The 70699-nt window shown below is 50.5% G+C and overlaps 1 protein-coding gene across 1 annotated transcript; it reads left to right on the top strand.

Moving 5' to 3' along the window:
- Positions 1-18986: 18986 nt before the first annotated feature.
- On the top strand, positions 18987-70260 carry FRMPD3 (FERM and PDZ domain containing 3). Its single transcript, XM_047716813.1, has 12 exons — positions 18987-19072; positions 28169-28273; positions 31875-31982; positions 34693-34824; positions 36505-36624; positions 41201-41337; positions 41666-41792; positions 43884-43973; positions 45887-46066; positions 54429-54573; positions 63814-64635; positions 66285-70260. Exons 3-12 carry the CDS (start codon positions 31878-31880, stop codon positions 69326-69328), a joined length of 4902 nt encoding a protein of 1633 aa, XP_047572769.1. The 5' UTR covers positions 18987-19072; positions 28169-28273; positions 31875-31877; the 3' UTR covers positions 69329-70260.
- The last annotated feature ends 439 nt before the right edge of the window (positions 70261-70699 follow it).

Below are 70699 nucleotides of genomic sequence, written 5' to 3'. Positions count from 1 at the left end.
AGACAAGCCCACAGTCTCTTTGAAGTTTGCAAATTGACTGTCCCCACCTCCAGGAAACAGGCATCCCCCACCCCAGACTAACATCACAGGAGAAGTGCAGAGTGCTTGGGTGCTCGCTCATGCTCTCCGAGATACTAACTCTGAACCTGCTCATGCCCTTGGCTTGTATTCTTAGGCAGAGGGTCCACCAACCTCCCTCCCCCTTTTTTGATTCCATAGGCTCTTCCCTTTTCTTTATGAAAGACCTTACCATTCCTTCCTCCTTCTCAGCGGGGAGAGGCAATCAGGCAGAATAGAAGGGTTCTGCTCCTGAAGCTGTATTTGGCACCTCAGGACACCTCCAGGCCGGGTGATAGGAACTTACCAGGCCTCCGCTCACATAACCTCTTTTATAGAGCTGTTTCTTGGCCTGATTCCTGCACTGCTCCCCACCCAGGTACTCCTGCAGGGAGAGCAACAGCGCAAAGACAGAGCACAGGGGGGGAAGCCGAGGGTTGCTTCCGTCTGCTTCCTCCCAGGAGGTCAGCCTGGTGCCTACTGGGCATGGTGCCTGGGTTTCAGATACCACCTGCGGCATGTCAGGCAAGGAGAGGGCAGACGGGCATGGAGGCAAAGCCACGGGATAGATAGGCCTTTCTTTGTCCAGATATAACTAGACTGGCCTGCCCATCTACTCACAGGCACCCCACGGGGGCACTGGGGAGAAGACCTTCTGCCCCAGCAGAGCCAGATGAGACAGAGGGAGAGAGCGAGGGAGGAGAGGAGCAAATGTTTACTCTCCATTTCCCTGCGTTGGCTCAGCTTCCTGCTTCCTGGCTCACCTCTCCCTGCGCCCCCTCCCCCACTCCCGCTGTCATCTTCACACCCCTGCCATAGCCCCCTACTCCCTTCTGTCTCCAGACCAGCATGCTCTCCGTTCCCACCCTGCGGACTTGCCCAAAGGCAGACCCTTCTCTAGAAAGCCTTTCCCTGCCGCTTCTGGAAGTCTGTAGAGGGTGGGCAAGGGTGAAGTAAATAACCTCCCAGGTCCATGCCAACTGTGGGATTTGGCTGTTTGACCAGAGCAGGGCCTGGAGGCATCCCAGGCTGGTGGCCCAGGCCATCAGTGCCTGACAGCCTCACGGAGAGGAGGGAGACTGCACAGCCAGCCAGCCGAGGAGGCCCCTGTTTGGCTTCAGGAGGCTTTGCTGGGAGCCCTGTACAGCCAGAACCTGCCAGGCAGCCCCCTGAAGGGCACTATTTGAGCCCTGGGTCTTTGGCTGCTAGAGGCAGCCACTTGTTAGGATGCTCCCAGCAGCTCCTGCCCACACCTGCTCCCCCTCTCGGGCCTCCAAGCCTTGTTTACAGTTCAGCCCTTGGCAGACTAGCGGCTAGGACCCAAGAGGAGAGAGAGAGAGCTGGGTGGCCAGGGACCCTCTCCTGGCCTAGCATTCTGTGCCAGAGCACTGCCACCCGGCCTGGCCTCGGAGAGACGTGCTCACTGAGGGGAAGAATTCAGGTCTGCTGCTCCCTTCTCTGCCAATTCTACTTTTCTCATCATGACCATTCCCTCCCACCTTCTGGAATCCTCTCCCCTTCTGATTTTCTCCAACTGAATTCATCCTCTTTCACAAGAAAAAAGCACAGCCTCTGGCGGCTGGGGAATCAGGCCGAGTTCGGATGGCGTCCTGGGTGTCTTCCTCAGGCTGTTTCAGAGGGGCTGCCTGGCTCACCATGGCCCCAGCCATGAGACGGGCAGGACCGTCAGTGGTGTCAGTGGTGCGTAGTCACAGTGCCCTTCCCCAAGGAGCTTGGTCACCCCAAGTCCTGTAGCAGAAGGCTCTCATTGCCCGCCATGTGGCCCTCTCATGGCTGCGAGAGACTGAGGGCAGAGCTGGGGGTGGCCTGGGCATTTAAAGAGCAACCTGCAAAGGGCTAATGCAGACTGGAGTTGGTGGCCATGGGTTCCCTGCCGGGCTTGCCTTCCTCAATCAGGTCCTTTCTCCTTCCCTGTCTCGGAGGCCATCCTCTTGTCTCACTGCTCCATGTCTGTGTTTTTCTCTGCTTCTTGTCATGCCCCCTCCCCCCACCCCGGGTTTGCAGGGCCCCCTTTCCCACCCAGCTGTCTTCTCCTCCATTCCTTGTCCTCTCCCCACGGTCTGGCTCAATCTCTGCCTTTCCCTCCCTCAGAAGTGGAAGTCTTCAGTGTGGTATGTGGACAGTGGGGGCTGGGGTCCCCAGGGCTCTCCGGAGGGACACAACAACTCCTCTCAGCTCCTGTGAGGAGTCCATTGCTCCAGTTCCCCCTCCCCCCATCTCTGCCAGTGACAGGTGAGTGGAGACTCAAATGCGAGGACCTCCCCACTAACTCTGCCACAGCTCAGAGGCAGCTGCTTTAGACCTTGTGACCCGCGGTGCCATATGGCATCAGCCTCACATCTGGCACAGGCCTCACAACTGTCACTGGGCTGGCAGCCCCAGCAGGAAGGGTTTAGGAGCGTGTCTGGGCCTATTAGACAATGTGTCTGAGGCTACAGGATGCGTAGCCCCTGAGGGGAGCAGTAGGGAGGAGGGGGGCACTTCCCAGAGGTCCCCCACAATGTCCTCCCAGAAGCATCAAAGGGTCAGTCTTTTGTGAGGTGACTCCGGGCTCCCAGGTGTTTGTGGAAGGACAAACAGCCTTTGTCTCTCTACCTGCCCCTCGTGAGCTGCCAGAACGGGTGACAGGTGTTCTCCATTCCAGCCCACTGGGGAAAAGCAACTGTTTGGACAACCAGAAAATGAATCCAGACACCAGCAGGTTTTCCAGAAGATGCCTCTCCAGGCTCAGCTGAGGAGGAAGTTGCAGGGCCATGAAGACCTGGAGGAACAGAGGGAGGGAGGCAACCCTCAGAAAAAGAAACAGATCTTCTACCCAGAGACTGCCAGGAATGGGAAGGGCTATCCGAAGTCAGCCTGCCCACCACCCCCCAGACCTCTGGCCATTCTGAAAGGAGAGTTGTTTGCCCTTAAAAGAAACATTCCTTCCCTGAGAAGGAGTAGCTGTTAGATTTCCCACCCTCAGGCCCCCAAAAGGACTGGAGCCATGCCAGCTTCCATCTCTTCTTAGATCGTAGCCCTCCTGGAATTTTCCTTTCACTCGGATTCCTCCCTGCCTTTGTCTCTGCCCAGAGATGTTAAGGAGTTTCTCTCACTGGCCAGACTCCCCATCCAGAAACCTTTCATAGGCTGAGACAGAGCAGTAGGCATTCGGTAATGCATCACGTGGACTGCCCAAAGAATCATGATCTGTACGCCTCAAAATCACTCCTACCCATGCATCCATCGACCCATTCAGAAAATATTTATTAGTCACCTCCTAGGTGCCAGGTACCATACTATCTGGTGGAGACACAATGTTAAACAAAAGAGACCCAGTAAATAGTCTTAGGGAGTTTATAGACAAATAATCACATAAATGAATATAGATCGTGATGAGTCTCCTGAAGGAAATGAACAAGCTGTAGCAATGGGGATCACCAGGCCAGAGTTCTCAGGGAAGGCCTCTGTGAGGAGGTGACATATGAGTGGAGACCTGAAGGGTGGAAGATCAGCCATGTAGAGAATGGGGAGAGAGGTTTCCAGAGGAAAAAGGAATACCAAGCAGGAAGGCCTTGAGGTGGCAGAGAACTTGATGTGTTCAGAGACTGAAAAAAGGCCAGTGGGGCCAGACCGTACCAGGCAAGAGTAATAATAGCAGGAGACGGGGTCTGGCAAGGAGGACAGGAGGAGACCACACTGGGCCTCTTGTAGGCCAGGAGAGAAGAGTCTAGATGTTATTCACTTGTAGCGGGAGAGGTCTCTGGGGTTCTAAGCAGGGGAGCAACAGGATCTGATTTGGACTTGGCATTATCTCCACGGGGAGACCAGGAAGGAGGCTGCTACAGGAATCCAGGGGACAGATGATGGTCGCTTGAACAGGGTGTTAGCCGTAGAGATGGAGACAGTTGGGCAGGTTGTGAAGGAAGAGCTGCTAAGACTTACTGAGGGATTCGCTGTTGGGGGGCGGGGGAGGGGGTGGTGATGGAAAGGGAGAGACAGGACTCCAGGATGACTCTGAGGTTTCTGGCTTGAGTCATTAAAGAGATGATGGTGCCATGTACTGAGATGAGGAAGGCTGAGCGAGGCCTAGGCTAGAGGGGGAAAAGAAAATTGAGAGTTCAGCTTGGGTCATCTTAAGTTTGATATCCCTGTGAGTCACCAAAGCCGAGATGTTGGAATAGATCATTGGAAATAAGAGTTTGGGAGCTCACAGAGAAGGTGGAGGTAGACTGAGAATGTGGGATTGTGTGCATATGGGTTGTACTTAAAGCCAGGGGACTGGTGAGATCACCTGGAAAGAGAGCAGAGGAGGGAAGGCCTGGGACTGAGTCAGGAAGCATGGCAATATCCAGTGGTTAAGTAGCAGAAGAGAAGCCCATAAAAGAGACGAAGAAAAAAGTGAGCAGAGAGGTTGCTGGAGACTCAGGAGATCATTGCAGAAGTCAAGAGAGGAGAGCACCTTAAGGGACTGGCCAACTCTGTCCACAGCCAGGGAGAGGTTGAGTAAGATGAGAATGGAGAATTGACCTTGAAGGCCACTGGTGACCCTAACAAGGACGACTCTGGGGAGTAGTGGATGTGGAAGGCAGATTATAGGGGATCGAGGGGCAAGTGGCAGATGACAAAGTGGAGACAATAGGTGTAGCAAAGTCTTGAGCAGTTTTGCTGTGAAGGGGAGCGGGCCAAAGGGACCGTGTAAGGGGACCAGAGTGGAGGGAAGCGATTTCTGTTTATTTTCTTAAGAATGGGTGATTTTCATCAGCATGCTAGCATGATTCCAGAGAGGTGGAGAACTCCATGATTTAGGGAAGAGAGTGAATGCCCAAAGGAGCAAAATCCTTGAGAAGATGAGGGGATGGGACCAGAGCATAAATGGAGAGACCTGCCATTGGTAGAAGAAAAGAAACATCCCCCATTTTCATTGGAGGGGAAAGGGAATCATGGGTTCAGAAATAGGTGGGGTGGAGTATAGACATGGTGTTGGTAAGATGAAGGGGTTGGGGTAGCTCTTATTTGATGGTTCACGTTTTCTCAGTCACATATGGGGCAAGGTCATCAGCTGAGGCTTGTCGGGGCCGGTGGGGGAGGGGGAGAGGTGTGGAAGATCGAGGAGAGAGGAGGAGCTATGACATAGTCATCTGAGAGAGTGAGAAAATGGTGGCCAGACAGCACTGAGAGCCCACACCAGGTTGGAGACAGTGAATATAAAGCGAAAGCCTTGGACCCAATTGTGTGGTTTTTCTCCAGCTGCCTTCAACTAGTTGGATGCAGGCATGGGGAAAGCATATAGTTGATTTCATCACGGAATGAGGTTTTGCAAGGCAAGAGTAGTAAAGGGAGAAGAAAGGAAGGGAGTTGAAGGTGGGTACGAGAAAAGGATCAGGTGGACCAGGAGCTCTAATTTGAACATGAAGGGAAATGAAGATAAGAAGGAGGTTCGGGGACAGTAAGAAAGTAAACAACTAGGAGAAAGGCTCCAGGAAGGCCTCTCGGAGGAGATGACATTTAATCAGAGACCTGAAGGATGACACAGTCATCTTGCCGATGCAAAGACTAGAGGAAGAGATTTCTAGGGAAAGGGAGTACCAAATGGGAAGTGAATAAGCGATCATGATGCTTCTGATTATTGCTGCAGTGGGGCTCCTGAGGAGGGAAACTGGCAGGATAAATGGGGTAGTAGTGTAATCTTTTTTTTTTTTTTTTAAGATTTGATTTGTTTATTTGACAGACAGAGATCAAGTAGGCAGAGAAGCAGGCAGAGAGAGAGGAAGGGAAGCAGGCTCCCTGCTGAGCAGAGAGCCCGACCCTGGGATCATGACCCGAGCCAAAGGCAGAGGCTTTAACCCACTGAGCCACCCCAGCACCTTAGTGGGGTAGTAGTGAATGGGATGTTGGCAAGGGTGACCAGGGAGGTGGTGCGCCCCAAGTCTAAGTGTGACGATGGAGTGAGTGACTGAGTGGAGGAAGCTGTTGTTGGAGGCCTCCCCATCATCATGTCTATGCTCAGCTCACCAACGATGATATCAAGAGTTGGAGTGGGCACACCCACTAGGACGGTTATCATCAAAAAACAAAAACCAGAGAACAGTACCAAGTGTTGGCACGCATGTGGAAAAACCAGAACCTGTTGGCACTGTGGCTAAGAATGTAAAATGATGCAGCTGTCGTAGAAAATGAGAGAGTAATTCCTTAAAAAATTCAACCTAGAATTGCCATTCGATCCAACAACGCCGCTTGTGGGTATCTATCCTGAAAGACATGAAGGCAGGGACTCAGACACTTGCACACTTAGGTTCACAGCATCTTTATTCACAAGAGCCAGAAGGTGGGAACAAGCCAAGTGTCCATTGACACATGAATAAAATGTGGCACATATATACAAATGGGATATTATTTATTTTTTTAAAGATTATATTTATTAATTTGAGAGAGAGAGAGAGAGAGAACGCATAAGCGAGGGGGTCACGGACTGAGGGAGAGGGACAAGCAGACTCCATACTGAGCAGAGAGTTCAACTCAGGACTAGATCCCACGATCCTGGGATCACGACCTGAGCCAAAGGCAGACACCCAACCTACTGAGCCACCCAGGTGTCCCACATATGGGATATTATTTAAACTTTCAGAGGAAGGGAATTACGACCCATGCTACAACTCAGATGACATTATGCTAGGTGAAATAAGCCAGTTACAAATGTCCTACGCATCCGCTTATATGAGAATCCTAGAATCGGCAAATTCATAGATGCAGAAAGTAAAATGGTAGTTGCTGGGGACTGGGGGAGAGGAGAGGGGAATGGGGAGTTGGCGTTTCATAGGTCCCAAGTTTCAGTCTGGCATGATGAGAAGATTCTGAAGATGGATGGTGGTGATGGTTGCCCAACAATGTGATAAAGTCCATGCCACTGAACTGTACCCTGAAAAAGTGACTAAAATGGTACCTTTCATGTTCATGTTATATTTTGTCAGAGTAAGGATCGGAGCAGAGGGGAAGATCACATGCAACCAGGAACTGAAGTCCTCAGTGAATGTGGGGGCTACCCAGGAAGCTGTAGAGAGCAGTAATGGGGGAAATAGGGTGGTAGAAGTGGGCCGCAGGCGTGGTGCTCAAAGGAGCAGGATTTCTGGCAAAAGGAAGGGGGAGTACTGGCCTGGAGGTGGCACTGGCAAGCAAGGAGGACACCTACCCCCACGTGTAGGTCCTGAAGGTGTTGAGATCTGAGTGTGGGGGGAAAAAAATCCAGCTTCCATTTGAGGGAACTGGTGGGCAAGTGATGTTGTTCCTCGAGGAACAAGTGAGGCCTTCGTGGGGTGAGAAGGGTGAAGGGTCCTTTCAGAGAAGAAATTGGCAATGTGGGAGAATTCGCTGTTGACTGAGAGTTCCAGAGGGCATAATGGAAGTGTTGGAAGAGAGGGGAAGGGTACCATTAGTGTGTGAACAGACCATTGTGGGAGAGGAGAGTGTAGGTGTCCGAGGGACAACCGGAGGTGAGGGGACATCTTTCTGGTGATGACTGAAGTTAATGGGCCCATAGTCAGACCCTATGAGCTGAAGCCCCCGCATGGGAGGGTGGACTTTGAGGCATGTGAGAGGTCAGTTCTGAGTCTGCAGCGTGTCTCCTCCGCTGGAGTGACTCAAGGGAGGCCGCTGTGACAGAGAGTGCAGGGGTGTGTCCCATTTCACTTGTGGAGGAGGGGTCTGCTGAATCCTTCCACCTGGTCGCCTCGATGTCACCCGCTGGGCATCTGCTCAGGCCACAGGCTTTTGGCAGAAATGGTGTAGGAAAATGAGTTGCTTAATCTCTCCTCCCAAAGCTCAGTTTCCTCATCTGTAAAATGTGTCGTTGTGGGACCAGAGTGAAGCCATATGTGGACAGAGTTGTTTTCTGCACTTTCCTGTCTTTGTTCATCCTCCTCGCCTTAGTCCTGGATGTCTCGGGTCCTCAGGCTTTCCTTCTGCTGACCAAACTCTTCAGTGGAGCTAACTCAGGCCCACTCTGTCCAGCCATTCCTGCAACCTCACTTGTCCTATTTCATATCCACTTAGAGCCCTCCCTATTCCCTGGTTCAGCCAGTGAATCCTTCGTTGGCATGATTTTATGTGTCCGTTTTCCAGGAAAGCATTTTTCTTTTAACCAGGGCCTCCGATGCCATAACCCAGTGAAATAAAAACCCCTCTGTTCTCCCACCGGACTGTGACCTTCCCATTGTCTGAGAATTGCATTCTGTTTAGATCCTTGCTTCTCCGGGTGTGGTCTGTGGACCAGCAGCATGGGCACCACCCTGAATTTGCTAGAATCTCAGTCAGTTCTCCATCAGCATCATGGTAGCAATACCCCTAGGTGATTTATATGCGCATGCAAGTGAGTGAGGAGCAGCTAGCCAAAGCAAGGCCCCCTTAAAAGAAGAAGGGTTTGTGCCTGAGCTCCTTACAAGAAGACACTCAGGGCAGCGACTTCAGAACCCCAAGGACGGGGCTCCCATCCCTGACACCAGGAATAGACGGCCTCTCCTGGCGGCCCAGCTGCCATGCTGGATCTCTGGAGCTTCTGGAAGAACCCGGCTCCTGTGATTGGAATCAGAGGGCTAATTGGTCCCACAAGGCTCCAAATCCTGCCAGTTGCGAGGGGAGTGACAAGACTCCCTAAGGAGCCAACCAAATGTAAAGAAAAAGGAGCCAATGGCCAGGAGAGATGGAGAACCGAAAGCTGATGCCTGGGAATCTAGCTGTTACATTTCTATCTTCCTGCCCAGAAGTGCCCGGGAGAGGGCATTAGCTCCGAACCAGTCCATCTTCTCAGTTCGCCTGCCCCTTAGCCATGTCCTGCCTAACAACAGTTGTCGGTAGGCGCTGCAGCTCGTGGTCTGTCTTTGGACGGCAAGGAGGGATTCGTTTAGCCCACAGAGGAATTAGTGTCAGTGTCCACAGAGAGCCAGGCCACCTGACAGCTGGATCAGGGACGGAGCTGTCTGGGGAGCAAGGGGACCGAGTCCACTGTGGGGCTGCCCCTTGCAGGCAAGGAGTTGATGGGGGACGGGCCTGGGCTGCAGGAAGCGGGTGAAGTTTATCTTCAGCTTCTTCTCCCTGCCCCTCCAGCCACCCAGATCAAGGCTACGGCTAATGTCGCCGCCTCCACAACTATGGGATGCGTATAACCTTCCAAAGTGTTTCTGTAGCCATGATCTCATTTCATTCTCCCAACAACGCTGAGTGAACAGGATCAGAGACAGGTTAATTAGGACGTGGGCCGGCCTTCCAGACTCAGCCAGGACATGGAGTGCTGTTGGCCGTGGGGCCAGGCCAGCACTGCAGTGAGGACTGAACAGCCAGAGAGAGGGTCCAGGCCCCTGTGTGACTGTAGGCAGTATGGTGGGGTGGGGGTGGGGGGACGCCAGGATGGAGGGCCCCACCCGAGAGAGACTTGGCTCCAGCTGGGTTGCTATTGTGCTTAGCCTCCGTGGGTCCCTACTTCGTCACCTAGCTTGGAGGCCGGGATGAAGGAGGAGCAGTCACCAAGCCTCTCTGGCAGGATAGTTAGACTGTGAAGAGATAATGGATGTGAAAGCACCTTTTCTCAGATGAGGTAATGGGTGTAAAAATGAAAAGAAGCACTTGGCTATGAAGTGTCATTATCATTAGGCAGAAGAGAAAGGCTAGGCTTTTACCCAGGTCACTGACTAGAGGGGGCAAGCCTGGAGCGGGGCGAAGGGACACCTTTCGGGGGCCTTGGGTAGGCAGGGGTCAGAACAAAGGCATTGCATGTGTCTGGAAACATAGAGCACGTCCCAGAAACGAAGCTGGGGTGGGGGTGGTGGGTAGGGGAGGGAGGACCACAAGCTTCAGCTGCTCCATGATTTTGTTCCCGATTGCCCTGTTGGAAGAGATCAGAAACCAAACATCTTTCAAAGTGAAATTGCCTCCCCCCCACCCGCCCCAGGAGGGAAGCCATGTGACCCGTGGACAGCTGAGCTCCTGTCATCCATCACCGCTTGCTTTCATTGTCACTCCCAAGTCTCCAGGCACTTAGCAAAAATTTCAGAGAGACTGCACTACTGTCCCTGAAAGATGCAGACTCCAGGAGGGAAGGGCCGACTTCCATTTGTGCTGTAAAACCGCCTTCTGTCTGGTAATGGAGGTGTTTCTTCCCTGACCCGAGATAACTTGGGACGGCTCAGGCAGTGGAAGGTAAGGGCTGCTTGCTGACTGGGGGGGGGGGGGAGGATCTAGTTGGGGACAGTTAGTCCAGCTTGGTTAGGGACAGCCCAGGGGCGAATGTGCTTCAGGCCCACCTGGGAGTGAGACATGTCTGCTGCTCTAGGAGAAGTAGCTGGGATCCCTGGGTGAAGATGGGGTGCCCATGTCTAACAAAACTTAGACCTTAATTATGGGCCTTCGCTACTGTTCTTAGTTACCACTCTGATTCTCCCGTTCGGTGTACACCTCTCTTTCTTCCCCCACACTAGATTGGAAGCTCTTTGAGGGCAGAGACCTGTAGCTTATGTGTCCCTCGAAGCTCTGAGTAGGCACTCAATAAATACTTGTTGATGAAAGACCGTGAGTCAAAACAGGAAAGCAAAACACCTGTGTCACAAAAGCCTCTTAGTGCACTGGTTCTTCTGGCTCCAGGAGTGGTTCTTTGCATCATTATTGGCGGGGCCTTCAGCCCTGCCAAGGGTCAAGTGTGCCTGGCTTCAGAAAAAGGAAAAGGCAGCAACACTGAGCCTGCGGCAGCCAGGGGGCCCTGAACTCAGGACAGCGTACTGAGTGAGTTCTGGAACCCATGCCTGGGAGTTCCTTGCCAGTGTCCCTGCTCTCCGCACACATCCCCCAGCCTGCCCTGGCTGGGGCCCATGTCAGAAAGGAGCTGGTGTCACCCTAAGAAGAGGCTCCTTCGGGTGCCAATGAGATGAGGGACAGGAAGGCGAGGGGCTCATTTCGGAAGCAGCCCCCGGGGTGAGGCAAGATAGCAGCTGCAGGAAAGATGCTCTCTGTCTCTCTTTGAGGCCAAGCTCCTGCCTGCCACCTGGCTCAGACATGAGAGAGGTGCCAGCCTGGGGCCACCATCATCAGGGCCCTGTCCTGGGAGGGTGCCTATCTTAGGACAGCAGCCTGCCATGGTCCAGCTTCTGAGTGACTTTCTATTGAAAGTGACCATTTGTCCTACCAGCGCAGGAGGGCAGGAGCCAGTTTCTGAATTTGCCTTCAGGGGCCCTGACCACATCCTGGCCAGCCGCTTCTGCCTCCCTAAGGGACGATAGAAACCCCCCAAGCTGGCTTGGTTGGGTGCAGCCAGAGTTGATGTGACTGGCATTCAGGCAGCTGTGGTCTGCCTTCCTTCTTGAGGTCTTCTGTGAAAGAGACAAGCCCCAGACTATGTATTTCCCTTTTGTACAATTACTCTAAATCTCCCACCACCACCGTCCCCCCTGCTACCGATAAATAGTCCTAAAGTCTAATTATCGAATTTGTGTCCTGATAAACAACCTAATTGCTTGAAACCATTTGCAACTGAGGAATCCGGTATCCTGAGCTCTCCGGCAATCATTCTCCCCGTGTCAGAACCTCCCACCTCTTTTACGAACCTTATACTAGTTTGATTAATCACCTCCCGCCCCTCTGTATCTTGTTTCAACGGGCCCTGCCTGGAACATTGGTTTTCAGGAATACACACACTGAGGCTGGGGAACTCAGCCCCATTTGTGAGACCAGAACTCGCCTGGGGCTTGAGTGGTGCCACATCCTGGAGCTAAGACTCTGCGAGCCTCTTGGCTCTGGTGCCCTCTCTTTCACCTGCACCTGCCCCGGCCTGCCCGTTGGCCATTCATTGCCCTCTTTACCTCCTTCCCTGCCTCTGGCACCTGGTGCCCTCCCAAGCTCCACGATCCCTGTGCCCTTAGCCTGGTCCTTGCTGTGGAACCATTCTAAAGTCCTCGTGTTAATTTTTCTGAGCTTTAACGACTCCATCTGTGGGCATCGGGAGAGCTGTGTGAAGTCTCTTCCAGGCACCGGGGCGGTGATTCCCCGCAGCCCATTGGGGTTCACATCTGCTGGCAGCCACGAGACACAGCTCCCCTGCTTGCCCATAGGAGCCACTTTCCTGTTGTCCCATTACCTGAAGTAAGTCGGCATGACGTATGACTGAGTGTGTATGGTAATGGTCCTCTGCATCAGCACATTGGTTTATATATGCCAACTAAATAGTTTGCTTTTATATAGAACCTAAGGGATATCAGAGTTTTAAATTGCCCAAGGACTTCATGAAGGGCTATTCTGAAGTGACTTCGCCTTCCTTCCCCCACTTACTTGCCCGCCTCGTGGTCCCTTCCTCGAGGTTCTGGTTTCCCTTAGGGAGCCACTAGCCAATTCAGCGGGTGCTGCCAGTCAACCTTTGGAATAACATACCTGCACTTAGGCTCCTTCTAGAGTCCCAGTATCTTGGAGGAAAGGGCTGACTCTAATGTCAAGTTCCGTGGCAACAGATTTTTTTTTTTTTCTTTTGGCTCTGGCCCCGTAGACAGTGGCTTTTCCTTGCCAGATTCCTCTTTCTCCAAACTGAACTGTGAGGCCGTCATTGCCTCTGCTGATTCTAGAGGACACTGGAAGCCAAGCGTGTGAGCCCCCATGTGCCATGGCCAGCAACCTCCTCCGTGTCCCCTCCCAGCCAGTTAGGAGGCTTAGTTGCCTTTGCATCTTGTTTTGCTCCCATCTCCCCCTTCCCTCAGTCATGTGATACAGGAAGAGAGCACAAATGCTATGGAATGAGAGCAGCTGCCAACAGAGACGCTCTGACAAGTGACCATTCACCGAGACCCTATATATGACTTTGGCTTCGTGGCTAGCAGTGAGCGGCCCGAGGTGGTGCGATCTGTGAGGCCAGGTAGGTGTTCCTTAGAATGTCCCCCTGGCCCCAGCTCCTTTTCCCCCAGCACCCACCCATCTTCCCAAAGAGCAGGGCTCCCCCCATTCACGGTGGTGATCCCAAAGAATTCACAGACAGCAGGTAAAGACCACGTGAGGGAGCTGGGCTTTAAGAATGATGGACACAAACCCCTGAGTCTTCCTGGAGCCTAGACAGAGGCTGCCGTTGATGGTTTAGTAGAGTCTTGGTAGAACCTTCATAGTAGAACCTTCATAAAAGAGCCAGGCTGCCTTGGATGAGAAATGTCTATTCAATTCCATTCAACAAGTATCTATAGATTGCCCACTCTTAACGAGGCGAGATGATAGGGAAGGATAAGACACAGTTCCTGTCCCCAAGCACTTAACCACCAGGCTCTGGAGACTGATACACACTCAAAAGAAAGGTCAGCCACCGAGGGCTGGATTCAGGATACGGACCAGAGGTGGGAGAGGAGGGGTAGGGGGATGAATTTCCAAATGCCACAGTGGCTATAACAACAGCTGCCATTGATTAAGCGCCTACTGTGTGCTTTCCTTGTCTTGTTCATTCCTCCCAGCCAATCCTGCAAGGTGAGTAGTCCCCCTTCCCTGTTTAACCAGATGAGGAAACCGAGGCATAGAGGAAGAGAAATGACTGGTTCAGGGGCACTCAGGTAGGAGGCAGCGGAGCCGGGATTTGGACCTGGCTGGGTCTGTCTGATGCCGATGTGGGAGAAGCGGGGCTTGACTGGGACCAGGTGGGAAGGAACAAGTGGAAGCCCGCACCTGAACTGTGGAATTCCGCTGTCATGAATAAAAGGGGCAATGGCCTAAGTGCCCTTGCGTTCCACATCCGCTAGGCGTTGACAGAAAAGACAGACAGAAAGGAGCTTTATTCCTGACTTGCTGGGCCCGAGGCTTTAGATGTTTACAACAGTTTCTCACTCAGTCAAGAGGAGCAGCCAGAGTACAAACTGGTCTAGCAGAAATTTGATGAATTTTGCAATCCTCAAAGGAAAAAGAAAAAAAAAAAAAGGGTTTTGTAAGCTCCCTTTCAACTAGAGGGCATAAAGGAAAAAACAATCCAGTACAGGAGTTCATGGCTGACCCCAGGCTCCCGAGTCAGTCGTGCAGTCTGCTGGAAGGTTTTTGAGTCCCTGATCGGAAATCAAATCTGTCCTGGGTAAGAGGAATCAGGAAAAACTTAGTAGCAGGCCACCAGGAGCCCCCGCTTTTGACCTCAAAGGAGACGGGATTTACAGGGCCAAAGGAAGCCCCTAGACAAGGGGGGGATCGGCCTCAAGCCATGTGAAATTGAAGAGGCAGAGTTGGAGGGGTGGGGACAAAGGAGAGCCACAGGTAAGAGCCATGGAAAATCATGGGCTCCGCAGGCATAGCCCTATAAAGACATAGGCTGCTCCAGATTGCTGCTTCTGGCCCAGGTGGCCCTCAAGTGCAGAGGATTTTTTGGTTCTGTATTTAAGATGGTAAGATGAAAGACAAGCGGCATCCCATAGAGGACCAGTCATGGTGGGGCCAGCCTCCGGGAAAGTGGCAGTAGACTGACACCTACCAGTGCCAGCAAGAGTTGAGTTTCATGAGGTTGGCTTCCATCAAAAGGAAGGGAGTGAGTGGGGAAGGGGTACGGTGGCCGCGCTACAAAAAATATTGGCATGTTGGCACGAGGAAATAGAAGAAATGCAATGAGTTGAAGGAATTGCCCCCGCTGGAGGATTGTAACTACCGTCTAGCAAGTTCGTACTGACATCAATCAACCACCTAAAGTGCTATGCGCTCATCATCTCATGTATCCACCCCGCCTTCTTATAAGGTAGAGAGGTACTGTTATTTTCCCATTTTCCAAATGAGGAGAGACTCACAGAGATGAAAGGTCTTGTCTAAGTTCACACAACCAGTGAGTCGCAGATTTGGAATTCAAGTTCGAGTCTGGCTAGCTGACAAGAGCCGGGCTTCTGCTGACCACTACCCCCCGCCCCGCCCTGTTCCCTGCTCCCGAAGTCCCTGTGCTATCAGGAGACTTGACCCGGGGGCGGGGGGCGGTGGCCAGGGCCAGTGCAGGTGGAGTGGTAAGTCTCCCTGGCCGAGTTGCGTTGGCTGCCTCAGCTCACAGACCCCATGCTCCAAGAGCCACCGGGTCATGCTCAGGTGACAGATTGTTTTGTATGTTCTTGCTTCTGGCATTTGCATAGCGCACTTCTTTGTAGAGAGAGGAAACAGTTGGGATCTAGCCCTTGGAAACAGGCACACACAAGAGCCGAGGCTGGTTCAAGAGTGGGTCCTTTCAGTCCACATTTCTTTGGGGGCTTGAGTTAGGCTGGGCCTGACTTATCATTCTCCCTGAATCTCTGAAAAGCTTTTCTCCAAGGTCTTGGCTAAACACCAGATTCAGCACACCCTGTGGTACCCCTTGACCCCCATCCTTTACCCCAACCAAGAAGGTATGGCCCTCAGACAGGTCTGCTTTCTTAACCTCAGCAGTGGAGATGGGAAGTGCAGAAAGCCAATTTCCAACTACCTGTAATTTGGGGTCTGTGCTTGTTCCCCTCATTTACTGAAGAGTGGTGTCCCTCAGAGATGAGAGAAGATAAACCCTCTGGGTCTTTTAGTCCATCCCCCCGTCTTCAGGCAAGTGACTGCCTAAATCATTCCCGACCAGCAAGTAGAAATGTTGTTCAGGTAAGAAGATTCCTTGTGGCTCCTGCCTTCACTTCTACCTCCTTCAGTGGTCTGCAAGTCATTCCTTGGGCCTGAGCAGATCCCACCTGGTGAAAGGGAAACCTATGTCCCTCTTCAGAACCCGACCAGGAAAGCACGTATTCACCTGCTCTGGGGGCCAGGCCTAGGCTTGGAACCTTTTGCTCCCACACCACTGGCAGCCACAGGAGGTCCGAGCTATGCTCTTTCTTCCGTCTTCTGCCTTCTGTCTTCTGTCTGGCACAGGCAGCCGTGGCACGAACACCGCTACCACCAGGCCGTGAGGCCTACACTCTTTCCCGCAGGCTCCAGTACCCGCTTCAGCTCCCTCAGGTGCTGATGGCTCCTGCTCAGGCCTGTGCTCTCCCAGCAGTGGTCCCAAGCCCTCACACCTCTCTCCTCTCCTCTGTAGGAGGCCCCTCTGAGGACAAGCTCCTGGCTGGTGACCAGATTGTGGCTATTAATGAGGAGGACATGAGTGAAGCCCCCAGGGAAAGGTTCATAGAGTTCATCAGGTAACAGGGGCCTCTTGGGCCTTGGCAGGAGCTGAGCACGGACCCCTCACCCAGCCCACCAGTGACATGGGGCTCCCGTCGTCCTCCCTGCCCCTGAGAGGGAAGCCCTTGAGGCAGAGCAGCCCTAGCCAGGGATCTTGGCTACCCAGGGCTCCAGAGGCCAGCCCTGCCAGGGCCCCAGGGTCCCTCGCGCTCTCTGGCTTAGCTTTCTCCAGTGATGTGGACAGAGAACAGCCTTATGCAGGAGCTCACCTCACTTTCCTCCCCTTTACTGTGTCCCTCACTGAAACCCCTTGGTTTTTGACTTTCAGTGCAGGGGGACAGACCCAGTGAGCGATGAGAATCAAACAAACCATTAAAAGAACACTCTGGAAAAAAATTTAAAAGGGAGAAAGAACACTCTGAGATAAGCGAAGTGTGAGCTAGTTATTTTTTTCTCACCTATCCATATTCCCCAGCACCAAAAACAAACAAACAAACAAACAACAACAACAACAACAAACCTGAGGAGAAGGAAATCTGAATCCTTGGCTAATGGGTTGAGGAAGGGAAGCTGCTATTGTGGATTCTGCTCAATGTGTGGGACTTCTTAGCGCCCTCTCCAGATGGGGTCAAGTGAGAGAGAGAAAGGAGTGTCAGAGGCGGGTGACTTTTCCCCCTCACCCCTACACATACCACACACACACACACACACACACACACCCCTCCTTGCATAGATGTGTTGATAAGGAATAAGAGATAGAGGTAAAGGCTCTAAGTTCCGTGGGTTGCCTTCAGCTTTGGTGACCTTGGCTGTGTCCCCCCAAATGGAACTATGTGCGTCTCTCTCTCTCTCTGCCTTGTGTGGTCTGGCCCATCTCTGCCTCCATCTCCTTCAGGCCCTCTTGTTTTAGAATGTTCTTCATCTCATTTTGTCTTTCTTTTTCTCCCGAATTCCACCTGTCCCCAGAGACGCTCCCTCCCCTTCAAAGGCAGATTTAGCACACTGTGGATAGAACAGCCCCCTCTCACTTTCTCTGGAAGCATTTGGAATGCTCCCTCCCGAAGTCCAGGGCAGGTCTTCCTTGACTTGCTCCCCTCTCCAGCTCACATCTTGAAACGTGTCTGGTCCCTAATGATGTTTGGTTTGTCTCTCCTCCAAGTTCAGTAGTCCATTGCTTCTCCCTGCACCCAACTCCACCCTTCACCCTCCACCACCACACCGAAATGGGGTAAGTCCTTTCAACCCCATTGAGGACATGTTGGGGTTCTTCCAGCCTGATCATCTGGAATTCTTTTCTCTGCTTCTAGTGAATATCTTTGCACCCTAGAATAGGTAGCCCAGTTTCATGAGGGACTCCGGAGCTCCTTCAGGATCAAGACAGAGCTCACTCATTTGATAACCTCAGGGGCTAGCCAATTTTTATTATTTCATTCAATGAATATTTGTTATCAAGTATCTACTGTGCACCAGGCACTCTTCTAGGCACTGAATACACAGCAGTGAATAAGAGAGAAACCCCATTGGAGTGTACACTCTCTTGGAAAGAAACACGCCTTAACGATAAACATGATAAATGTGTAATTGTACAGCAAACCGGAAGTGGATGAAGGCTATTGAAGGATAGAAAGTGGATTGGAATAAACAGGGTCCTGGAGTGCTGGGCACAGGGGTACCAATGCAACTTTAAATAGCCTGGCCAGAGTTAGCCTCATTGAGAAGGTGGCAACTAAAGCAAGACTGAAAGGAAGGAGGGTGTTAGAGAGGGAAGTGTCAGTGCAAAGGCCCTGAGGCAGGAGTGTGGCATGTTTGGGGAGCAGGGGAGAAGCCAGGATGTGAAGTGGAGTGAAGAGGGGAAGACCTGTAGCCACTATAAGGACTTTGGCTTTGTTCTATGTGAAATGGGGAAATATGGCAGAGGCTGGGGCAGACAGGTCACATAATCTGACTTACGCTATGCCCTGCCCTGTTCAATAGACAGATTTTCCTGTGGGGCTTCCCAGGAACACAGCTCCTTCCTTCTCCCAGGAACTCCCCATCCCTGGACTTGGCCTCACTGAATGTGGAAAATGTTCCAAGTCCTTGAGCAGGAGGCCTTGGCGTTCCTTAAATATCTAGAAGCAAGTGATCTTGACTCTGCTTCTTGAATACCTTTGTTCCCAGAAACACATGAAAAAGTCCAGTGAGGAGAGGGAAGCTCTTTCCAGGCAAACTCTTTCCATTTCTCTCAGTTATTTTAAAGGATTGTGTATTCCCGGGGGAGAATTTTCATACCTCATGGCCTGTGTGATCATTGGCATAAGTCTTGTCGGAGGAGTTTCAGATTCCTCATCCCTTTGAATATTTGCTGTCTGGAGATCCTTGGTTCCATCTGTTGCTCCCTGGCTCTCGTTTTTTGGTCCTTCAATTAAAACAAATCTGCTGAGTATGAGTCATGATAACCAAATGACCTCCTTTGGGTTTTTCCTTTGAATTTCTCCTCTTGCTTAAATACCAAATTGCCAATTCAGTTCTATAATTCAGGCCTTCAATTTCCCTCGAGAATTTTCTATTCTACAGAAAAAAATGCTCCTAAGGCTTGGGGAGTTCTACAGAGCAAACGTGAGAGGGAACTAGAATGGGAAGACCTGAAAAATGACAGCCCCAGAGATTATGATAATGCCTTCTTTATATGCCCACATGAACCTCTATGGATGGTTTCCGTTGACTGCCACAAAAAAATGGGAGGCGAGGCAGCCGGACAGATATTCAGAGTGCCCACTGGCCTAATCCGTATCCCTGAATGCAACCCAGGGGAGAATTCTGGTGTTGCTTCTCGTGCAAGATGAATACCTAGTGCGTGATACACAACTGTCCTGTTCCTTCTTCTCTCTGTAGGAGCGCTAAAGAATTCATCGTTCTTACAGTTCAGCACACTCATCAGGTGAGTGAGCTGCTGTGCCAGCCACCCCTCCTCCCTACGGAGGTGACAGAATCCCATATTGGAAAGTGACCGTGACGGGAGGGCGGGTGGACAGCAAGACTAGAATCCACATGTTGTGAGCCAAGGCATGAAGTGTGAAGGCAAGGTGTACCTTCTGAACATCTGACTCTGCTTTCTACCCTCAAGGCTTGGGGATTTTGAAAGGCTCTCCAATGCGGTGTTCTGCCCTGTGCATTTTGCTTTACGCTTTACCTCCACAGAGGCCACATGCTCACTGCCCCGGGTCCCAGACAGATTTTCTACTTTTTTTTTTTTTTTTGCTATGCCCCCTCAAAATGTACCTGCCCAGGGTCCAGCTCCCATAAAGTCCTTGAAGATGGTGGGTGCTAGCTAGTCTCATTCATTCATTCATTCATAGCAGTATTTCCTAGATGCCATGCAATGTATGAGGCCCAGCACCACAAGGGGGGAATTTAGTATGACGTTGGTGGGAAAGTACAGTTGGACAGACGGGTTCATCTTTGTCTTGATGTAGTCACTAACTGGCTGTTATAGTAATCTCAAATGCACAGACCCAGTGCAGAACTTTAATGTGCAAAACTCAGAGCCCTCCTTCCACCTCCAGCCTAGTTGTCCCTTCTCAGTGTCCCCAAGACTGCCCTGCCCTCCAGCACTAATGTCCCACCCACATGGCCACAGGAGAGGTCCCACCTTTTGGGGTTAGGGGGCATGAAATCAGGAGAGCCTTCACAGAGGAGGCTGCACCTGAGCCATACCTCCAGAGATGGGGCAGGATTTCCCAGGCAGAGACAGAGGGAAAGATTTTCCAGAGAGTTGGCCTTTCCGTGCAAAGCCAGGGACAGTGTGCAGGTGCAGGGCTCGTCAGTCAGGGATGGGTTCAAATCAAGCTCTGGCACTAACTGCCTTTCCCCATGGCCCCAAGCCATCCTCAGTGTGAAACACACACACAGACACACACACACACACACATTTATACAGGCACATTCTCTCTCCCTCCCCTTCCACTCTCCCTCTCCCTCTCATACTTGCTCTCTGGCAAATAGGCTTTTCTCAGTAGCAATCCTCCTGTAGCTCTGGGCAGGCAAGTTCCACCTTAGCAGGTGTAACAAATAGACCCCTTCCTCCCTCCCTGCCTTTCTGCACAGCAAGTTGCCTAGTGGACAGTGGACTGTCATTCCTCACTCCCCAGGCTCCTGTCATGAAATGGCTACCAGTTCTCCCCCAACCAAAAAAAAGAAAAGAAAAGAAAACATGCTTGTTGTGTTTTACCTCTCATTGTGGGTTACTGTGTTACTCAGTTCTCCTCAAATGTCATCTCTTAGAAGCCTTCCTTGACTACCTTTTTTAAGACAGCATCGATCTATCCCCATCTCCTGATACTGTGTCATTTCTTTCCTCAAAGCAAAAATATTTTATCTGTAGGCTTTTCACTGGGAGATCATTATAGACTCACAGGAAGTTTAAAGCTATGCAAAGCTAGTACACACAGCCGTGTGTACCCTTTACACTGTTTCTCCCAAGGGTTACAGCTCCCAGAACTAAACTTCCATCTCGAAACCAGGACATTGACACTGATGCAATGTGTGTAGAGGGTTCAGTGTCGGTCCGTCACGTGTGGTGTGGGTCCACCACGGGGCCACCAGCATAGTCAAGTCACTGGACAATCCTACCACTACAAGACCCCTCACCTTGCCCTTTTAAAGCCACACACCCCCCCCCACTTCAGTCCCCATCAACCACTAGTATGTTCCCCCTTTCTGTAATGTCATCATTTCCAAAATATTATATACACCAAATAATACAGCACATAATCCCTTGGGATTGGCTTTTTTTCACTCAGCACACCCTTGAGAGTCATCCAAGTTTTGGCCAGTATCAGCATTCTGTCCCTTGTTAATTGCTGAGTAGTGTCCCATAGTGCAGATGGACCACAGGCTGTTTAGTGACTCACCCAAACCTTATTAGAATGTCAGCTCCACGAGGACAGGGCTGTGTATCGTTCGCTGCTACAGAGTAAGCATTTGATGAGTATGTGTCGAAGGAATAAAGGAGACCCAGCTCCCAGCCATCATGGCAACCCAAACTCAAGTGTCCAAACGTAGGTACAGAATAAAAAGTCTAACTCTGCCCCCCACCTCTTATACCAGTGCCCCCAACACCCCTCTGCCCTCCAGTTCTGATGCCTGCGCTGTCCTATTCCAGGGCCTCTTTGCTGTGGCTAGGCTGCTTTCCTTCTCCCCCAGTCCAGGTCTTAGTTCTTATACCCTGCAGGCTTCTGTCCTTGTACTGCTCCACACTTCTTCTAACACGTTTCTGTTTCCTTGAAAGCCTGGCTTGAGACTCTTCCAGACACCTCAGCCTGACCAACCTCAACGAGAGTTTCTCATTTGTGGGTCCGTTCAGCAAACATCTGTTACCTACCATTCGAGGTGCTCTTCTGAGCTGGGAACGTGGCAGTCCATGGGACAGACATGGCTCCTACCCTCACAGAGCTTATAGTCTGGTACTTGGCCTTATGCTCTCTAAACCCTTGGAGCATAGAAGTGAGCACAAACACACAGGGGCCATAGTCAAAACAATTAACCTGTACAGTCAGAGCCTTTCGATCAGAATGTAAGCCAGCCATGGGCACTGGAGCAGAGTCTTGGAGGCCTCCTAACTGGGCCAGGTGTTAACCCTTCAGTTGACCATTGGTAAAGAGATCCCAGGGCAGAGGTCAGGGGGCACCCAGGAAGCTCAGGGCAGTGGCTACTTACCAATCAGTGTGAAAGAAACCCTCACAATGGGAATGGCCATGCCAGCACCTCCCCAGTAAATGTCAGTCTTGCATACATGTGTAGTCGATCCTCACTATTCTGGATTCTGCATGTGCAAGTTCACCTACTCCCTAAAATTTATTCGTGACCACCAAACTGAGACCCATGGTGCTTTTCTGCTCACTTATGGACATAGGCAGAGCATGAAAAATTAGAGTCTCCCAATGCACACAATTCCAGCTGAGGTCAAACAGGGCAGCGCCCTGCCATCTTGTTTCAGCCGTCACACGGAGGTGTCTGGAAAATAGAGATGGCAGGGAGCAGTGCCAGGTAGTGCAGGAAGGTCAGGCTCTGGAGCAGTTGGATGGGCTTTGAATCCCAATTCTGGCACCCGTTAATGGGGCAGCCTCAAGCAAGTCACTTAACACTTCAGAACTTCATTTTCTCCCAGTGAAAGAAAATAGAATCTACCAGGATGAGTTGTTTTTAGAATTCAAAATTATCATCTGTGTGAGACATACACATATACTCGCACTCATGCACGCACACACATGCACGCCTGTGTGTGCGCACGCCACACTCACACATACACGCACACACACACGCATTTCCCCCAGGAGCAACTGTTCAGTATTCATTCGTTCGGTGTTTGAGGTGGCTTTATAAAACATAACTACCGTGAGTCACAGAAATGGACTGAGACAGAGAGTCTTCTCTCAAGATGTGATGAGAGCTTATCTACACCTCCCCGCCCTGCAACCTGTGTTCATTGTGATTACTGTTTCTTCCAGAAGACAGTCTCCCAGTAGGTCCAGCCTGTGGCCCAGGAATCCTCATACCTCTGAGGCTCCTTCTGGCTTCCACATTCCGTGGCTGAGGAGGGTCTAGTACAGTGGTTCTTGACCCTGGCTATACATTAGAACCACCTGAGAAGTTCTTAAAACTATTGATACTTGGGCTTTAGCCCTGAGCAATTGAATTTGAAGCTTTGGGGACGGGACTCAGGAGTTGGTCTTTCAAAAAGGCTTCCAAAAGGATTCTTATGCAGCCAAGATACGTATCAAGAACTACTGATCTAATATGCGGTCTCTTTCAGATGACACTGTTCTTGTAATAGAGTGACATTTATGATGTCAGACCATTGAGGGTGTTTTAGTGGGGGTGATCACAGGGGTCCATTCCCAGGGCCTGTCTATGCATACTGCCTCTATAGCCACTTATTATGCCCATATGTATTTAAAAGAGTTCCTTAATCTTCGAGTGACCGACTATCCCCCGTGATTGACTCAATATATATGCATTTTGGTAACTTTAGACCTTGGCACATGGTAGGTCCTCAATCAATATTTTTTAAATACTTTGTTGGGACTTAAAATGGCCCTAGTGAAGAAAATAGACAGTCCCTTCAAATGAAACTAGTTTTCCAGTACTGAAGACTTACCTATACCCAAAGAGCCAGGATCCCCTCTGCTTGGAACCATCTGCCCAGAAAAAAAAGGCCAAAATAATGAGAACTACTCCAGAAGTATTAGTTTTCCACAGAGCTTCTCAAGGTATGGTGCTTGGCAGATGGTAGGTGCTTAAGCCGTATCTGCCAAATTGGTGAACTAATGCATTATGAACCTTAGCAATCAACCGCTCTCTTTAAGTCTGTGCCTACTTTATGCTTGGTGCTAGGGGTAAGTAGAGTAATATAAAATCTCATCTCTTCTTTTACAACCTAGTGGGGGACATGAGCTCCAGCAGTGTGGGTTAACAAGGAGTACTATAGGGGTACCTGGGTGGCTCAGTCGGTTAAGCTTCCAACTTTTGGTTTTAGTTCAGATCACAATCTCAGGGTTGTGGGATCATGCCCCATGTCAGGCTCTGTGATGGGCATGGAACCTGCTAAAGATTCTCTCCCTCTGCCCCTCCCTCCACCTCTTTCTCTCTGAGGGAGAAAAGGGGAAGAAGAGTACTATAGAAAATCTGGGGAGGGAACTGGAGGAATTGGGGAAGAACTCAGGACCAAGGCGGAATTTGAGCTGGGCTTTAGAGGTGGCTTTTAGCTAAGCAAAGGGGACACTGGGGGCCCAGAAGGGCAACGATGGTGAAGAGGCAGCATGAGGTGGGCACCGGAAGTGGGAAGCAGCCCAGTGTGCCCAGGGCAGTGTGCCCAGAACAACTTTGTCGGGGCCAGAGATGAGGAATGCGGGTCATGTGTGTCTTGCAGGGGGCCTTGGAAGCCGAAGAGAGAGCATGTTCACCTCCAGGCCCCAAGAGCAGATCAGAAGGCCCTGGGTCCCTTATCAGTAGTCCCATGAAACTAGGTTGGCTAGGTTGGCCCTAGGTTGGCGCTCAGACTCCCACAGTGGTTACTATGGGGATTGCTTAGAAGGAGGCTCAGGTGTCAAAGACCAGTGGAAAGGAGACTAGGAGGCTGTCCGTGCTACAGGAACCCAAGCTTTATCCTCTCACAATCCAAGTGGGCCTCTATCTTGCACTAAAATATTGGGCCATATACCCGACTTTGAACCCAACCCTGAAATCTGTCCTAACAGAGCCACCAAATTAAAAAGAAAAATGGTCAGAGAATCACCAGCTGCTGAATTCAGTCCTGAGGGAGAGGCAGGCCCTCTCCGCTATTGCTTATTCCACTAAGCTGCTAGCTTCATATTGGCTTCAAGGGGCTTACAGTGGCCCCCAACGGTGCTTCCTGATTCTGGTCCCGTGTTCCCAGCCAAAATTCATTTTCACCAGCGAGGGGGCCTGTTGCAAAGTGAGATTCCCAACTGCTTGAGGGGGAAAAACGGGGTCAGTGAAGAGCTCAGATGTCCCAATTAATCTCTGCCTGATGGGCTAGGACATTTTCAACAATATAAATTCCTGTGCCTTACGCTCCTAGAGATTCTGACGTTTTTAAGTCTGGCGTGGGCCTAGAAATCTGTGCTTCGGCAAGTGCTCCCCAGTGATTCTTACCATCAGGAAAGTTTTAGAAACAGTGGGGAGTGCATGCTAAAAAGTTAGTGCAGGGGTTAGCAAACTTTTTTCCCTGTAAAGGGCTGTCTAGTAAATATCGTAAGCTTTGTAGGTGATGCATGATAGTTGCAAAAACAAACACAGGTGGAGCCTGAGTGAAGATCACAACTGTATACCAATAAAGTTTTATTTATAAAAACAGGTGGCAGGCAGGATCCAGCCCAGGAATTCATTACTCCTCCCTGGGACCACATTCACGCTTTGATCAGGGCCTTCCCAATTCTTAGTATTTTCACTCAAGAGAGTGACCCTCACGTTAAGAACTTCAGGCCCTGTAGCTGAGCTTCAAAAATGCTTTGGAACAGGGCGACCTTTGAGAGCCCCTCCTATCCCACTGCAAGGCAGACGTCACCTGTGTGGAGGCACCAGGCTAGACGTGAGTCGGTGACATGTAGTCGGGACCAGCTGGCGATGAGTGAGTCACCATCAGTGATCAAGTCTGAAGACTGAGAATAGAACGGAGTCTTAGAGATGGAGAGGACAAGGGTCAGTGAGGAATGAGGCATGAACAAGCTGAAAATAGCTCTACCACAGACACCGGAAATGATTACAAGCCCTGAAAATATAGGCAATTCCACTTCCTCCTTCATGGTTTTGCTCCTATAAAAATATCTGGATCTTCTGTGTATAGTCGTATCTGTTGAGCAGGATCCAATCTGAGACTTTTGGTAGGGATCCCAAGGAGGCTGTCCCCTCCTCATAGGTAAAGACCTGGAAGGATACCAGTTGTGGTCCTTCATATGTTCAAAGGTCCGTTCAATAGGACCGGCATCAAACCGGAACCAGTGGAGGAAAGTTGGGGAATGGACACCACGCTTCAGTGGGCTATGGAGCCTAGTCACCAATCCAAGACGCTGGAAATCTGGATTCCAGTTTCAGCTCCACTACCAAATCATTTTGATACTTTGAGCAAACCCTACCCTCTTCCCAGGGGCTTCCATTTTCACGTGTAAAAATAAAGGGTGGACTACACAGCCTACTGAGGCCTCTAGAGATGCCTCATTCCCCACTGTGCATGAAGGCATCCGATGACAGATGGTTACAGAAAAAGGAGGGAATGATGGGTAGAAGTGAAGATTTCACCTGCCTTGTGTCTGTGGTGCCTCAGGTGGACATTCAGACTACTATGGAGACAGAGCCAAGCAGCGCTGAGCAGAGTTCCAGATCTTTCTATCTTGTCCTTGCCCTGTGCTCCTGCTGCAGCCTGCAGCCCCTGCCCAGGATTTAAGCACAAAGCTGCACAACATCCAAAGGCATTTCTTGACTCCCACGAACAATCAATACTGTAATCACTTTCTGCAACGATCTCCAGGCCTGGATTTTGTTGTGCCATACCATCTGCTGCCAACAAACCACCTCTGTGGCTCAGGATGAGAAGTCTACTGTGCCTTTAGCTCAGTGGTTCCCCGCAACTTTAGCCACATTTGGAAGTCAATGGAAACTTTAAAAAAAAAGAAAGAAAGAAAGAAAGAAAGAAAATGCCAATGCCTGGGCCCCAGCCCCAGCAATCTGAGGTCATTGATCTGGGGTGGGGCCTGGGCATCAGGGGTTTGGAAAGCTGCCCCACTCTTTCTGCCATGCAGCCAGGAAGGAGACCCACCGCCCGAGGTTCGAGTGCACCTGGGTGGAACAGGTGGCTTCCTACAATCCACCCTCTGTGGGGAATGAGATTGCTGGCTCCAGAAGAGACCCAGCTGGGACCAGGGCCCAAGCCCTGATGAGGACGTTTGTTTCTGCTGTGTCTTTATCTTAGGGCCCTGTCTTCCTGTGGCCGATCTGGTAAATGGATTTCAACTGCAGCATTAATGGCTGAAAATAGCGTAATGGATCCCCTTCCCAGTTGGCAGAGGCCTTCGGGATCTTAACTCTCAGGGATTCTTGATTGTGGGACTCCAAGGCTCCATGACAAAGCCAGTAGAGGAGGTGGTTTGAAGGAGCCCCAATCCTGATGTACCCCCTAGTCCTGCTCACCTTAGTAAGTGGCAACTCCGTTCTTCCAGTTGACTCTTCTCTTCTTCTTGCCTCCCACATCGGATCCGTCAACACATCAGCTCAGTTCTGTCTTCAAAATGGGTCCAGAATTCACTCCCTTTTCATCACCTCCATTATGACTACCCTAGCCCAGGCCACCATCATAGTTGAACTGTGTTATTTCAGGAGACTCCAAACTGGTCTCCCTACTTTGGGTGTCGACCCTCCTATGCTGTTTTCCACACCACAGCCAGAGGCATCCTTTTAAAATGCAAGTCAGACCCTATCTGCTTAAAACCCTCCAGTGGAGTCAAATCGAAAGTTCTGACCATGGCTGACAAGGCCCTACGTGACCCAGCCCCCACCTGCCTCTTGGAGCGCAACTCCTCCAGCTCCCCCTCTATCGCTCTGCTCTGGCCACACTGGGCTTCCTTGCCGTTTCTCATGCGCCCGGATCCCCCTTCCACCTCAGAGCCTTTATCATCCTTTCTGCCTGGGAGGCTCTCTCTCCCTCACTTGCTTCCGGTCTCTGCTTAAATGTTCCTTCCTCTGAGAGATCTCCCCTGAACATCTAGTCAAAAATAATGCCCTCCTCACTCACCCCTCCTCACTAGTGCGTTCTCTTGTGTAGCCCTCCACCCTGCTTGATTTGGCCTCAGAGTCCTTGTCTGCTACCCAAAAGGAACTGATTTGTTTATTGTCTCTCTGATCCTGCGAGAATGATGCTTTTTGAGGCCTGGGAGTTTGGTGTTGCTCCCTGCTGAATCCCTCGTCACCTCGAACAGTGCCTGCAAATAGGAGGTTCTCCCTAAATTTGCCACACAAATGAATAAATGCCCTCAAAGACATGAAGGGGGCCCCTCAGCAAGATTCCTCGTTTTCCTTGGGTCATTTTCTATAATCTCCTTCCTGGGGGCAGGGCATATCTGTGAGATGAATAAGATCATTCCTTTAACTCCTTTGAGGTGCTCATATTCAGATGTAATAAAAGCCACCATTTAGGTATATCTCACACTACGAACACCAAATATGTAATCATTCAATGGATGTTATTACTAAAGAATTTTTGCCAACTCCCCTAGGCCTAGAGTGTTAATAACGGGATTCAATTTACCCGAATTCAATGCACACCCAGCTTTTCTCAGAACACACCAGTCGTGGAAGGAAGCACTTAGCACGTTGCCTTGCACCTAGCAGGGAATCGATACTTATCGACTTATTGATCAGCAAGGCGAAGTGTACCCGTCCTGAGACATCTTAACTCCAGCATGGCAAAGGTCAGGTTCTTTCCAGGGATGGAGCACTCACCGGCCCTCTGTTCTTTTTCCAGTCCCCCAAATCTGCTTTCATCAGCGCCGCAAAGAAGGCCAGGCTGAGATCGAATCCTGCAAAGGTCCGATTTTCTGAGCAGGTGGCTGTTGGAGAAACAGACGCAGTAAGTGCAGCTTTAGCTCCCTGTCCTCAGCCCTTGGCTAGAATCAGCCGGGCCCTGGAGGTCTCCCTCTGGAGCAGGCGCTCATCTGCTGCTCTTTGGAGTGGGCGGGGCAGGCGGCCTTATGGGGCTGGACGAGGAGAACCACAGGGCTCCAGGCTAGCAGTGAGTTAGGAATATGTGGGCCTCCCTAGCCTAGCTCAGGCTCAGAGCCAGCGCTCCACAAACATCCCTGGGCTATTTGACAGAAGCAGGAAGGAGGAGGTAGTGGTTTTCTGAAGATCCCAAGCCAGAGCGGCTGGTGAAATCGATCTCTCTTCGCATCAAAGTGGTCCTGCACTGGCCCAGCTTGACCCGAGAGGACACTGGCTAGCAGCCTGGGGGAAATGATACAGACTCTCATTGTCACAGAGCTTTCATTAGGCACCTGCTGTGTCCCCAGCACAGCAAGGGATGCAAAAGAAACACTTCTTCCCTGCCCCTGGATACAGCTCAGTGATGGTGGGGGGCTCTGTGGGGTAGTGGTTTGGGTTGAGACGACGCAGTGTCCCCCACTGGGTGGTATGGTTTCAACGAGCAGGTGATCCTTGACAGTCCATTGCTGTGCAGCTGCCAGGCTGGCAGCCCGAAGTCTTTCTCATTGCTCTGTTGGGGTTTCCCTGAGCTGAGCTGCCTGCTCCAGATAAGCCCAGAGAAGAGATGGGTGGAGAGCAGGGAGGTGTGTGTTAAGCAGTCATGGATTATGGCCCGAGTGCCCCAGGAGCCTGCAGAAGTCCGTGATAGCCAGGTCGGGGTGGGGGTGGGGGGCGGGGAGAGCTGAGCTAACAGCCGTTTGTGGGCTTTTGCAGGCGTCTGCGGGCTAGGCTCCCGGGAGGCCCATGGCCCATCTGTACAGAGGACAGCTGCCATTGAGAAAAGCCAGCAGGCCCAGCTCGAGCGGGGAAGTCAGTGGGGTGCCAGGCACTGGTGTAGTTCAGAGCCACTCAGAAGGGTTAGAGAACACAGGTGTCTTCCATGGCCTTTTCCCCGGCACTCATCCCAGCCTCAGCCCAGGCCCTCTTCCATCCCCGTTCAGGGAAAGCTGAGAAGCCAGGGGACTCCAGGGTCCCCCTGGGGAAGCCATCGCATAGTTGGGTGTTTGGGCTCCATCTCCGTCAAGAGAAGTAGGAGGTTGGTATCATGATAAGGGACACTCCAAGGGCCAAGCCACTAAGGGGACATGTGTGTCCTAAGCCCTCGAAAAGCCAGAGGAGATGCAAATTGAATCTGGAAAGGACAGACTATCCTCTTTCAGTGTTACAGAGTAATCACTCAAGACCAGGCCACCCAGTGAAAACCTCCCTTCCATCTCTCCTCTCCTTCTCTCCTCCCCTCTCTGCCTTTCCCTTCCGCTCCCCGTTCCTCACTCTCCCTTCCCCCCAACATGACTCCCCTCTCCTACATCTCAGCTAGCCACAGTCAAGATCAAGGCCCGACCCCAGACGAACCTCAAAGCAAGTGCCCCAGAGTGGCTGGGACCCACCCAAGGGTCCTTCCATCACTCCTGGACAGGCCACCACATGCAGTGTGAAGCCCTTGACTAAGACAGAAACAGACAGACATCAGTCTTCCCACTCTAGCTATGCTCCAGAAGAGACCTGATGTCACAACCCCCATCCCCATGCAACCAGTGTGGACCCTAGCAGCCTCACCGTTGCTCAGGACCTAGGGGAGTCCAGGCCCAGGTGACTCCAAGACTGTCCCATCCTCCCTCTGCCTCGGTGTTCCGGGGCTTTATTAAGCAGCCAGAGCACAAATAAATCCAGTGGGCGTTCCTTGCCAACTCTATTTTTAAGCAAAATCAATTAAGTAATTATCTGAGTCCAACCCAGTGTGCTAAATAAAACGTGCCACGGCTGGGTGTCATCAGCCTGGGCCTGGTGGGAGAAAGGCATCTCAGGATCAGGCCGAGAACCAGGGAGCCACGTCTTCCCAACATTATACCCACTCCTGACTCTCCACCACCCCCAACTGAATCCCAACCAGTGAGGACTTGCTTGTTCATTTCTTCATGTCTGTGAGGGTCCCCAGATGTAGACTGCTGTTCTTCTGGTCTCTCTAACAGTCTACTCCCACCATTAGGTCAAAATCTAATTCACCTCACCTAGGAAATCTTACCCATCTTATACCTGTTGGTTTGGTTTTGGTTTATAATTGCTTTCTAGTGGATTCACGTGGCCGTGCCTGGTCTCTACAACAAGATTATAAGACCAAATCCAATCCTCTCTTTTTACCTGGCCCTCATGGAAGGTACTTAGCATAGTGTGAGGTATATACGAGAGGCTCAATGAATGCCCACTGAATTAAGAATTTCTGGCCATCTTAGAAAGCTTTTTGGTTCCTCTAAAACTGGTGATGGCCCAGGAAAACAATCGGACTCTCCTGATGATTCTAATCATTCAAGTAAGCACACATTACATATCTACTGCTCATATATTCAATACCCATGTATTGTGCACCAACTATGTGCCAGGAACTCTGCTCAATGTCAGAACTACAAAGATTGAATAGGGCCGAGTTCACCATTTGTGAAAGACAAACATTCTTCAAAACTATGCTAAGAGCACTGAAAGAGGTGTGTGTGACATTACCCTGACAACACATGGGAACACCAGGTCCAAGTGCCTGATGAGTTTGGACAAGACTTTACAGAATTGGTATTTAAGCTGGGTTTTGAAGGATGAGTAGGAGTTGGCCACAGAGGGAAAGAGGAAGGCAAAGAGAACAGTCTTTATTTAACACATATTTATGGAGAACTTAACCACTCTATAAATCAAGGGACATTGGGCTGAGGCTGAGAAAACTTTTGCTAAGAAGTTACCAGGTGTTCAAACATGGGCTTTGCCAGTGGTCCTCAGTCAGGGTCGGCACTGCCCCCTCTCAGCTTTGGGAAATGTCGGAAGGTGTTGTGGGACATGCCGATGACTTGGCATGCTATTGGCATTGGGTGTCTCAGGGTCGGAGATGTGCAGTGTCCTGCAGGGAGTGACACGGTCCCTGAACGATCAGTTGTCAGAAGTATACAGGCTGAAAGGGCAGGATGGGTACCTGGACTGGCAAGACAGGACTCTGGAGAAGTAGGCAGGGGCCAGGTCAGAAAGGACCTAGGAGACTGTGGGGGTTGGCAGAGCAAAGGCACGGATGTGGACATGATCTCGGCCTGCGAAGGGGCTGGTAGAAAGGGGAGTGTCCGCATATAAGAGCAAGTGAGTGAGGTGGGTCCTAAGGAGGCCTTCCATCTGCTGTTTAGGGTATGGTGGTATCTGTGGGACAAGCATCACCCCTAGTTGTGGAACGCTGAGCCGCAGTAGAATGGGGGTGCGCCATGATACCGAATGAAAGGTGAACTTTCGATATGGCCCAATGTTTTCGTAGAGCATTTGGTTCTGGTCTGCAGGTAACATGATCACTGATCTGTTCTTTCCTCTGTCTCCTTGTCCTTCCATACCTTTGGCTCCCTGTCTCCTTCACTCACTCCCTTCTCTTCCTTCCTATACCCCTCCTCTGGCTTTCCTCTGCCTTCGAAATGAGCCCCTCTCCTTGACCTTTCCCTGCCTATTCACAGAAAATGATGAAGAAAGAAGCTCTTCTCCTCATCCCCAATGTCCTGAAGGTCTTCTTAGAAAATGGGCAGATCAAATCATTCACTTTTGATGGCCGGACTACTGTTAAGGTACATACAGTCTCCCCTCTCTCGGGTCAGACTTTGCCCTCTCTGGGGCACACACGGCTGCTCATTCCTGGGTGTCTCTGGGTCTGTGGAGAGTTGCTGCTGGGGAACAAGGTGGCCTTGGTGCTTCTGCCTCTGTGAGCCCCAGGCTGCGAGAACACATAGCCCTTGGATGAGGGTGTGTGGGGGGAGGCGAGAATCTGAGTGCCCAGCTACGCATGTCTGGTGTGTGTGTGTGCATGTGCATGTGTGCACCTACTTGTGCACTGCTCTGTGTCCATGTTATACCGGGTCCTTCAAGGCTCTCAGGAGCTAAGGAGCGTGAAGATCATTAAAACATTTATACAGCAAAAGTGATTTATATTGCTACGATAACACCTATGTACATTTACACACAGAAATCAACAAACACAATCTCTGGGGAGATTAGCCTAGCCATGCTTTGCTTTTTAAATAACCCATCGGATCTTAAGCACTGAACCAAGATTTGAAACGTCCAGCAACAGTCCCTTTGGCTATTCTTTTCTCAAGAAGAGCAGTTACTGAGCTGTGACTCTTAAGAGCTCAGCCAGCTGTCCAAAAGCTGCAGTGATTCCCTTCGTCCTGGGGAGGAGAGACAAGGAAACGATTAACCCCCAGGTTCAACTCAGATCTGGGACAGAAATCACCACTCCTACTTCTTCCAGACCCCTTCCAGAAAGAGAATGCCATCCTCGGAATGAATTTCCACGCAGCCAGTGAGATAGCATCTATCTGCCCAGAAAACCCACTTCGCTCATAGGTGTCCTGAGGTCCTCAGGCTGGGGCCAAGACAACCTTATAAAGAAGGAAACCCCTGGGCCAGGAAAATTGTCTAAGAGGAATTATCAGGTGTTCAGGGTCGGCCTTGCCGGCGGTTCTCAGCCAGGGTTCTCAGCCCCTCCCGGACAGCATTTAGAAATTTGGGGTCATCCCATGTTTTGGGGTGCTACTGACATTGAATGTCTCCAGGTCAGAGATGCTGAGCATCCTGCGGGGAGTGAAACAGTCCCTGAATGACAAAGAATTGTCCTGCCCAGAGTACCAGTAGCACCCAAGTTATAGAACACTAGACCTACCCCGTGTGGATGGAACTGAGAGTCTCTTTGGAAGGCTTAGGCCTGGGTCGGTCCCCCAAGGGGCCTAGGACCAAAACGTATTCCTTAGGGTATCCTGGCATGGTCTCTGGCCTATTGGAGGTCTCAGCCTCTGAAAGGGACATCGAAGCCCAGCTAGGCTGCCCAAGGGTGTCCAAGTGCCCCTCCTCCAGATGTGGCCATTTCTCTTCATCAGTATGTCCTCTGAAACTCTGTCTCCGCACCAGAACACTTGCTCCTCTCATTCCCCTCGGAGACTTCTCTGAGCGTCCCCCGACCTCACAACAACCCAATGACACAACGACATTGTTGCCTCCGGGTACCCCCAGCCTTTCAGGACAGCAGTGTCCCCTGGCTTGTGATCTCATCCTGACCTCAGGAAAGGTGCGCCAGCCATTCCTTGGAACTCAGACAAGCCGCCAAGCCACTTGTTCCAGAGAGAGGTACCTGGGTATTGAATCAACAGCCTAGCACGGGGGCTGTGCCACTTGTCACACCAGCTTGGCAATCAGCAGCTTGGCCATTCGCAATCTCGGGGCAGCTAAACGGCAAAGAAAACCTCATTTGTCCCTTCCAGAGCTCCAGCCACACTCGCGCCTCTGTAACTACTTGAATGCTACAAAGAGACACTCTCAAGTACCCACCAGTTTCCAGCCTCACGTCTGAATGGCTTGGCATCCTTGAATGTTCACGGAGGGGCTTGTTTGGCAACTCTGGCTGTAAGGGAGCTGTGCATTCCCGTGCCGGCTGTTCTCCGGCCTCTGGGGGCTGAGTTGTGCTGACTCCATGAACACACACCCAAACACACACACACACACAGTGTGTGTGCTGCAGTGACAGCAAATAGATGGCAGAAGTCTCAAAACTGACATCTGGGCAGCCCCCAAGGACATGTTTGCAGACATCCTGATATTAAAAGTAGGGCAGCGGAGCAGACAGAGCCTCGATGTAGTCAGATTTATGACTGTACACAGGACACGTGATGTGGTTTCTCTGCATGGACACATTTTTCAAGCTGCTAAATTGATCATCTCCAAAAGCCAGCTACAATCAAAAATGAACATTTTGCCAGTGACTCAAGTCATTCGATTTAGATTATGAATCCAGAAATAGTCTACTTTTTAATCACGTAATTGGGGCTCTTGCTCTTGTATACTCCTGAGGAAAGGGTTGATGGACAAGCTAGAGTGAACGTCCTGACTTATGCAAGGTGGGGGAAGAACCAGCATCATGCCTTCCTTATTCAGTGGTGCACTTGGTAGGCACTCCAAAAACATTTTGTTGACTGCAAGGAGGGAGGGAGAGCCATGACCACCTTTTGCCAAATGTCTGGCCAGGCCAAGTTCAGAAACCTCTCTGTCTACCACCCTGCACCTTTGCTGTTCCCCAGAGCCCAAGTACTCATGGGTTACTCTCCTCAGCCTGGAGGAGGCCTGGGCCACCCTAAAAGCCCGTGTCTCTGTCTGGTCACTCTCCTGGGCTCCGCCTCCTGCCCAGGACCATCTCTTGGTGTGTGGTCCCCCTCTCCCATGTTTGGTGCCAAGAGTGGTATAGAACTGGAATGTATCTCCCTCTCAAGACTCTCTTCTCTTCCATAGGATGTGATGGTAACATTACAGGACCGTCTTTCCCTGAGGTACATTGAGCACTTCGCTCTGGTCCTTGAGTATGCTGGGCCGGAACAGAACCACAAGTTCCTGCTTCTCCAGGACAAGCAGCCCCTGGCTTATGTAAGTAACTCCTTCGGCCTGGCTTGGGAACTGCCTGTGGCCTCTACTAGAGAAGGGGACTCCGGGCATCCTCTTTCTGGAAAATTCATAATGATTTCCTCAGCCAGCCAGCCCCCAGAAATGAACAGTTCTCAGTTAAGGTCTATACTAACCACATCCAGTGGGCTTTTGGCAATGTTCCTCGTGACCTGAGAAGGGCATGAAGATTGTTAGTCTCCGTCTCTAGCGGGGAAGGTGTGGGGTGGTGAGTCACGGCTTGGCTCCCAGAATACTGGGATGGAGAGTGGTGTCAAGCCTGCTGTCTCCTGGAGGCCCTGCCTGCTAGACTTCTCTGCCTCCGAGGGGAAACTTGGCCTTCCGATGAAGGCTGTAATATGAAAAGGTCAACAAGCGGGGTCTACTGAGACCACTGAGGCCGGACAGGCGTGGGCGGAGAATGGGCTAAGTGGGAGATGGGCAGCATGTCACCCACATCAACTTTCAAGGTAGAATAGGAGGAAGAGTCTAGGGAGCACCGGAAATGCTGGCTGGTACTTCACTAATGGGGAAGCACCAGGAAGAACCAGGGGGGCCAACCAGGATTCCCAGAGAGGAAAGGAGGAAATTGGAGAGGGGCCATTGGGAAGAAATGCCTAAATGGACGTGCAGCAAAACCCAAAATCAGACACACACACACACACACACACACACACACACACACACACACACGAGGATTTTAGGAAAGAAAATTCTTCAAGGTTGGCTCTCAGCCAAATGCCGTCCAAAGCCTCATGGGTTCCCACCTATAGAAGGAAGATTGTTAGCTTGGAAGGGGGGCCTACACACCACCCCGGCCCCTCAAGAGGCCTTCTGAATCCAATTGGTCTCTTTTTCTAAATGGGATTTTAAACTTTTTTATTGAAAAAAAAAAAAAAAACACCTCAAACATCTGCAAGAGTAGAAGGAATTGTATCATGACTCATCATGACCTATGGCGGCTTCAACAGTTACCTATACATACATGGCCAACTTGCATCACCTATACCTCCAGATGGGGTTTTAAAGCTTGACTTGCTTTTCATCAGCCACTTAACTCTGCTGGCACTGAGCCTCTCTGCAAGGTAAAGGCGCTAGCCCTGCAGTGAGAAAAGAGTCGGAGAAGTTAACAGGAGCCCCCTCTTCCCATCTTGTGTCTTGGGCCTTAGACCCCATTGTTGACAAAGGCCATGTCCTGCTTGAGTGATTCAAAAATCCTAGTCAGTTTGGGGTGCCTGGAGTGGCTTAGTCTGGCAAGAGTCTGCCTTAAGCTCAGGTCATGATCCTGGGGTCCCGGTATCGAGCCCCACATCGGGTTCCCTGCTCAGTAGGGAGTCTGCTTCTCTCTCTCCCTCCAACTGCCCCTGCTTCTGCATGTGCTCTCTCTCGCTTTCTCGCTCTCTCTCAAATAAACAAATACAATCCTTTTTTAAAAGGTCTTTAAAAAAAATTCTAGTCTCTTTGGACCAGAGGGGTAGGCAAGACATTTCCTCAAAGGATAATTGGGCTGGATCAGGTGGGAGGCAATGGCAAGCTGCCACCTCACTCAGCCCCAAGCCCAGCCTTGAGAATACACCTCAAGGTGTGTGTGGCTCTTACCACTACAGCCATGGGCCACAGATTCCCAGATCTCTTTTCCTCACCCCTCTTATCCCTGGGATTCAGGTGGTACAGCGGACACACTACCAAGGAATGAAATGCCTCTTCCGAATAAGCTTCTTTCCCAAAGACCCCGTGGAACTGCTGCGTCGAGATCCTGCTGCTTTCGAGTACCTGTACATCCAGGTAGAGTCTGATTGGGGATACACAGACAGACCCATGGACAAACAAGCAGTCAGGCTGTTCTGCCATCACTATGAAGTCTCTATGTAAGTTACTCCAACCTCCAGGTAGCTCTGAAGGCTCTCTCCTTTGCTGCTACCATTGTGGGCCACAGCCACCTTGTTCAGCTCAGTGACCAGAGCTGGCTGTGGCTCAAGTCCCGCCTAGATGTTTGGACAGAGCTCCTCGGTTTGGGGGAGCAGGCAACCCCTGTCACTCTGTCAGCATCACAGTGTCCCAAGGTTTACCAAGCCCATTTGAGTAGCAGGGGGGCCCTATTCCCAATGCCTTGCTCCCTGATGCCCAATTCAGTTCATTCGGAAACATTCGCTGAGCGCTCCCTCCAGAGCGGGCCCTGTGCTAGGGGCTGGCCATCAAGATAAACAAAGAATTGTCCCAGCCTGCTAGATCTCATGGACAGACATATGCACAAGTGAGTAATAAAACAGCATGATGGTCCTATGATGACGTCTGAGTACGATGTCACCAGGAGCAGCCGGAAGCAGTTTGCCAACTCTTCTTGGGAGGAGGCCAGGGGAGGCCTCACAGAGGAAGTGAAGCATGTGTGCTCTTAGCCTCAAAGGATATGTGGACATTGGCCAAGTGTGGAGAGGGAGTGGAAGGTGTGCATTCTAGGCAAAGGGACGGGCCAAGGTTTGGTGGCATGAACCAGCACAGGACGTTGAGAGAACTGTGGGCAATTTCTCATGCCTGGAGTGCAAAACAGGAGGTGAGGAGCAATAGGAAATGAAATGGGAGGAAAAAAAAAGAAAAAAGAAATGAACTGGGAGAGACCAGAAGCAGGTGGGGAAGGGCCTGGCAGGTCATAACACCACAAAATTATTTAGGCCTGCATTTTAACAAGCCCTCTGAGGGATGATGACGCCCAGTGGTGTTCGGGAACCACTGCTTTAGGGCATTGGGTCTTACCCCTAACTGCACTTAGAATTATTTGAGAAGATTTGGGGGAAAAAAACATTCTCCTCCACCCAAGACCAAATCAGTCAAAATCCGTGGGAATGTGCTCCAAACACTGATGTTCCTCAGGTGATTCTCGGTGGGTAGCCAGGGGTAAGGAAATTCTGCTGCAGAGCAGGGGTACAGAAATGTGGAAAGGAAAGCAGGTCCGGGCAGATAAGCAACTTTGAAAGATTACATAGGTGCTGAGGGAGGCCAGAACCGGGGCAGTTTTGGATACAGGGGTGGGGGAGAGGATTCAAGAGATAATGAAAAGGTGGAACCAATGGGCTTTGACTCAATACGTGTCTGGGAGAGGTGGTCTCATTCTGCAAGTTAAGGAGTACAGGGGGTTTCTGGAATGCGTTTGGGGAATAGATGGGATCAGTTGGGGATGTGTTGAGTCCTAGGTGCCCATAGAACGTACGGAGTACTTGATGAGAAGAGAAAAGTAACTCCAGACTCATCTCTGATGATGTCAGACATCACGGTTGTCTCTTCTAACAATCCCAAACGTGAGGAACATTTCTCAAACAGCCCTGGGCTCCTCCACCAACACTCTGGCGGCAATGAGTTGTGGCTCCTCTCTGAATTTTTTGTTTAGCTCTCTCATTTCATTGACCCTAAATCTCTTCATCCAAGCTTCCAGGGATCATCTTGGTTCGATTGTTTTGGAATTTGTAAGTCAAGACCATGTCTACCCTGTCCCTTCCCTTTGTGATGATATGAACTTCACCTGTAATTTCTTCTTTTTCATATAGAACAGCTTTATTGAGGTCTAACTGACATATAAACTGCACATATTTAAAACAACCATTTGGGCGCCTGGGTGGCTCAGTGGGTTAAGCATCTGCCTTCAGCTCAGGTCATGATCTCAGGGTCCTGGGATCAAGCCCCACATCAGGCTCCCTGCTCAGCAGGGAGCCTGCTTCCCCCTCTCTCTCTGCCTGCCTCTCTGCCTACTTGTGATCTATCTCTGTGTCAAATAAATAAATAAAATAAAAAATAAAAGCAACCATTTGATAGGTTTTGACATAAGTTTATACCCATGAAACCATCACCACAATCAAGATATAGAGCATATCAGGCTTCTGTTTCATCCCCTCCCCACCCCTAACCCCCAAGCAACAAATGAGCTGCTTTCTGTCACTATAGATGAGCTCACATTTTCTTGAGTTTTTACAAATGAAACCATACGGTATGTACATTTATTTTGGTCTGACTTCTTCCACCCGGCCTAATGATTTTGAGATCTGCCCTTGTTATGTATTTCATTACTCCATTCCTCTTTATTGTTGAGTAGCATTCCATGGTGTGGATGTACCAAAATGTTTTTATCCATTCCTCTGCTGATGGACATTTGGGTTGTTTCCAGGTTTGGGCTACTAGAACAAAGCTTCTATGAACATTCATGCACAAGTCTTTGTATGACATGTGCTCTCTTTTCTCTTGGGTCAATACCTAAGAATGGAATGGTTTGATCATACAGGGGATCTCTCTTTCTTTCCTTTTTAAAAAAGAAACTCCAATACTGTGTTCCAAAGTGGCAGTACCATTTTACATTCCCACCAGCTGTGTATGAGAGTTCCAGTTTCTCCACATCCTCATCAGTACTTGGTATTGTTAGTATTTTTTTTTTAGTCATTTTAATAGTATTCAGTGGTATCTCGGTGGTATCTCACTTGCATTTTCCACCAACTAATGATGTTAAACATCTTTTCATCTGTTTGCCATCATACATCTTTTTTTGTGAAGTGTCTTTTCAAATCCTTTGCCTACTTTTTTATTGGGTTTTTTTGTCTTCTTGTTACTGAGTTATGAGACTTCCTTCCTGGATACAAGTTTCTTGTTGGATATGTTATTTGCAGTTTCCTCTCCCAGTCTGTGGCTTCTTTTTCCAGTCTCTGAACAGTGTCTTCCATGGACCAACTTGAAGAAGTCAAATTTCTCGGTGTGTTCTTTGATGGATAATGCTTTTGCAGATCATGCCATATCGAAGAAATCCTTGCCTAACTCATGGTCACAGAAATTTCTCTTTTTTTTTTCCTAGAAGTTTTAGCATTTTAGATCTTGGATTTAGGTCTGTGACCCATTTTGACATAATTTTTTTATGCAGTACAAGGTATCGACTAAATTTCTCTCTCTCTCTCTCTTTGTATTATGGATATCCAGCTGTGCCTGCACCATTTGTTGAAAAGACTGTCCTTTCCCCACTGTCTTGTCTTTGCACCTTTGTCAAAAATCAGTTTATAAAGGTGTGGGTCTATTTCTGAACTCTTTATTGATCTACTGGTCTATTTTTTATGCCAACATCACACTCTTGATTGCTGTAACTTTGTAAGTCTTAAAATCAGGTAGCACTTATCCTCTAACTTTGTTCTTTTTCAAAGTTGTTTTGGCTGTTCTAGGTCCTTTGTATTGAATTTTAGAATTAGCTTGTCAATTTCTACCAAAAATCTGCTATGCTTATGATTGGGGTTGGGTTGAATCTGTAGATCAGTTTGGGGAGAATTGACATCATACTAATACCAGGTCTTCTGACCCATGAACTTGGCATATTTTTATGTTTATTTAGATCTTCTCTAATTTTTTTCATCAGGATGTTTTAGTTTATAGTGTACAGGTCTTTCACTCATTTTGACAGATTTTTCCCTATTTTATATTTTTGATGCTATTATAAATGGTTTTGACTTTTAATTTGAATTTCCAATCGTTTGTTCCAAGCATGTAGAAATGCAGTTGTTTTTGTGTGTTGCTCTTATGTCTTGCAGCCTTGCTAACTCATTAGTTTTAGTAAGCATTTGGTGGATTCCATTGGATTGTCTACGTAGATGATCACTGATGAAACATTCATTTTCCACTCTCTCCTGTGCTGCCGTGATACCACTGTGGCTCCCTAGTCCCTCAGCTCATCCTGGTTTCACCTCAACCAAATGGGCAACTGGTCTAACCGAGGCTGAATCATCAAGAGCTGAGACTCTGACCCTTAGGGTTTGGGGGCTGTCATAACTTTAGCCAGTAGTTCCAGGGGACCCCCCTTTAGGATAACAGAAAAGATTGACTCATTGCTACTTTTGACCTTCGGACCCCAAGGATCAGAATATCTGCCCCATCCCTGCAATCCGTCTCTTACCCTGGGCTTTGGGATCAGAGCGCTATGGAGAGCTCCTCCCAGTATCTCTCTTGATTCCCATCTGAGCTAGTAGAGGATCCCTGTATGGCTGGGGAGTGAGTTTAGGCCTCTTGGAACAGGACAAAAGAAAGAGAGTGGTGTGATGTCTCACTTTTGCAGTGACCTAGATATTCTGCCCATTTGGGCCTTGCCATTGTGTGCATCTATCCCTGTGAAGCCTGTCCGGGATCTGCTAAATGAAGCAAAATATTGTCCCCGAGACCTAAGATTCTTCTGTTGCCTCTCCCCCAAGGGGAGAAACTTCCTCTCCCCTTTTACTAGGATGTCTTACTTGATACCACAATTCTTTTCTGGGATACAGGGGAGTAGATGGGGCAGGGAGGCTGGAAGGGGGTTGGGGGGAGGGAACACCTTTTTTAATTGACAGGTTTGGACTGCCCTCTCCTGCAGAGTCGGAACGATGTTATCCGCGAACGCTTTGGAATGGACCCCAAGCCGGAGATGCTTTTGGGCCTCACTGCCCTCCACATCTATATCACGGTCTCAGCTACTCGGCCTAGTCAGAAGATCTCGCTCAAGAATGTGGAGTGAGTTGTGCCAGGGCCCTTTGGGAAGGGGGCAAATAGCTGTAAACGGAGAAAATGCAATGGTTGAGCTGTGCTATGCTTTCCAGGAATGTAGGGCCTGGGGTGGGAGTGAGAATTATGGTTCCCCACCCCTAGACCGCGATGCCGTCGAGCTCCAGCTTCTACCAGGGAATCATGACCAATGGAATTCTCTTGCCCCGTCCCTCTCTTTTTCTTACAGACTGCATCCCTCTGCCTCTCAGATTTGATTTCTGCCTCACCATCTTCTTTTCTCTGCCCCACTTTGTTGCCCTCACTCATTTCTTGCTTTTCTTCTTTCTGCTTTTAGGAAGGAATGGGGCCTGGAGCCCTTTCTTCCCCCCTCCCTCCTACAGGGCATCAAAGAGAAGAACCTCCGGAAGTCTCTCTCTCAGCAACTGAAGGCCCACCAAACACATCCTTCCAGCGGCACCAAGGTACCCAGTGTCATCCATTGGGTGCCCTGCTCAGACACTAGCAGCTGTGGGACTCTCCTGTGTGGTTTCCCAGCAGGTCTGGTCTTCTGGGAGAAACCCCCTCCCCCCCCACACACACACACACACTGTTTTTGACTCAGGTACACATCCAGCTTGGCTGGATATGGGGGATGATGGTGGAGAGTGATTTTTCCCCAAGCCTGAGCCTCGCCCAGAGACCGCTCAGGGGCAAATCACCAGTGGAGCCCAGGATCCTCCAAGCAAAGGGGCCAAGATGCAGGAGGAGGCAGTTCTCAGATCATTCCACCCATTTCCTCTGTGCCAATTGAGCACTTGCTGTGTGTGGACAGCACTGGACTCTGGGGAGGCCTGTTTTCCACAGAAAGGACTGCTCTGTTCTTCATTAGTTTTCTAATCTGTCAGGCGGGGAATAGGGAATTCTGGGAGATGAAAGCTCAGCCAGGTGGGACACGGCCTGACCTGGAGAATGGGTCACTGGGCAGCCAGTCGAGAGTTCACGTCACTGCAGTACCCTGTACCCTCTGAGGGACTCCCAGTCCCCACCCCTCCAGCCCTGAAGGTCTCAAGCCCTTCTCAGTCTTCTGGTTGCTTCCTGCCCAAGAGGCAGGAGGGGTGGTTAAAGGCAACTTAATCAGCATACAGACGCAGACAGAGGAAACAGTGCCCCCCCCCACCAATATACTACCCTTCCGGATTCCCTGTATTACCCACAAGCTTCTCTTTTAAGATGCAAATTTCCCCAGAGACTTAAGCCAGGCCTACCTTGCTGTGCATATTTAATCAAATTGTTTTCCTCCCAGAGGGAGAACATCAATGCTCCCTGACCATCTCCTCAGCAAACACATTTTTTTGAGGACACCCCCACCCCTAGTGCTTGGGCTGGAGAGGCGAAGATGAAAAAGGCCTGCCTGCTCCCCAAGCTTAAGTCAGGCACAGGCTAGTGGGGAAACACGACAGTCACAACACAGAGCGACAGTCAGTCACAACACCATGCAACAGGCGTGGGGGCTCTGGAAACACGGAGGAGGAGGAACACCCAGCCCAGCCTTAGGGAGATAGGAAAGGCCAGGAATTGGTGCGTTTGATGCCAGATCTGGGTCTTGACAGACAGATAGGGGTTTGTATAGATGAGGGGGAGGTGGGAGGAGGAGGAAGACTTTCCCAGGCAGGCAGATCCATCTGTACAAGGCTGTGGGGGTATAAGAGAACATTGTGCATGGAAATAAATGCAAATAATTTGGCATAAGCAAGTACAGAGAGTGCAAGGCACATGCCTCGTGGGGGGGGGTGTTCTGAGAGAAAGGCAGGAGTCAGTTTCTGGAGCACGTCGTGTGCCATGGACATCGGGACAGGACATCCTGTGGGCATCGGGAAGCCACAGAAGGATTTAAGCAGGTGACTGACAGGATCGAACTGCTGTTTTAGGCTCTGCCCTTAGAACAGTGCGGAGGGGTTGAGGGAAAGGAGTATGGATAGGTCAGAGAGGAATTTAGGAGATCCAGTCAGGGTGAGATCGTGGCTGGTGGCCATCAGGTGAGAGAATGTGAGGGGAGCCCAGTGTGATACAGGTTTCTGGCTCAAAGGCCGAGGGGAAGTGGGTACTGTTTTGAGAGACTTTTCTATGAGGGGATGGCAGAGGAAGAGCAGGCTTGAGGCTTAGGGGTGCTCAGGATTAAAGGCATTGATTGGGACCCTGGCTGGGGATGGCTGGTACCAAGGTGGCAGGAGGGGATCTCAGGACAGAGGTGCAGACGATGTGGGACATCTGAGTTAGGGAGAGGTGTTGAAATGACCCTGAGAACAAAATGAGTAAGCTGGGTTTTTAAGGCAGGAGGATCAGGAGGTCAGAGGAGGGTTTAGAAAGGGAGACAGGATGGCTGGAGGCAAGAGTTGTCCAAACTGGAACCTTCCTGCAGTTTTCCTGAGGGTCTCCTCACACACACAGTGTGGCTTGCTGGTGCATCTGACTAGCGCCCATCCTAAGATGTTGATGCTCCTTCCTGAGAACACAGGTTTGCTTTTCCTGTGCAACTCAGGCTTCTCACGTGCCTGCATGGGTTATTTCCACAGGGCTCTGCGATTCAGGCAAAGCTCCAGTATCTTCGAATTCTGAACGAACTTCCGACCTTCACAGGCGTTTTATTCAACACTGTGGGCCTGGTCAGTGAGGGCCATGGTGGGGAGGGAGTCCCTTGCGTGCATCTGGGTTTGGGTGGGGGGCAGGAGGGACTCCACTAGAGCTTTAGGGTAGCATTCTCTGTCAAAGCAAACACTTCTAAAGACCTTTCTCTTCCTCCTCTTTCTCCCTCTCCCTCCCCATGGTGCTCCAGTCCTGCCTCTGGTAAAATGGTCAAGTAGGAGGCCATATTTGTTTTCAGTATCCCTCCATGACCGTTCTGCGTCCCCTTTCCTCGATTTCAGGGCTCAGCAGACTTGTTGCAGAAAGAGCTAGGTGGTGCATATTTTAGGCTTTGCAGGCCATGCGGGGCTCTGTCACAACTATGTAGCTGCCATTATAGCATGAAAACAGCCATAGACGATGCAGACACAAATGAGCATGGCTGTATTCCAGTATCTCTTTATTTATGGACACTGAAATTTGAATTTCATGGGATTTTCACATGTCAGAAAATATGGTTCTTTTGAATTTTTTCCAACCATTTAAAAATGTAAAAATCATTCTCAGAGTGTGGGCCGTGTAAACGCTGGAGTTGGACTGGATTTGGCCCCAGGCCAGAGTTTGCCAACCCCTGCTCAGCCTTATCGCCTTTCCCCCTACCCCTGCAGCGCCCCCCATCCCCTCCTCCTGCCAACCTCAGGCTTTCTGAGTCTGCATACTTCCCCCTACCTGCCCAGGGTCCCCACTGTAGTAACACCCCTCCCTGGTGGCGCACAGGGAGGTCCCCCTAAATCTGCGCCCCAGGCTAGTCCACCCTAGTGAGCCACGGTGGAAGGGAATTCAGATCACCTTGCTTTCTGGATGCAGGTGCTTGTCATGCTCGGGGGAACACACTGTCATGCTCGTGGGTCACACTGATGGAAAGCCGCTTATCAAAGTGTCTATAGCAGACCCAAAGAGGTTCCTTGGGGTGAGGCTAATGCCAGAAAATGGGCCAGCGGAGGGCTCAGGCTTGATAGTGCTCAGGTGCAGAGGGACGAATTTACATACTGGTACTTGCAGATCCCTGAAAGCCTACTCCCCTCCCTCCACCCCTGTCTACCCTCTTGCCACTGCTGATATTCATATAGGTCATTCCTTTGGGTTAAGACTGCTGTTTTGCTGGGATGCTAGTGTGGCTCAGTCAGTTAAGCAGACCTGTGCCTTCAGCTCAGGTTATGATCGCAGGGACCTGGGATCAAGTCCGGCTTTGGGCTCCTTGCTCAGTGGGGAGCCTGCTTCTCCTGCTCCCCCTGCTTGTGTCCCCCGACTCCAACAAATATGTTCATAAATAAAATCCTTTAAAAAATAAAGTAATTTTTTTAAAAAGATGACTACTGTTGTGCCAAAGAACAGATGTCCTTGCAGGGAGGAGCTCCCCCGACCCTGCGCGTAAGCCCCCAGTCGACTCCCAACACCTGAGGCTGAGTGACTGTCTGTCTAACTTTTGGCACCAGATGCGGAGTGCAAGCTTAGGTGGCTCTTGGGCAAGGAAGTGAAGACCAGACACAGGATGCCACTTGCTTGGGCAGAACACTGGGTTGGGGTACCAAGTGGCCCGCAGCAACAAATGGAAAGCCCCTGGGCTTGGTGGGGAAAAGGACACTGCAAAGCTTTAAAACACAAACCTCCCCTATGTCCCGATTTTGCTAGAGCCAGTCCTATCATGGACCACCTCACTCAGCCTGCTGCTGAGGCTAAGGCATCCAATGACCCGGGGCTTGCCCTGGGAATAGGAGCGTTCCAAGACCATTTGCCCCTCATAGTTGTCCCCCTGCGCTGGCCCTAAGCCCCAAATGTTTCCAGACCTCCCAACAGAACCGGTTCAATGCCTGTTTTCTATTTCTTCCCACCTCCTCTGCCACCTCCTCTGCCCTTCTCTCCGTGAATGCTGCCCACCACACTCGGTCCGCAGGATGAGAAGCAGTCGGCCACCACTCTCCTGGTGGGACCCCGTCATGGCATCAGCCATGTTATTGACCTCAAAACCAACCTCACCACTGTGCTGTCCGAGTTCAGCAAGATCAGTAAGATCCAGCTGTTCCGGGAGAACCAGGGCGTGGCCCGGGTGGAGACCAGCATCATGGATGCCAAGGTAAGCCCAGCTTTGAGGAGCTACTCCTCTCCAGGGACAGCCTTAGGAACAGAGAGAGGAGTAAACTTGAGAAAGAGAGTTTGAGCCTTTCCAGTAAGGGTCAGTGATTCTTAAGTGGTTCAGAGCCTGGGCCCCTTTGGGTTCATCTTTCTTTCCTTTCTCAGCCCTGTGGGACATGCTATCTTGGCCATATAGTATGGTCAGCCAGTGCTAGAGAAGCTAGGAAGTGTCAGATTAACCCACAAGGGGTCTTCAGTAGAGGGCAGGGCAATTGGACTTGGAGCTACCCCCAGGCCATGGCTTCCCGATCTTTCTTATGTCACAGCACACACAGAAAAGGACATTCATGTGGAATGATGGGATAAATGGTCCAGCCCCAGAGACTATGGCCTCCCCAGGCCCTGTCTGGCCACCCCAGAGGCTGAAGGGATATGCACACACCAGTTGGGGAGCCCTGCCATAGGCATACACACTTGGAATCATGGAGTAGGGGGTGCATGAATATGTGGACGGACCCATGGAGGCCTGGGGAGACAGGGAACAGGCTGAGCCTAGTCCACATCTGACCTCCCAGAATCTAGCGCTTCCAGAATCTTAGAACCTTTCCCACAGATCCACTCCTTCAGACTGGCAAGCGCCTATTACCTGTGTAGAGTCTGGCAGCCATGGTCAGCCACCCACTCCATGGCTCTTCTGTTGAACACCCAAGTCACCAGTGTGGGGGCGGGGGCAGCCTTGCTTGCCTGCTGGCCGAAGTTGTTAGAGTAGATGCAATTTTCCTTTCCTAAAGGATTTCCCAGGGGGGTGATGTTGTTAGCAAATTAAGAGATGCACTCTTTGCTGTTTCTAAAAGACCAAGTTATTTATTTTTGTCTTTGTGAAACTCAGAAAGCTTTAATATGTTAGTTTTTCCACCTGTGATTCCCAGCATTCGCGTTGGTTTAGGAACCCACCTGGAGCTGATACCTAATTGGCTTGTGGCTGCTTCCTCCACAAATGATTGCTGCCCTCCGCCAGTGTTGTTGGGTAAAAAGCCAGGTGGACAGGTATGGAAGGGAGAGGAAAGACAAGACATGCAGGGTAGATATGGCTTCCTGAGAAATAAAAAGGGTTTAAAACAGAGAAACAACTTTCCAGATGACTCTTCTTCTATGTTGTATGAGTCATTCTCAACACTTGACTGCCCAACAGACTTTCCTGATACTATAGTATAGCCAGATTTGAGAACCACTGACCCCTGGGTCCAGAGATCCGGGAGGAACCAAGCTGAGCAGGGTCAGTGGGTATTAACTGAGTGAGGAGCACTGTTCTCATTTCTAGGAGCAATCCAGCCACTGGTGTGGGCATGAATGCTGCCCAGGTGGAACCACAGTCTTACTGGGGAGACTAGCCTCACAAAGACACACAACCTGCCTTAATAACACGACATCAGAACATGTATGGAGCTCTGGAATCTGACAGACCAGGTTTAGCTCCCAGCTCTGCCACTTCCTAAGCTGTGTGTCCTTGAAATTTTGTCTTAACCTCCCTGAACACTGACTTCCTCAACTGCACAATGGAATGCCTATCTCAAAAGGTGGTTGTCCAGGGTTAAATGAGAAAATGTAGGCAAAAGGTCTCAGCACACTGCCTGATACATGGTAAGTACTAAACAAATGAGACCTGTTATTTTCTTGAAAAGCAAAACAGCAATGAAGAAAAGTAAACATGAAGTAAATTTTGCAGGTGAGTATGGTGCAGAACATAGAACAAAAGAATGGGAAGGGGTTAACAAGAACTGTCTTCCCACAAGAGCATGTTTTAAGCTGGATCTTGAAGTGATAGGCACGGATTAGCAGAGAGAAGTGGGATTGTGTTCACTGGCAGAGAGCAAGCACAGAAATAAGCCAGCCATATGTGCAGGTCGATAAGCATAGTTGCCTGGCTGGAGAGGAGACTAACGAGAAAAAAAGATTGGAGAGATTGAGGGTGGGCAGAATAAGCTGGCTAAAAGCTTTGAAGGCAAGGCTAGTGTGAAGCCAGGGAGGTGAGGAGGGGATGCTGGCCCTAGCGCAGAGATTAAGTGACAAGAGCAGGGCCTGAGCTCTACAGACAGCAGTGGTCATGAGAAAGAGCCAGTGTGAAATATACAGACTCAACAAGCGCATGCGCACAAATGCCCACACACGTTCCCCTCTTGTACACACAACGCACCTGTCTTATTATACTTAACCCTGCCTGCCTGCTGCCTGTATCATGGTTACACTGAAGACTGGGGCTATGCACACAGCACACGGAGGGGCCAAATGGCGGGTGCATGGAGAGATGAGAGATCGCATTACGGGATAAACAGGACATCGAATGGGTGAATGGAGGGGGCTAGGAGAAGGTTGCACTCTGCTGAGTGGGAAACAGCACATGGTTGGGTGAGCAATGCAACCGTCAAGTGGTAGATAGTTCAGGTATGCCCCACTTGCAGCAGGCAATACGGTGCATATGAAAAACCACAGGGGAATTATCCATTTTGCATTAGAATGTTTCTGCGAGGCAGAATAGTGGCCCGCTCCCACAGATGCCCATGCCCTAATCCCCAGAACCTGTAAATACCCCATGTGATATGGCAGAGGAGAATTAGAGTTGCAGATGGAATTAATCAGATGCCCTTAAGATAGGGAGATTATTCTGGATTATCCAGGTAAGCTCTGTGTCATCACAAGGGTCCTTATAAGTAGAAGAGGGAGGTAGAAGAGAAGGTCAGAGTAATGGGGGGTGAGAAGGACTCTGCAGGACCTTGTTGGCCTTGAAGATGGAGGAAGGGCCCATGAGTCAAGGACTGTGGGTTACCTGCAGAAGGGACGCAGCCCTGTCGACCCTTGATTTTAGCCCAGTGACGCTCGAGTCAGACTTCTGACCTCCAGAAGTGTAAGAGAACAGGTGTGTCTTCTTTAAGCCACTAAGCCTGTGTTGATTTGTTGCAGAAGCAACAGGAAACTAACATAACTGTGAGATTCCTTCAAGTAGGAAACTCATCCCCTACATTAACGATAGGATTTAACTGAGAAATGTGCTGCTCACCCCCAAGTTTTGTTACATAAGATCAGATGCATCTGGAATCAGAGATGTCTGCTATGTGTATCGCTACAAAGCGGTGCCCTACGAAATTGACAGGATGGTTATTTATACTTTTCACAGATAAAGCAGCAGAGCCAGGATCGGGGATACGGTGATGGGAGAAAAAAGAGGAAGATTGAGGGAGAAAAAAAAAAAAGATCTAGGCTTCTATCTGAAGGTCATTTAGTATGAACTCAGTGTTGCTAGGAAGCAGGGGGTTTGGGAAATTGACAAAGAATACCCATCAGGACTTCATAGAACTTGTTTAATGTTTCCCAGCATATCACCTCATAGGGTATACTGAAGAAAGAATGTCTGAATTCCCTTAACTAGGAGCATGGAAGTTAGAAACCAGACTTGGCTCATTTCCTCCTAAATATGCCACTCTGGCCTGGGAATATTCTGGAAGGCCCTGGTGAGGCTAAGAGTCTTCACTCAGAGCAGTAGTCCTTAGCTCTGGCTGCACATTAGAGTCATGTATGGAGATTTAAAAACCACTGGTTGCCTGGGCCCTTTCTCTCTAGCCATTTAAACTAAAATGTTGTGGGGGGGGTGAGGCTGGGGTATATAGGTTTTTCAAGCTTCCCAGGGGATTGTAATGTGTGTCTGGCCTGAGAACCACCGCCTTACAGCAATAATCTGCCTTGTTTCCAGATTGGCTGGTTATGCCCGGTTAACCTTCCCCAGGGCCCTGGAGGCAAGACCCCAAATCCCCTGGGACCCAAGGACCATCATCTTGCACCCTTGCCCTTCTGTGTCCCTGGATTCCCATCTTTTTCCAGTTTTCAGAGACGCTAGAGTGCACTGAGTCTACCCCAAGAACAGTCCCCTCCCTAGTTGGCATCCCAGAGTGCAGGATGCCTGTGAATTCCCAGCACACTCTGAGAACCCCACGAAGGAGTTGGGGCTGGGGCATAGCAAATTAATCCCTGCTCTACCTTCTCATGGCTGGCCATGCTTCCAACCCCATCCCCTTTTCTCCAGTAATGTTTGAAGATGGCCTGGGCATATTTGGTTACAGTTTTCACTCTGCTTACTTGCTGTTAGTGGATTGACCGTGAGATACTGCAGAGCTCTTTCTCCAAGAGACAGCCGTCTGGGACTGACACACCACTGGGCCGTGACCATACCCCATTACCACAGAAGCACATAAGGGGGAAAAGAAACCATCAAAGAAATGTCCCAAGGGATCTCTTGTGGCCCGGTGTGTCTCCTGTTCTCACATTTGAGCTTTATTGCTCTAGTGCTTTCTGTAGGGACAAGCATTACATTAGACATCACAATTGTTAAAATCCTATTTAAAATAAAATGTCTTTGAAGGTTCCTAAGAAAACCTATCCAACCTCTTTGCTTGCCTGCCTTTGATTTGATTTTTACACCTGCTGGTGAAAAGCACATCTGTGTTCCTTTGACAAAGTTCCTTTTGGCCCATGCTGGGGTGTCCCCAGTTGGCCATGTGGGCGTGCAGAGGACGGACTCCTGATGTGCTGGACTGAGCCAGCTGGGGATGCCTGTGGCCTTCTCTGAGCATGGGGTTTTGCCTTCATGCTGTTTCATTACCCACATAAGGCTGTATTTGGGGTAAGAGATAAGCAAGGGAAACTGAAATGAAGTCAGACAGGTAAGTCAGTTGGCCAGCTGGTTTCTCTGCCTCTGATCCATCCATTAGCCAGCCAGCCAGCCAGCCAGGCAGCTAACCAGTCAGCGTGTCAGGCTATTAGGCATTCTGCCTGTCTCACAGCCAGCTTGTGAGCCGGGGCACCAGTGAGTCAGACAGCTCCTCAGCCAGCGAGTCAGTCCATCTGTCCATCAGTCAGTCAAGCCAGTCGGCCTGTACTTTGGTCAAATGGAATGTCATTCTAGTCATCAGCCAAGGTCCTTTCCTCAGAGAAGCTCTCTCCAGCTTCTGAAACCGATTGGTCACAGGAGCACACGTTCACACCTACCTACTCACACACTGATCCAGAACATTCTATGTTTTGATAACTCTCTGGCTTTCCCTTCATAGTGCTTATCACACCTTCCACTCATATTCATGATTATTTGATTTATGTCTTATTTCCTGTTAGATTATAAGCTGCATGAGGGCAGGACCTGTGTTGGCCCTGTTCTGCTATAAATGGCTGTCATCTCTCAGTGGGTTATGCTGTCCACGAGCTATCCCACCAGCATGTAGCAGTTCACCCGGTGGGCAGAGTTGACCGCAGGCATTTCAGCCAGAGAGAACAATGTGAGTCAAGCTAGGAGGTGATCAAAGAACGTGGCATCTCTAGAAAACTGAAAATTCTGTGTCATTGCTAGAGCATAAGTAGAGGGGCAGGGATGGGAGGAGGGCACAGGCGAGCTAGCGGGAGATAGGCCTGGAGCTGTAGATTGAGTCCAGGTCCTAAAGGGTTTATGTGACATGAGAAGGTAGTAGGTTTAAGGTGATGAGATACAATTTAAGTGAGAGTTGTGTTTTGGAACCTTGGGCAGCAATATGGAGGTGGAGTGGAGGGAGGTGAAGTGAAGAGACTGGAGGCAGGAAGGCTGGTCAGGAGGCTACTGGGATTCCTGAGATTAGTGTGTCCCCACATTTTCCATATCATGAAAAATGCCACAATGTATGGCCCACTAGAATAAGCAGATGAACCAGCTTGGGGCGAGATGCAACAGGACCCAGAGGCTGAGGGGCTCGGGATCGCAGCCCTCTTGTCACCCATTCACACATACCTTGAGAAGTTTTGGTGTTGGAGGAAGACAAAGAGGGCCTGAAGTAAAGCAGTGGCAGCAGAAGCAGCCATGATGTCAGGGAATGCTCTTGAGGCAGACCTAGTGAGTCTTGGGTCCTCCTAGTAATGGTGGTAGCAGCTGTTCACACCCAAACCTCTGGGTATCCTTCTGCCATTAATGGCAGGGGGTCAAGGCCCTCTTCTCACCCCCATCCCATTCCCCTTCTGTCTCTCCTTTGTTGTACACAAGGTCAACCTTGTGTTCTCTTGCATGTACAGATTCTGTTGTACGCATTCTGTTGTGACAGAAGCATCCATTCACTAGAGGTACAAACACTCCCTCTGCCCCTTCTTAATAATAACCCAAAGGGTGTGTGTTAACTAACTGGAACTAAAACAAAAACTAAAAAAACAAATGACCCAAAAGTGACATCTTATCCCTGGTCCCCTTCTCATTGGAGACAGGAGCCACTTGCTCCTCAGGGTACAGATGGTCCCTTTTCTTCCTGATGTTGTTGAGTGAGCTCCGCAGGAGTATCATCAACTCAGGCCTGGGGGATGGAATCCAAATGCCTTGCCATGGCCCACAGTGTCATTGGATAGAGAATAACTAAACAATTCAAGATAGGATTTGATCCAGCAGGAGACTATATGATAGAGACACAGCACTGAGGTAGGCGAAGAGTCCGAGAGGGAAATAGGCTGAGGATGGTGATTCTTGGGGGGCTCTCCAATAAGAGTGACCCAAAGAGAGAGATGGAAATGGTCAGGGACTACAGAATGAGAATCCAGTGCCACCTCATGGGAACAAAAGCAAAGAGAAGAATTTCTAAAAGAGAAGGGGATCGGTGTTGGCAAATGAAACAAGCTGAGAGCTGTGAAAATGAGTGTGAACATTGTGTTGGGCTGAAAAGAAGCTTCCCTCCTAGATCAAACCAGACCTGACCCACTGCTTGTTTCTGTGCCTAAGGTTTCCTTAGACCCCTGTCACACCCACTGTTTAGCTCATAGATTATCTATGGCTGTTTTCATGCTATGATAGCAGAGTTACTGCCTAAAGCATTTGCTGTCTAGCCCTTTACAGAAAAATTTGCCAGACCCTGGTCTGATGAACTACAAAATAGTCAACCCGAGCTGTGTGTCAGGATCCTGGGAGATAGCAAAGGGACTTGGGCAACTTTATTTAAAAGGTGAGCTGGTTTGGATTCAGAATTGTTCCCCAGGTGGTGATCCAGGCCAAGAAGGCTAGTCTAATTGGTGACCAAGTTCAACCAAGTCTTCCACGGTGTTCCTTTTATTGCCACTACCCTCGTGGAGGCTCTCATCACCTCTCATTGGACTGTTGCGATGGCTACCTCACTGGTGAGAGAAGGGATTCATTCCATCCTAATTCTTTCAGTTCTTAATGCCTGGTCTGGGAACAGCCAAAAGTCAAGGTGAGTCATGGCCCCATGGCTCCCTCTTCAGCCAGTCTCCATGCGTCTTTATCTGGATGGAGGCCACTGCACTGTCCCAGGACGAATACTCCCACTGCTGACTTCAGTCTGCTCCAGACTTCTTTCAAGCCACACTTTGACAAAATCATGATACAGATATTGGGAAGGTTTCTTGGAAAGGTATTGATTTGGGAGGGTCTGTCTTTCCTCTGGTGTATCAGTGCCAAGTCACTGAAACAGTTAACCAGCTAATCCTGGGGTTAATTTGACTGATTCAGGGTCCAGAACAAAAGTCAACAGAGTATGCTGGCATTTCCTAAAATAGGTTTAAAAAAATACAACCCTATTACCATGAGATTTTCTGTGAAAATAGATGCTTTTGGTCAAATAATTTGGAAACGTTGGAATCCTAAAGCCCCCTGGCCACACTGTTAACATTTCACAGTGCACATTCCTACGTGAAAGTGTCTGAGAGTCTGAGAGTTCCTGTAAGTACAAGTGTCTGCGTAACTTTGTTTGACCCAGGGTTTCACACATTTATTGGACCAAGGAACTGTTTCAGAGGGCACCAACTAACATCTTGAGGACAATCTAGAAAACAGGGGGTAGCATGGAGGTCTGAGCAGGGCTGCAGGCCAGAAAGGACTGGGTCCAGAAGGCACAGTGAGGATTTTGTTGCATGGAACATTCTGGGTACTGGGCGCAAAGGGCTATAGATGAGCAAGAGATAGTTTATGGGTTCAGGAACTTTCTATCAGGGATGTTCCCCAGTCCAGCCAGGACTCCCAGGTTCACCCCATCTCTCCAGTTTCAGGCCCCCAACAAACACAAATACAACCACACAGCAGGCACATGATATTATATAACTTTAATCTTTTTTTCAGTAAAGATAGTTCATTAAATGTGAAACTAAAGTTTGATTTAATTTTGATACCTGGGTAGGAGTTCACTATAAATAAACTCTCAAACCAGAAGAATTGGTCTGTCAGTCCACACGCCTCGGTTTTTGGTTTAGAAAGTATGACTCCGGTACCTCTGCAAGTCATCTTTTCACTGTGGTCCCCCTGGACATGCACCTGTTCCCCTCCTTCCCACGTCCTCATGGTTCTTTTTGTTTCACCCCAGCCTCTGGTGCTGTTGATGGAGTGGCCTGAAGCCACCAACTTTGCCTGCCTGATTGCGGGGTACTGCCGTCTCCTGCTGGACTCCAGGAAGATGGTCTTCTCTAGGCCGGCCAGCCGACCTCTTCCGCCTCCAATGATCAAGGCAGGTAGGGCTCAGCCTCAGTTTTCAGTATGCCGGCGCCCCTTTGGGACCCTGGAAACAGGGAGGGAGGGGCTCTGCTGCCTTAGTGCTTACCCCCATTCCCCCAGCACCCTGATTTCCCAGGAGCCAGTGCTATACTGCTGGGTCCTTCCTGGCACAAGCCAGTGGGAAAGAAAGCTGACGTTCAGATGGGCCTGTCCCACAAAGGATGCCTGTGACAACACATCGCAATTGAGTCAGTGAAGGAACGTAAGATGAAAATAGCAAATAAGCAATAAGTAGAACCAGTTAGAGAATTGCATTAGATCTAAGGCACAGCTTTAGACATATAGTGATCTAGGAGAGAGGCATGGGCATTCTCGCTTTGTGGAAGGTGGAGGTTGAAAGTGAAGATAAGATTGTTCTTATAAGATTGTTCATCATAATGGGGATTGACAGAGCTGCCTGAAGTTAAGACGCCATGGAAGACTGGGGTAGGAGAGATTGTGTGGGTTTAGACTTTATTCTAGAGATATGACGGGATGACCACCAAGAGCAAGGTCAACTGCAGCCCCCGACACCAGGCTTCCCAGTTGGGCAACTCCGTGCAGCTACCCCTCGGAGCTGTCCTGGTGCTGACACAAACAGGGGCCTTGGGAACAATCAGCCCAGTCCAGATCCTGCCGCCCCAAGCCAAACCAGGAGACCTGAACAGCACACCCTCACTTCATTTTCTCTTCATCACAAGCACCATGACAAGCCCATGTGTACATCTCCTAACATTGCCCACAAGACGTAGAAGGCAATCCACTAAACAGAGAGTGGGGAAAGGACAGGGGGCCTTAAGGACAGGTGGCCCCAAGGCAAAGACAGAGGTTCCACGTGGAGAAGCAAAGGAACTAACTAGAAATAGGAAGAAGCTAGGAGGCTGAGTTGCCATGCATCCTCAGGTGAATAGCTCCCAAGCGGATGGCCATAGGTATTACCAGGCCTGCAGATGGCCAAGTGATGGCCAAGCCTGTGTTAGTATTGTCATTGTCCCCTTTGGTCCTCTCTGTCATCACAACTAAGTCAATGATGCCTATCCTAAGCAGGATAGGGAGAGAGAGAAAGGGAGAAGGGAATACAGAAGAAGGAGCCTGGAGCCCAGCCAAGAACCAGATGCGGGAGTGAGGGCTCTTTAGGGGGAATCTGCTTTCGGAAGGCCCCAGAGATGGCTCTGTAGTCCCACCTGCCTTCCAGAGTGTTCTGTCATCCCATCAGCACCGTGGTCGGTGCTGCCCTTAAGTATGCATCTCTCTGTGGGGATAATGGCACCAAGTGAGGGCACAGGCTTCCTGTTTCCCTTCAGTCTCACTGAACACGCCTAGAGTTGCATCCCTTTTGCTTCTCCAGAGGCAAATCAGGACTGTGGGATTCCCTTGAAGGTGTTGCAGCCTGGAAAGAAGGCTTCTATAAATGCCAGGCATGGTTTCCAAGCCCTTCCCTCATTCCTGAGCATCCCCCTTGGGACCTGAAGAGGGACAGTGGCTTGGCTGTCACTAGCACAGGGCCCATCTTGGTGCAGGAGCCCAAGGGACCACGGTGGCATTCCCCTTGTTCTGCTTTGCCTCTCCAGGGGTGTGGGTCCATGCCTGGGCCCAGTACTTAGCCTTTTGAACTGTTAACTGTTGGCTCGAGGGCAACCACTAAGTGCTCCTGGCGGCTGGGGCAGGGTTAGAGCCCTAGCCCTGCCGTTCGGGGGCTGGCGTGCACATCTGACCCCATGGCCCCAAGACACGAACAGGGGGACTGCAAGCAGCACCCTGAGGAGCCCTCCACCCAGGTCACAGTGCAGGGCCATCGGTTCCTGGTACAAAGCTGAGAGACATCTCCTCCATGCCCCCCCCACTTTCATCCCAGAAAAGAAGCCCCGGTGCCCACTTGTTGTTTAGTGAAGATCTCTAGGGAACAGGCATCCTGCAGGCCTCCTCTGGGCTTTATCCTCAGGGCCAAAGCTCCAGCCCACTTAAGGGCTGATCTGTCTGCCTTCATCCATATTCTTGTCCCAGAGCAGCTGCCAGCTAGCCCCACCAGCTCAGTGCTCAGCTGCCATTTCTCTCCAGTATCCTGGGAGAAATCCAGCAAAAGAAGGATTTGGGGGCCTCAGTGGGGACCCCAGTCAGAAGAACTCCCTGATTTTCTGCCATGGTTAGGAAACAGCTTGGTCTGGTAAATTGAATATTCTGATTAATGGCTACTGTATATCCCATGCGTGGCTCACCCATTTTCACGTAGTTAAAACCCAGCAACACACAAGAGATCTAAAGCTTGACTGAACATACTAGGTGCTTTTTTGGGTGATTCAGAAAGAACTTGAGGGCCTCTAAAGGCCTCCAGATCGTCCCTTTGACCAGTATTGATCATCAGACTGAGAATACAGCAAAGGCAACTAATAGAAAGCTGGTTGATTCCGTGTTGCACTGTGTGTGTGTACACTGCATATATTTTGAACATAACTCTAATTGGATCACCAGCCTGTTCTTTGCAAGCATTTTTTTAAAAGTCAGTCTTCTGAGTGGCTGAGTACAGAGAGCTAGACTAGGACATCCCCCTTGGGGAAAGCTGATGAGCAATTTACAGCAGATTTGAATCTGAGAGGCACACTGTTCCAGCCATCAGCCCAGCGCACCTGGCTCTCCTTGTATGTCTAACCTTATGTCTGGAGGAGACTTGGGCTTTTCCAGACATATCTTCTCCTTCGCACAGCACTGTATCGCTCCTCAGATCTGGAAATCACAGTACCAAGTGGTGGGCTAGGCCTCCCCTGGCCTTGTCAGCCTGCTGTGGGGAAATGTTCCCACCTTGCAGGGAGGGGAGCCATCCTTAGACCTCCAGCCCTCATCTGAGAGGAGTCACCACCTGCTTTTGGACATGCCCCCGGGAGCCACCTCTGATGGCAGCTTGTTGCCAGGCTGGCTGGGCTGACTGTTCAGCTGTCTCGTAGGTAGTCAGCACCTGGTGCGTGGCCCGGACCTGTGGTCAATGCCTGAGGATAGAAACCTCCGGAACTGATCATTCATGCTCCTGGCTTAGCACTGCTGTAGAGCGCTTCTTCACTGAGGCTCAGAGGGTTGTGATGTTAATATTCCCCCAGCTGATCCAAAGTACCCTAGATCTAGATACAGCCACCAAGGCCTGATTGACCTGATTACGTGGACTCTGTATTGAAAAGGGCAGTGGGGTCTATGGAAGACAGCGAGGGCTTGGAATCTGAAGGTAGAGACCATGTCTTAGCCACGTGATCATGAACAAATTCCATAAACAGTCCCAGTCGCTTCATCTGGAAACTGACGATAACAGCTCCTACGTCACGAGAGATTTGACAGGATTATGGTGAGATAAACCCCATGAAGTTCTTTCAAGAGCAGAGCACATTTTTTGGCTCTTTTTATAATGATTGAGAGTACACTTGGTGCTCAGTGCTGTGCTTTTTTTTTTCTTAAATAAACAGCTTTTCTTTTAAAGATTTTATTTCTTGGGGCGCCTACTGTGGCTCAGTCGTTAAGCATCTGCTTTTGGCTCAGGTTGTGATCCCTGCTCAGCGGGAAGCCTGCTTCTCTCTTGTGTTCTTGTGTTCTTCTCCGCTTGTGTTCCCTCTCTCGCTGTCTCTCTCTCTGTCAAATAAATAAAAATCTTAAAAAAAGATTTTATTTCTTCATTTATTTAGAGAGAGGGAGCACAAGTAGGGGGGAGGTGCAGAGGAAGAAGGAGAGAGAGAATCTCAAGCAGATTTTGTGCTGAGCATGGGCCTGATTCAGGGCTCAATCCCACCACCCCAAGGTCATGACCTGAACTGAAACCAAGCGTTGGACTTAAGTGACTGAGCCACGCAGGAGCTCCTTAAAGAATCAGCCTTGTTGAAATATAATTTCAAAGATAGAAAATTTACCCATTTAAAGTTCACAACTCAGCATCTTTTTTTAAGATTTTATTTATTTGACAGAGAGGAAGATAGAAAGAGTATGCACACACACAAGCATGGGGAAGCAGCAGAGGGAGAGGTACAAGCGGACTCCCCACTGAGCAAGGAGTCTGACGTGGGGCTCGATCCCAGAACCTTGGGATCATAACCTGAGCTGAAGGCAGTTGCTTAACCGACTGAGCCACCCAGGCACCCCAACAACTCAGCATTTTTTTAGTATATTTAATATATTTACAGGATTGTGTAATCATTTCCACAATTTAATTTTAGAACATTTTTACACTTCCTAAAAAAACGCTGTACCCGTTAGCACTCATTCCCTGGTTCCCTCCTAGTGACCACCCAGTTCTAAGCAACTATGCATGAACTGGCTTTCTGGGTCTATAGTTCTGCATATCCTAGACATTTTGGGTAAATGGAGCCATACAATATACAGTCTTTTTTTGTGGCTTGCTTCTTTTTTTTCATTTAGTGTAATGTTTGCAAGGGTCCTTCGCGTTGTAGCCTATATCACTAACTCCTTCCTTTTTTTTTCTTTTTTTTTTTTAAAGATTTTATTTATTTATTTGATAGAGAGAGATCACAAGTAGACAGAGAGGCAGGCAGAGAGAGAGAGGGAAGCAGGCTCCCTGCTGAGCAGAGAGCCCTATGTGGGACTCGATCCCAGGACCCTGAGATCATGACCTGAGCCGAAGGCAGCGGCTTAACCCACTGAGCCACCCAGGTGCCCTAACTCCTTCCTTTTTATGGCTAGATAATATTCCATAGTGCTGAAAGACTGCCTTCCGTTCATCCATTCATCAGTTGATGGACAGTTGCGTTGTTTCTACCTTGTGTCTATTACTAATAATCATGTTATAAACCTTTATGTGCAAGTGTTTGTGGAGGCATAGGTTTTCATTTCTCTTTGGTATACAACTAGAGCAGAACTGCTGGTCAAACAGTAACTCTATGCTTAACTTCGAGAAACTGCCAGACTGTTTCCCAAGAGGACTGCACCATTTTACATTATCATCAGCAATATCAGAAGACTCAATTTCACTGTATCCTCACCAATACTTATTCCTGTCCATCTTTTTTTTTCCTTTGAACATCCACTGTAGTGGGTGTGAACTGGTATCTCATGGTTTTGATTCGCATCATCATAGCTGATGCTGTTGTACATCTCTGCATTGCTTGTTGGCCATTTGTATATCTTCCTTCATGAACTGTCTATATTTTTAAATTGGGCACTTTAACCATAAACATGAGGGTTTACTTTCTGGACTCTCAATTCTATTCCATTGACCTATGTGTCTCTCCTTGAGTCAGTACCACACCATCTTGATTACCATTGGTTTGTATTAAGTTTTGAAATCAGGAAGTGTGGGTCCTCCTACTTTGTTCATTTTTAAAGATTATTTTGGTTATTACGTGTCCTTTGTGATTCCATATGGATTTTTTAATTACCTCATCAGTTATTTTCAAAGTCAGTTGGGATTCTGATAGGGACTGTGTTGAATCTGTAGATCAGTTTGGGAAGTACTGCTATGTTCTATTGGAAAGCACACAAGATTGGGTCTTCAATCCATGAATATAGAATGTCTTTTCATTTATTTAAATCTTCCTTAATTTCTTTCACGAATGTTTGTAGTTTCCATTGTACAAGTCTTGCACTTCTTTTGTTCAATTTATACCTATGTATTTTATTCCTTTTGGTGCTATTGGAAATAGAGTGTTTCCTAATTTCATTAGTGGATTATTCATTGATACTCCCTAACAATATAATTAATTTTTGTATTGTCCTTTACCATGTGATCCTGCTGAGCTTATTAGCTCTAATAATTTTTGCGAATTCCTTGAGATTTTTTTTCTATACAAGGTCATGTCATCTGCACATAGAGATAGTTTTACTTTTCCTTTCCAATCTGGATGCCTTATATTTCATTTTATTGCCAAAATGTCCTGGCTAGACCTTCTAGTACAGTGTTGAATAGAAGTGTTAAGAAGAGAAATCCTGGGTTTTGTCGTCACGTTAGGGGGAAAGCTTTCTGTCTTTCACCATCAGGTATGTTTGCTATAGGTTTTTCATAGATAATCTTTATCATGTTCAGGAAGTTCCCTTTTATTTCTAGCTTTTTCAGTTTTATCATGACAAGGTGGTGGCTTTTGCCAAATTATTTTTCCGAAGTCTATTGAGATGATCATGTGTTTTTTGTCCACCATTCTATTAACATGGTGTATTACATTAATTGATTTTTGGATGCTAAACCAACCTTGCATTCATGCAATAAATCCCATTTGGTCATGGTGTATCATACTTTTTATGTTGCTGGATTCAGATTGCTAGTATTTTGTTGAGGAACTTTGTAGAAGAAATATGTGGAAGAAATGTTGCTCTATAGTTTTCTTGTGATGTTTTGTCTAGTTTTGGAACCAGGGTAATATCAACCTTGTAGAATGAGTTGTGAAGTGTTCCCTCCTCTTCTGTTTTTTGGAAGGGTTTATGAAGAATTTAAGTGTTTTGAGCATTTGGCATAATTCACCAGTGAAGCCATTTGGGCCCAAGTTTTATTTTTAGTGGGGGCATGGGTGGGTACTTTTAATTACTAATTCAATTTATTTTCTTTTTATTGGCCTATTCAGGTTTTCTATCTTCTTGAGTCAGTTTTAAGCATATATTTCTAGGTATTTGTCCATTTCATCAAGGTTATCTAGTGGTTTTTTTTAGCATAAGCTTATTTATAATAATCCCTTATAATCAAGTCTGTACCTGTAGAGTCAGTAGTGATAGTCCTTCTTTCATTCCTGATTTAGTAGCTTGAATCTTCTCTCTCTCTCTCTCTTTTTTTTTTTTTTGGCTTGGTCTCTACAGCTAAATGTCCATTTTATTGATCTTTTCAAAGAACTAACTTTTGGGGTGCCTGGGTGGCCCAGTAAGGTCAACGTCCGACTCTTGATTTGAGATCAGGTCGTGATCTCAGGGTCATGAGATTGAGCCCCGCATCAGACTCCATACTGAACATGGAGCCTGCTGGCAATTTTCCCTCTCTCCTTCTCTCCCTACCCCTTCCCCCATTCACATATGCATGGAAGCTCTTTCTCAAACAAAACAAAACCAAGTTTTAGTTTCGTTGATTTTCTTTTTTTTTTTTTTAATTTTAAAGGTCTTATTTATTTATTTGAAAGAGGGAGAGAGAGATCACAAGTAGAAAGGCAGGCAGAGAGAGAGGGGGAAGCAGGCTCCCTGCTGAGCAGAGAGCCCCCATGCGGGGCTCGATCCCAGGACCCTAAGATCACGACCCGAGCCAAAGGCAGAGGCTTCGCCCACTGAGCCACCCAGGTGCCCCTAGTTTCGTTGATTTTCTATTGTTTTTCTGTCCTCTATACTTTACTATTTCTTCCCTTCTGCTTATTTTGGGTTTAGTTTGCTCCTCTTTTTCAAGTCTCTTAAGGTGTAAGGTTAAGTTATGGATGTAAAATCTCTTCATTTTTAATGTATTTGTTTATAGCTATAAATTTAATCTCTAAACACTAATTTAGCTAGATCCCTTAAGTTTGGATATGTTGTATCTTCATTTTCATTCATCTCTAAATATTTTCTAATTTCCCTTGTGATTTCTTCTTTGAACCATTGGTTATCTGGAGATGTTTGGTTTAATTTCCATATTCTTGTGAGTTTCCCAAATTTCTTTCTGTTATTGATTTCTAATTCCATTATGCTAAAAAAAACCCACATATTTTGTATGATTTCATTTCTTTTAAATTTATTGAGGCTTATTTTATGACCTACCATCTGGTCTATCTTAGAGAACATTCCAGATGCCCTTGAGAAGAATGTATATTCTGCTGTTGGTAGGGGGCATGTCCTGTAGATTTCTGTGACTACTTAGTGTCTACTTAGTTTATAGTTGTTCAGGTCCTTTATCTCCTTGTTGGTCTTATGTTTAATCGTTCTATCCATTATTGAAAGTGGGGTATTGAAGGGTCCAATGATTGCTATTGAATTGTGTGTTTCTCCTTTTGATTTAGTCAGTTTCTGCTTCATGTATTTTGAGACTCTGTTGCAAAGAGCCAACACCATGTTTTTGTGATGGTTGGAAGCTCTTGTGAAAAGCAACACTGACACACTGACTCCATCAAACTGGAAATTGAAAGGCATTTTGAAGTTTTGTTTTCTAGCGTCTTGACTGCCATGATGAACAATAGGGTACTGGTTAAAAACATGGGCTTTGTAGTCCCTCAGACCTGGGTTCAAATCCAGGCCACCATTTATGATTCATGTGACCTTGGATAGGTCACGTAACCAAATGGATCCATTTCTCTCTCTACAAAATGGGGATAGTGACCTCACCTACCTCACTGGCTTGTTAGGATTGAATGGGATCATGTGTGATGACCTTAGCCTTCGTTAGTGCTTGCTTGCCATCTGTTGTTCTGTCTGCTGCTAGCAAAATGAATTGGCCTTATCTGAGTATATTCTCCCAGATGACATGGGGAAGGGCCCCAAAACAGTGTACAAGAGAGAATGCATTTAGAGAGGAAGCATTTCATTCGCTATGGATAATTCTCAGGTGTGCATACCGACCATCATTAAAAAGCTGTTGGCAAGAACACTGCGTAGTATGCAGGCTAGCCCTGCCCAGATACAGAGAAATAATGAGATGTGAGGGATTGGAAGAATGCGCCCCCTACCCTCCTCCCACATACGCACGTCCCAGCCTATTTCCCATATACTTTACACATTCAGATGCCCAGAATACTACCAGTAGCGCTTTAGTCTTCTAGGGTCCTTCCGTAACAGTCCTCTTCGAAATGGGAATTTTCAGGCACCATATGTGGCCTGTTTTGCATTTTCCCACTAAGGCACGAGGAACTGGTCAGGTTATTTCCTTCTGCTAGTAGAGATCCAGAACAGAGCACTGGGGGTTGGAAAGGCTCTGAAAAATATGGGGATGGAGGGCAGGAGGGCGTGCTGGGCCAGTTCCAAGGGGGACATAAAACAAATTTCACTTTTTTTTTTTAAAGTATGTGGACAGCTGACTTTCAGACCAGGCATACTTGGGTGAGAGCCCAGGCATACCCAGATGACAAGGTGCTCAGCTCCTCCCCCATCACCCCATGCCTTTTCCCATGGGGCTGGTCTCCTCACTCTACTTTGAGGGTTGGCAACAACATGGCTGCCCCTTCCCCTAACCTCTAGCGGCCAGGTAATCCTCTCTGTCAGTACCTGCCATCCAGTGGCACCCCACATACACCAAGGGAGCTCAGCCACAGTCCTCGACACCAGGGCTCATCTGTTGATTCTCTTTCTGGGTTTAGATTACATGCACAGTGCCCACCGCCCTGTCCCTGGGGGCCACCTGGGGAAAAAGGAGAGTAGTTATGTGGGCAGCGTGGGCACCAGCCCCAGGAAGTCGAGCCGCAGCACACCCCCGCCTGCCGACTCTGAGCTTGTCAGCTTTTGCTACCTCCACATGCGGGAACAAAGGAAGGAACAGGAAAGCCGGACTGATGTCAACGAGAACTTAATCTTCTTTGAGGAGACCAGGCCCCGGACCAAGTCTGACCCCACGTCCAAAAGCTCTGGCCAAGGTTACGACGTGATCCCTGATGACTTTGACGCAGCCAGCCTGGACCATGAGCCTTGTGCCAGCAGGGCCCGGTCCTACACCTTGGACAATTCCCTTGGGGCCGAAGCCCTGAATTTCTACTGTGACTCTTGCAAAGCCAAACTTCAGGAGCAGCTGGGCCCTCGCAAAGGTGGGAGGCCCGGCTCTTCTCGTGACAATATGGTAGACTTGATGTCCCTCCCACCCCCTGGGAGTGAGGAGGAGGAAGAGGAGGAAGATGAGAGCACGTCGCTGTTGCCTGCCATTGCTGCGCCCCCTCCTGGTTTCCGAGACAACAGTTCGGACGAGGATGACCCCAAGCGCCGGGCGGTCCAGAGCCAGGAACAAGGACGCCACCTTCGTGGGCTCCTGTATGATGAGATTCCAGTGACACTGATCGACAGTGTGCAGACCCGGACAGTCCGAGATCATGCCCAGGAACTAGATGATGCCCTGGTGTCCACTCTGCAGGCTCTGGAAGCCCTGGCAGCCTCAGAGGATGGACCCCACCCCCAACCCCCACAGACTGCAGGTAATGGCCTGTTCCTCCTCCCTCTTGCCTCCCCTTCCTTCTCCTGGCCAGGCAGGGCCAGCGGGTGATATTGCTTCTTCCTGAGCAGAGGTCAAAGTCACAGTGGGGTGCCAGGGCAGTGGACAGCCAGAGGTAGCTCAGATAGGGTCAGGGGATCAACAATGCCGAGTCAGGGACCGGCTGCTTAGCTCCTGCTGGAGCTCTGGCTCTCACCATTCCATCTCTGGAAATGTCCTGCAGGTGGACCTCAGGGACTGGGGCTGTGACAGCTACGGAGCCAGGCCAGGATGGAGGATCAGAGCAAAACTGTTGAGAGATCTAGAAGACAGGCAAAGAATATCCAGCATGCACATGACTGGAAGAAAAAACAAAACGACCAACCAACCACCTAGTGCCCTGGGGTCAGGGGAGGCCAGGAGCCATCACTGCTCAGGGCTGAGGTCCTTACCTTGCCTGAGAACATGGGCTCCCACCCAAGTCCTGGCTTCTTCACTCACTTTCAGTGCGACCTTCGGCAAGGCACTTAACCCTTTCTGAGCCTCGCTTTTGTCATTTTCAGTGGGTCTGGTCACAACAGTCATATCACGGAGGCTTGCTGTGAGCACAAAATGAAATCATTCGTACAAAGCACTGCCTAGCACATAGGAATAAAGCTATTAGTCTCCATCATAAGTAGTAGCTAGTAGTGGCAGGTATTATTTGGTGGGAGAGCCATATGACGTGCATGCTATTCCCTGTTACAGACACACGTGCGTCCACCATGTAGCCAAGTACGCGTGTCAGACTGTACCCCTACTCACGATACATACCTCCACACACATACACCTTAAAAAGAACAGGTAAATGCTACAGCAACACAAAAGGAATAGGGAAAAAGAGGGCGTATGAGAAAGCATGCGAGGCAGGGGGCACATGTGAACAGAGAAGAAGAGCTTGGGGTCAGAGGCAGCCTGACTAACCAGGGAGAGACCCAGCCCCTCCCTTTTCTGTATGCAAGGGCATCCTTGGTGGTGGGCAGCCTGCATGCGTTTGGCCACCCCCCTCCCTGACACCCCCACCCCTAGCATTTCTCTTTGCTCAGAGTCTGGAGCACCCGCTCCCTGGCTAGCGAGAGGCCCCTTGTGGTCGCCAGAGAGAGGACACACTGAGGCACAAGGGCCTCAGCTGTAGGCTGGCCTGGCCAGATGAGGAGGGCCAGATAGAGAGGGGCCTCTCTCTGCCAGCCCTCTTCAGGACAATTGACAAACATTTCCTCGCTATTGAGTCTAAAAATAGTGATGATTAGCACGTTGTTCTGCATGCGCTGTGCATGTTAATTTGCCGTCACACTGCCCTGTCGATCTCTTCTATGCCTCCTTTGTTTCTTTTTCGGATTCCCGCCCTTCAGGAGCCCTCTGCCAGCTCGTCTCCCTCTGCCCCTCCCCTCCCCTCCCTTCCCCCTCCCGCGCCCTCAGCCCTATACCTCCCACTGCCTGGCCCCTCCTCCAGGCCAGTCCTGGGACTGACCTAAGGGCTTTCTCCCTGGCTGCAAATACTGCTGGCTGCCCTTGCCCCCTCACCGCCCCCCACCGCCCGTAAACTTCCTACGTAAGGCTGGCGAAAGGACTCGATTGGAGTAAGTGCAGCAAGCCCCCTCCCTGTCCCTCTAGGTCTGATTGTACTGGCCACCATCACCCCTGAATCATCGCTGGACTCGGGCCACGAAACCAACTCTTCAGAGCTCACAGACATGTCAGAGATGGTGTCCGCCATGAAGCAGCACCAGAACACCACCTACTTCCTGGCCCAGCACCTCAACAAGGAGAGCCTCCTGGCTCGCAAGGACCTGCCCTTCCGGATCCAGAGCTGCGCCGCCCAGGCTGTCCTCACGGCCCCTTACTCTCTTGGGCGCCCAGATCCCAACCCAGCCCTGCAGCCAGCCGTCACAGGCCAGAGTCCTGGCCCCCCCGGCGCTCGGAGGAAGCTGCCCCCGTCAGAATCCCAGCCACCTCAGAGAGAGCGAGCATACGCCCTGGCTGTGCACCCAGCATTGTCCCCGCAGCTTAGTGAGCAGAAGAATCTGAGCCTGCTGTCCCCAGTTCCTGAGGACAAAGGGCCCGGCCATGCGAGGGCAGGCCTGGAGATGTCACTGAGGGCAGCCACACCATCCCTCAGTGAAGAGCAGGTGTCTGAGCTAAGGGAGAACCTGCCCAAAGAAGTCAGGTTGAGCCCCAAGCTTATCCTGGACCCGAAGGGCAGCGTGACTCCTGCTATCATCTCGGCCGCCCTCCAGCAGGTGGTTCACCCTAAGAGCCTACCTGCCCCCAGTGGGGCCATAGTGACCCCTCCGAGCGGGGAGAGAAGGCTGGAGGCCAGCATGGGGAGGCCTGAGGTCAGCATGGGAAGATCAGAAGTTAGCATGATGGGCGGCAGTGCAAATAAGAATCTGAAGTTCAAAATGAGCCCCGGTGCTCCAGAGACCTCACGGAATTCCCAGCAGCCGCTGAGCCCAGAGGTCTCTTCTGGCTCCAGAGCGCCCACAGGCAGCCGGGCTGACAGCCTGCACCTCTCCCCACAAGAGGACCGGCTGCCTGGGCAAAGTTTCCCTCCTAAAAGTTATCTTTCACGAGCGAATCGAGAGTCCCTGAGCAAGCAATCCATAGGGGAGGTAGTAGGCAAGGCCGGGCCAGAGGGGGCTAAGCCTGCCCTGCACAAGCCGGGCACCATCTCCAGCCAGGGGGAGAAGGGGCAGCTGGAGAGTGTGCCCCAAAGCAGCAAGATCGAGGAGACCAGCCTGGTGCCCCGAGCCAGCTACTCCATGGCTCTCCCAAGCCCCAGCAGCCAGTCCCGAGGCCACAGTCCCAGCGGCCAGTCCCGAGGCCACAGCCCCAGCAGCCAGTCCCGAGGCCAGAGCCCCAGCTACCAACCTCGAGGCCAGAGCCCGCTGAGGCCCCAGGCTGCCAGTCGGCAGGTGAGCACCATGCCCTCCAGGAAGCTTGAGACAACCCTGGATGGAGGCCACTCGGCCTCCGAAGGCCCCACCAAGCCCAAATCCTCCCGAGGGCCCTTCCGGCTCCGCAATTTATTCTCGGCCACCTTTCCAACCCGCCAGAAGAAGGAGACTGATGAGCGGCAGGCCCAGCTGCAGAAGGTGAAGCAGTATGAGCTAGAGTTCCTCGAGGAACTTCTGAAGCCTCCCAGCCAGGGGGAGCTGCCGGGCCCCGAGTACCTGCAGCCCCCCGCGCCCGGCCGCTGCAGCTGCCAACTGCGCAGCAGCCCCGTGCAGCAGGGGCCAGGCATGTCACGGGAACAGAGGCGCAGCTGTGATTGCAAGCGCATCTGCCGCGGGGGCCGGCCGCAGGCCCCCCAGACGCCCGTGCCCGGGCTCCGGGGGCGGGAGAGGGACAGGGTCCCCCCTACCCAGAGGCAGCCGGAGGCCGGCCCAGGCCTGAGCCTCGGTAGCCCCACCAACGCGGGGCGCCTCCGCTCCACCAGCCTGGAATCCCGGGAGTGCCGATCGGACCCTGAGAGCGGCGTGTCCTGCCTGACCACGTGTGCCTCAGGGGGGGAGTGTCTGGGCGCTCCCAACTATAGGAAGCTGATGCGCCGCTACAGTATCAGTGAACTGGACCAGGGCGACAGGGCCTCGCTGACCTCCGATATCTATCCACACCCACCCCTGGGCATGCTGCCCAGGGAGCCCAAGGAGGTAGAGGCAGGCCTCCCCCTAGGCTTGGGTCCCAAAACCAAGTCCCTGGAGTCGCCGACCCTGGGAGACCCCTCATACGTCCAGGTTGCCCCCGAGACTAAAGGTCCCAGACAGATGGCAGTGTTCTCGCTGCCGGAAGAGGTGTACCAGAAGCCCGCTGACCTGGACGAGGACAGCGAGAGCGGCAAATGCTGCTCCATCCGCTACTGCTTCTACTACCGCAAGTGCGACATGGCGGATGACACCAGTGACGGCAAGGACGAGCTCTCCTACTCCATCCCCATGAAGATCCTGCCCGGCATGAAGCTGGACGAGCAGGTGGTGCCCGTGGTGAGCAGGACCCTGCAGGTGCTGGATGCCGCCACCTGCAGCAGCAGCAGCCCCGAGGCCTCCCGCACCCAGGAGATCGACCTGCGTGTGTCCACCTTCGAGGGGAGCCTGGCCAAGATCAATGCCCTGCGGGCCCATGCCTATGGCCTGCCCGACGGCTTCCTGGCTGCCAGGCTGGACACCAATGAGCTACTGACTGTCCTGCGCCAGTGCGTGGCCAGCCCTGAGGCCCGTGCACCTAAGCCCTATGTCTCTCAGATCTCCGAGTACAAGCTCGAGCTGGCTCTCAAGTTCAAGGAGCTCCGGGCTTCGTGCCGCCGCGTGGCCAACGTGGACAAGAGCCCGACGCATATGCTGGCGGCCATCACGGGCAGCTTCCAGGTGCTGAGCAGCCTCATTGAGACCTTCGTGCGGCTGGTGTTCATTGTGCGCTCCGAGGCCCAGCGCCAAGAGCTGCTGGCCAAGGTCGAAGAGGTGGTGAGGAACTACACCTTTCTACTGCGCGCCGCTGAGGAGTCCACCACCCGGAACCTTAACCAGCAGCAGCAGCAGCAGCAGCAGCAGCAGCAGGCGGTGGCAGCTGTCAGCGCGGCCACTGGGCACCCCCCGGGCTCCCCAACTTCAGCGACTGTTATGAGCACATTCACCCGCTCCTTAAAAACCCTCATCAAGTAGGGCACCCGCCCCGGCCTGCCCCCTTCCCCACCTCCCCCAACCACGGCCCCAGGTTTGAGCTTCGTGGTCTTTGCATCTCGTGGTGAGTGTCCGTGTCTGCCCGGCCAGTCGGTGTCCACGGGCCTTCAGTCTTTGGGGAGTGAGAACTCCCCGGATGAAGGCTGTTCCCTGAGGGCTCCGGGTGGCCACCAACCCTGGGCACCCTCGCCCCTTCCCCGGCCTCTGGTCGACACTGTGAGGGCCAAGGCCCCTCGTCACTGCGCCTGCCTGCCTGCCGCAGAGCTGGATTTTTATCTCTTCTTTAGGGCTGACAGGTGACATCAGGCTCACCTTCCTGCTCCATTCTGGGGGGCCAGGGGAGCCAGGGCTTGAAGCAGACAGGCCCACAGGCCTTGAGCTCCTCCTGGCATCTGCTCCCCACCCCCCACGGAGCAGTAGCTGTAGCACCAGACACCATGCCCAGCGGCGGGGTGGGGGGGTTACACCAAGGGCACTCCCCCCAGCTGTGCCCGCCCACCCTGGGCTCACACTCACGAGGCAGAAGCCACCCTAGAGGGCCTGGGCCCGGGGGGCAGGTCTGCAGAAAACAGCCACCACTCAGGGCTGTCGGTGGCCTGCCTCACAGGCTGGCAGCCTTGGGAGCCCTTGCCCCCCAGGCCCAGTAGCTCCACACCAGCCATCCCCAAAGTGCCCTGTCCCTCGCTGATGGGCAGGGTGGCTCAGTCCACTAGGGAGCAAGCATCTGGGATCACCCCACTCGTTCTGGGTTAGGTACCTGGTGATAAACGTCTGCCCCGGGGAGACCCGGAGCAGGCCCCGGAGCCTGCCCGGCCCAGGCCAGCTCAGCCTGGCCCAGCCCAGCCCAGCGCCAGGGCTGACATTCCAGGCGAGCGGTTCCTCTCTCAACATCTACCAGACAGACTGTCCTTAGGAGTTTGACTTAGCTACGGATTGGGGATGGGGGGTGGGGGGAGGGGGGATGGGGGTAGGGGTGGGGGGTGTTGATGACTATATCTTAAACTTCTGGAAGCTAGCGTGATATGTTAATCCTGAGTATATGCTTTTGGCTGTGTATTGACCCTGTGGATTTGTCTCTCTAAGAAAAGAAGCTGAGCGCCTTACCCGGTGCAGTCCTGCACCTCTCTCTCTCTCTCTCTCTCTCTTTCTCTCTTTCTCTCTTTCTCTCTCTCTCCGGAGTCATCTGGAAGGGAATTCACACTGTTTAGCATCCTCCTTGACACACATCTACCGCTGCTGCCATGTCCCCACCCCCTCCAGTCCCCCCCAACCCGGCCCCGGCCCCACCCCCGTCCCCCACAACCTTCCCGGGAGTGAAGACACGGAGTCCCTACCAGCTGCCCCACTGTAGGG

This window comes from Lutra lutra, chromosome X (genome assembly GCF_902655055.1).
Source record: "Lutra lutra chromosome X, mLutLut1.2, whole genome shotgun sequence".
Taxonomy (NCBI): Eukaryota; Metazoa; Chordata; class Mammalia; order Carnivora; family Mustelidae; genus Lutra; species Lutra lutra.
Note: the sequence above shows the minus strand (reverse complement) of the source record. Positions and strands in the feature narration are given on the sequence as shown.

Excerpts from the sequence above, each read along its gene's own strand:
- FRMPD3 (XM_047716813.1), top strand. The coding sequence starts at position 31,878 with ATGATGAAGAAAGAAGCTCTTCTCCTCATCCCCAATGTCCTGAAGGTC. Across the intron at positions 41,338-41,665 it reads ATCTCGCTCAAGAATGTGGA|GAAGGAATGGGGCCTGGAGC; the intron begins GTGAGTTGTGCC and ends TTCTGCTTTTAG. Across the intron at positions 54,574-63,813 it reads GCCTCCAATGATCAAGGCAG|ATTACATGCACAGTGCCCAC; the intron begins GTAGGGCTCAGC and ends TTCTGGGTTTAG.